Below are 63,827 nucleotides of genomic sequence, written 5' to 3'. Positions count from 1 at the left end.
ATTGAAAATTGATCACACTTGATCACACCTGATGTACTGAAGGCCTAACTCATTTCTTGAGACACTAAAAAGTCAGGAAAGTACAAATACCCCCAAAAGACCCCTTTTTGGAAAGTAGACATTCCAAGGTATTTAATAAGGGGCATGGTGAGTTTTTTGAAGTTGTAATTTTTTCCCACAATTCTTTGCAAAATTAAGATTTTTATTTTTACAAATTGACGTATTAACAGGTTATTTCTCTCACACAACATATGTATACTTGGAACTACACCCCAAAACACATTCTACTACTCCTCCTGAGTATGGCGATACCACATGTGTGAGACTTTTTCACAGCCTGGCCACATACAGAGGTCTAACATCCAAGTAGCAACGTCCGGCATTCTAGGAGCATAAATTACACATATAATTTCCTGACAACCTATCGCACTTTTGAAGGCCCTGGAGCACCAGGACAATGGAAACCCCCATAAAATGACCCCATTTTGGAAAGCAAACACCCCAACGTATAATTTTTGAGGCATAATGAGTCTTTTGAACGTGTCATTTTTTTCCACAAGTTTTTGGAAACTGTGGAAAGAAAATGAAAATGCATTTTTTTTTTTTACACAAAGTTGTCCATTTATTAAATATTTCCAACACATAGCATGTACATATCAAAAATTGCACCCCAAAATACATTCTGCTATTTCTCCTGAGTATGGCGATACCACATGTGTAACACTTTTACACAGCCTAACCACATACAGAGGCCTAACATCCAAGTAGCACTTTACACAAAGTTGTCCATTTATTCACTTTTAAGACTGGGCCTATTTTTTACACTTGGTGTTTAAAAGCTAAAATCATTTTTTTTGCTAGAAAACTACTTAAAACCCCCAAACGTTATATATTTTTTTTTAGCAGAGACACTAGTGAATAAAATGGAGATTGTTGCAATATTTTTTATCACACCATATTTGGTCTGACATCATAGTCTTCCAAATGCAATTTTTTTGAGAAATATTCACTTTTTTAAATTAAAATATAAGAAAACAGTAAATTTAGCCCAATTGTTTACCATAATGTGAAAGATAATGTTATGCCGAGTAATTAGATACCCAACATGTCATGCTTCAAAATTGCGCACGCTCACCGAATGGCGCCAAACATTGGTACTTAAAAATCCCCATAGGCAACATTTTAAAAATTTCTACAGGTTACTAGCTAAGAGTTACAGAGGAGGTCTAGGGCTCAAACTATTGCTCTCGCTCTAATGATCGCGGCGATACCTCACATGTGTGGTTTGAACACCGTTTACATATGTGGGCGGGACTTGGGTATGCATTCGCTTCTGCGGGCGAGCTAACGGGACAGGGCGCTTTCATTTTTTTTTCCTATTTATTTTATTTATTATTTTTTTATTTTTACACAGTTTTAAAAAAAAAATGTTTTGATCATTTTTATTCCTATTACAAGGAATGTAAACATCCCTTGTAATAGAAATAGGCATGACAGGTCCTCTTTATTGTGAGATCTGGGGTCAAAAAGACCTCACAACTACAATAAAAAAGAAAAAAAAAATTGTTGAAAAAAAAAAGGGCCTTTAAACCGGTTGCTAGGCAACGACTTTTGACGTAGCTCCGGTCCTCCAAGACCATAGAGTCGAGTGAGGGCCATCTTGCCCTCTCTCGACTTCCTGTTTCTGAGGATCCGGGTGCGGTAAGCTGGGAAAACCTCTGGGACGCGGCTGGAGGGGGGGGGGCACCTCTTCCCCTGCACCGTAAGGGTAATTCCGCGGCGAATCTGCCATTGGGACCACCCTTATCTGAAAGCCAACCGCCCGCCGTTTAAAAAAATACCGGGGTTATGACAGCTATCTGCTGCCATAACCCCAGTATTTAGCTTTTAATGACCGATGTATATAGTCATTAGGCGGTCGGTAAGTGGTTGCATGTATATAGCAAAAATTGCACCCCAAAATACATTCTATAAAGGAAACTGTACAGGAATAGTCCGAGTCCATCTCCGCCCTGCTACTATTAGCGATTTCTAATTCTGAATCAGATTTGGATATGGATTCGGATAATGATGAGAGCTCCCCGGTGCTCTCATCAGTCATGGAGAGGACCTGAAGGGCCTCCTCGCTGCTGTACATCCTTTTTGACATGCTGGCTGTGATGGGCTGTTTGACGGGTGACGGTTGACTGCGGATGATCACTGATGGGTGGCAGGTGACTGATAGGTGGCAAGTGACGGTCACTGATGGGTTGACAGATGACGATGACTGATGGGTTGACAGGTGACAATGACTGATGGGGTGACATGTGACAATGACTGATGGGGTGACAGGTGACGATGACCGATGGGGTGACAGATGACGATGACTGATGGGGTGACAGGCAACGATGATTGATGGGTTGACAGATGACGATCACTGATGGGGTGACAGGTGACAATGATTGATGGGGTGAGAGATGACGATCACTGATGGGGTGACATATGACGATCACTGATGGGGTGACAAGTGACGATGATTGATGGGGTGACAGATGACGATCACTGATGGGGTGACAAGTGACGATGATTGATGGGGTGACAGGTGACGATGACTGATGGGGTGACAGGTGACGATGACTGATGGGGTGACAGGTGACGGTGATTGATGGGGTGACAGGTGACGGGCGATGGTCACCGATGGGTGACAGGTGACGGGCGATGGTGCACGGCGGTACTGATGGCAGTCTCTGGTGACAGGGGAAATTTAGGCTACGTTCACATGTGAGCGTAGCAATCGCGGGCAGAATCACCGCGATCCGGAAATCATTGCAAATCGCGGGGCGCCAGTGCGTTGCCCATGATTTGCAATAGCACCCCAAACGCTGTGCGATGTTGCCGCGATTTCCGCCTGCTGAATCGCGTTAACATTGTGCAAACAACGCATGACGCCCCAAAGAAACTCTTGTACCTTTTTTGGGTGTCATGCGATGTTTGCGTGATGTTACCGCGACTCGGCAGGCGGAAATTGGACTGTGTGGGGACCTTTATTTTTGTGCTTTTACTTTTACAGGTGTACAGAGCAGTAACTCACTGTTTCTGGCTCCGCTCTCCACACACTGGAAACTGTGTGAGGGGAGAAGAGCTAGTAACAGTAAGTTACTGCTCTGTGTTTACATTTTGTGATCGGCTGTGAATGGATGGACTGCCGGTGACTAGCTGTGTTTCTAGGGAACACAGAGCCACCGACATGACCGCGCTGCGCGCTCTCGATCACGCGGTCATCTTCTGGGCTCCTCTATTGTGATCGACTGTGTGATTAGATGCTCATTGGCTGTTTCCCCCCTGCCGGTGACGGGCTGTGTCCCGGTGACACGCCGCCACCGACAGTGCAGGGCGGCGCGCATACGATCGCGCGCCTGCCCTGCCTGAATGGGCCGCCGTCATATGACGGCGGCCCAGAACAATGGTCGCACCGCTCCGCCGTGATATGACGGCGGCAGGCGGCAAGTGGTTAAAGTTATTTCAAATGAATACATAACAGGGTTAATGGGGGTACTTTACATATGATTACATTTTGCGTTCAACATTATAGCTATACTGTTGTAGAAGATTTTCACTAGGGATGGGTTCTGTGTTTCGACTCGAACATTAGCTGTTCGTGTGTTCGCAGAACGCATGAACAAACGGGGCGTTCGGCGGGAAGTTCGCCCGCCAATGAGCGCCCCATAATGCACTGCGATGTTGCAGTGCATTGATTGCTGAGGATTGGCCAAAGCATGCACCTGACCTGTATGCTTTGGCCAATCACAGCACAATGTCCTGAGGGTGCCTTTGGCCAATCATGGCTGAGGGCCTAAGTCCACGTCCCACACTACATAAGGCTGCTGCTTACATGGCAGCCATGTATAGTGTGTGATAATGGAGATTAGGCAGGTAGTTAGTGGATAGTGAGTTGAGTTAGATTAGTGCAGTCAGCGTAGTGTACAGGCATACTCCACTTTAAAATGTATGAATATGTTGTAGTCCTGAGTCCCCTCTCGGTGCTCCCCAAGTTTTGTGTCCCTGTCACTTATGGTTTGGGAGCAGTGCAATGCCAGGCTGACCAATATTTCCCATAGATGCCAATGTTAAATACGGAGAGCAGTGCCACGTCATGCTGACCAAGATTTCCCATAAATGCCAATGAGCACTGAAAGCTGAAAATTGGTCAGGGCAGGAGGAGGGTGAAAAGTGCCCTGTATTTAAGTGGTTAAGTGGAACCCTATGACAGAATCTAAAAAAAAAAAAAATGGTGTGGGCTCCCCCCCAAAATCTATACCAAGCCCTTTGGGTCTGGTATAGATTTTAAGAGGAACTCCACATCAAAATAATTTTTTAAAAAAGGGCGTAGGGTCCCCCCCCATAATCCATACCAAGCCCTTTGGGTCTGGTACTGATTTTAAGATAAACTCCATACCAAAATTTAAAAAAAAAATGGCATGGGGCCCCCCTAAAATCCATACCAGATTCTTATCTGAGCATGCAGCCAGACAGGCCAGGAAAGGTGGGGGATGAGCGAGTGACCCCCCCCCCCACCCACCTGAACCATACCAGGCCGTTTGCCCTCAACATGGGAAGGGTGCCCCCCAAAGCACCTTGTCCCCATATGGGGACAAGGTCCTCTTCCCAAGAACCCTGGGCTGTGGTTGTGGGGGTATGCGAGTGGGGGGCTTATCGCAATCTGAAAACCCCCTTTTAAAATAGGTGGCCCCAGTTCCCGCCCCATTTACCAAAAAAGTGTAAAAAAGTAAAAACCACAGAACACAGTTTTTGACAAGTCCTTTATTAAAAAGAAAAATAAATTCAAAAACGCTTTGTCTCTTCAGAGGCTACCAGCCGTCTGCCCGGTGAATGGGTAGGGGTACGATGTACCCTATACCCATTAACATAGGGGGGCAGGATCTTGTGGTCCCCTAGTTAAAGGGGGCTTCCAGATTCCGATAAGTCCCCCACCCACAGACCCCGACAACCACAGCCCAGGGTTGCTGGGAAGAGGGACCCACCCCCCCCATGTCGAGGGCATGTGGCCTGCTATGGTTCAGGAGGGGTGGGGGCATGCTCAGATACGAGTTTGATATGGATTTTGGGGGGGGGACCCCACGCCGTTTTTTTTTTTTAAATTGTGGCCTACGCCGTTTATTTCATTTTTTATATCTGTATTGCCAGGAGCCGACAATACATTACAGCCGTGAGCAAGTTTAAATTACATTTCTCTTACGTACTCCGACAGTCGCCGCCTCTTCATATTCGTCACTAATGGGGTTATTGACCTTTGCTCCGTAGGAGTGCTAGGCAACAGAATATATTAATATCAAAGCTTTTAGCATATCCCACCCCCAGGGGGTGGTCCCCTCAGTCAATACCTCCTTGCTTCCTGCATACCAACTCAGTTTCATATGCCTAGCTCAGGAGTGCAGGCTGTTCCTGTGCTGGGGCTCTTAGTCTCAGCCACTTTTCTCTCTTTTTGATTTTATTTGAAGTTTTTTTCTTTCTTTTCCTTAGCTGTTTATTTCCAGCATTAGTTAGTTCTTCTGATGAAGATAATCGTGCGGAGCTGGGTCTCAGTCTGGCCACCCTGGATCCCAGGGCTCAGGGCCAGGGGCTTCCCAGCCTGCCATCGAGCGTTCAGCTTAGGTTTTGCCCTGGCACATTGAACGACCCATCCCTGTTCGCTGCAGGGATGCTATCGGTGAGGTGGCTACCTCACTGGACGCCATTGCGGTTTCGCACCGCAACTCCACTGCGTCATGCTTGCGACACTCCCTGTCCTCAGTACTGCGGTTTGGTCACTGGAGCAGGCTCCCCACGCCATCCGGACTGGTAAGTGTATCTCTATGTGGGGACCTGTCTTTTTTGGGTGTCAGTCTGGGACTGTGTGACCCTGCATGTCTGTGTGACTGCTGTGCTCCCTGTCAGCTCCTGTGTGCACTTGCTGCCTGTGTGTGGGCTGTGAGGGGGGGCTCTCCCGCTCTGCTGGGTGTCATGTGAAGCAGTAAGATTTTTAGACATGCTGTGCGGCGATCGCTGCGGCGATCCGCCATTTTTCTTGGGAAAATAATTATGGTGGAAGGTCCTGTGTGGTACCGCACACGTTTTTGGCGCCAAACGCCGCCATTTTGAGCGGCGATCGATCCCACATGTCAGTGCCATGTTCTCTTTGCCCAGGGTTTTGTCCTCAGCCGAGCGGCCATGTTTGTGTAGCCTTGCAGAGGCTTCATGGGGGCGGTCAGTCTTGCATCACTTCCTTTTCCTCTGGCACAGCGATCGGTGCAGCAGCCTGTGTGAGCTCTCCAGGTTTTATATCTCTTTTTTTTCCTGTATTCCTTGCCCAGTTTATTATCCCTGTGGGGGTCAGTGTGTTCGGTGGGTGCGGTGGGCAGCGCTCACCGCGATCTTAAAGGGGCAGTACCCTTTATTAATTTTTTGCTGGGGCATGGATTCTCAGGATTGCAAGTTTCCTCCCACCCTGGTGGGGGGCCAAGGGGCTGCTGCTTCCCCCGAGGGGGCTGATCTGGCCACTATTGTGGAAAACTTGGCTGCTCAGGTGCAGATGCTGGTGGCTGATCGATCCACAAAACGGCCCAGGGTGTCTATTTCCTCTGATTCAGAGGGCGATGGGGCTGCTATGGCTGGAGTGCCCTTCTCAGGGTCTCACTCATCCCTAGACCTCGTGGGGTCTGACGGGGAGGCTGAGGTGGAAGGGGTTGATAATTCTCCCCCTGTCTCGTCTGAAGAGCTTGCACTCATGGATGAGTTGGTTGCTTCTATCAAGGAAACACTGCATTTGCAGGATGACCCATGACCTCCTGCTTTGATGTCCTCTTATGGGACGCAGAGAAAACGCAAAACATCGCAGGTTTTTCCTTGCTCTACGGAATTTCAGCGCGCGGTTGATGAGCAATGGCGCAATTTAAAAAAGCCTTTTGCTGTGCCGAGTAGATTCAAGCTGCGTTATCCCTTTACACCGGCTACTGATGAGCGTTGGTGTGTACCGCCTCAGGTGGATCACGCGGTGGCGATTTTGAATAAATCAACTGCGATCCCTGCTGAGGATACCCCGGTGTTCCGGGACCCGACGGACAGGAGATTGGAATCTCTGGCCCGTCATGCTTATACGGTTGCTGGCTCTATGCTGAAGCCTATTTTTGCTTCCATTATGGCAGCCCAGGCTATTGCGGATTGGACGCAGGTGCTCCGGCGCACTCTGGTGGCTGACTCTGCCCCGCCGACAACTTTGGCTATGGTGGATCAAATTCATCAGGATGTCATGTATTTGTGTGATGCGGACTTGGATTTAGTCCCTTTGGCTGCGCGTCTTTCTAGTGTGGCGGTCTTGAACCGTCGCCTGATATGGTTGAAATGTTGGTCTGTTGACCAATCTTCTCGCAAGACTCTGGCAAATTTGCCCTACGCGGGATCCCGCCTTTTTGGCGAATCTTTGGATACCCTGATAAAGGGTATTTCTTGGGGTAAGAGCACTCTCTTGCCCCAATCTAACAAGACTAAGTTTGTTCGCGGTAAGAAGAATGCTTCGTTTAGGCCCTCTCAGGGGTCCTTTCGTGCCTTTCGGTCGCACTATAAGGGCAAGCCCTTCAAAGGCCAAGGCTCCCAGAAGAAGCCGTGGGCGGGTAAGCAGAAGTCCGGCCAGTCCGGATCCGCTGCCCACAACAATGCGGCCTGAAGGGGCGCCCTCACCCGTTTCTGGGGTGGGGGGACGTTTGTTCGGTTTTCTTCAACCCTGGCTGGACCGCATTCGGGACAGGTGGGTTCAGGAAATCGTTCGATCTGGATACAAGATCGAGTTTCTCTCTCGGCCGACGGGCAGATTTTTCCCCTCAAACCTTCAGCTGACTCCGGAGCGCTTGCAGGATCTGCACCTGGCGGTGCGGGACCTGCGGGCCCAGGGAGTGGTGGTTCCGGTGCCTCATCGGGACAGATTTCGGGGGTTCTACTCCAATCTGTTCACTGTGCCCAGAAAGGAGGGCAAAGTATGTCCGATTCTGGACTTAAAAGCTCTGAACCGCTTTGTGCGGGTTCGCACGTTTCGCATGGAATCCCTGCGCTCGGTGGTGGCTGCCCTGGTTCCGGGGGAATTCATGGCCTCCATCGACTTGAAGGATGCGTACCTACACATCCCCATTTTCGAGGGTCACCAGAGGTACCTTCGATTTGCCATTGCGGAGGGTCATTATCAATTTGTGGCGTTACCCTTCGGTCTCGCTTCGGCTCCGCGGGTTTTCACCAAGGTGCTTGCGCCGGTTCTGGCTTTACTGAGGGCCCAGGGCATTTCGTCGGTTGGACGATAAATTTTCCAAAATCGACGTTGTGTCCGTCGGTTCGTCTTCCCTACCTGGGGATGATTCTGGACTCTGTTCAAGCGAAGGTCTTCCTGCCGGAAGACAAGCATTGGACACTTCAGTGCGAAGTCAGGTCCCTCAGGGACAATCAGTGCTCGTCCCTCCGGACGTGTATGAGGTGTCTGGGATTGATGGTTTCGGCCTTCGAGGCGATTCCCTTCGCCCAGTTTCACACACGGGAGCTTCAGGCGGAAGTCCTGGCCAAGTGGGACGGGCGTCCGCAATCTCTGGATCTGCGGCTGTCGTTATGCCATCTCACCCGAAGGGGTCTTTTGTGGTGGCTCCAGTCCCCGGCGGTGTCGGTGGGCAAGTCCTTTCGTCCTTTGTCATGGACGGTGATTACCACGGATGCCAGCCTGTCCGGCTGGGGTGGTGTTCTGGGCGTTTTGTCCGCCCAGGGAACTTGGTCGGAGGAGGAATCCTCCCTTCCGATCAACATTCTGGAATTGCGGGCGATATCTCTCTGTCTTCTGCGTTGGACGGACAGGCTTCAGGGCCGTCCAGTTCGGGTGCAGACGGACAATGCCACAGCGGTGGCCTACATCAACCACCAAGGAGGCACCAGGAGTGCCCGGGCGGCTCGGGAAGTAGCCGACATTCTGTCTTAGGCCGAGACGCACATCCCGGCGATCTCTGCAGTTCACATTCCGGGGGTGGAAAACTGGCAGGCGGATTATCTGAGCCGCCAGACTCTGGACCAGGGAGAATGGTCCCTTCACCCGGATGTCTTCCAGATGTTATGCGCGAAGTGGGGGTCCCCAGATGTGGACCTGTTCGCGTCTTGTCTAAATCACAAGGTGGAAAGGTTCGTGGCAAGGATGCGCGATCCTCGGGCAGGCGCCTCGGACACGTTAGTGACGCCCTGGCATCAGTATCGTCTGATGTATGCCTTTCCACCGATTCAGCTGCTGTCCAGGTTCCTTCGCAGGTTGGCCTCGGAACCGAAAACGGTGATTCAGGTGGCACCGGACTGGCCTCGCCGGTCTTGGTACGCAGACCTCGTGAATCTGGCGGTCGACACTCCGTGGCGTCTGTCTCTTCGAGCGGACCTTCTGTCTCAAGGGCCGATATTCCATCCTGCTTTACAGTCGCTGGCTCTAACGGCCTGGCTGTTGAAAGCCAGGTCCTGAAGGATAGGGGTCTCTCCCCTGAGGTCATTCCCACTTTGATCAAGGCCAGGAAGGCCTCTTCGGGGAAGATTTACTACCGTACTTGGAAGGCGTATTTTGCCTGGTGTGAGTCCAGGGGGTATTCCCCTCGCTCATACTCGGTATCGAGAGTGTTGGCTTTCCTCCAAACTGGAGTGGACCAGCGTTTGGCGCTGGCCACGATTAAGGGTCAGATTTCTGCGCTGACCATTCTTTTTCAACGTCCTGTGGCGTCTAACTCTTTGGTTAGCACCTTTGTTCAAGGGGTGCGACATTTGGTCCCTCCTAGGAGGGAGCCTTTGCCTCCGTGGGATTTGAACCTTGTTCTGTCCGTGTTACAACATGCTCCTTTTGAGAATATCAGGGAGATCTCGTTGTCTTTGTTGTCCAAGAAGGTTGCCTTCTTAGTAGCGATTACTTCGGCTAGCAGGGTGTCGGAGCTGGCGGCCTTGTCCTGCAAGTCTCCGTATTTGGTGATTCACTTGGATAAGGTGGTCTTGCGACCTAACCCATCTTTTCTTCCGAAGAGAATTTCTGAATTTCACCTCAATGAGGACATTGTCTTGCCTTCGCTTTGTGCGAAGCCTAAACATCAGAAGGAGGTGGCTTTTCATTCCTTGGATGTTGTTCGGGCGATCAGGATGAGGGACCTCGGAAGGGTATGGCGGCACTTCTACCATCGCCAAATGGATCAGACAGACCATCGAGCAGGCCTATGCTTTGAGGGGGAAGGTTCCTCCCATGCCTGTGAAAGCGCACTCTACCAGATCTCTGAGTACGTCTTGGGCCTGTGATCATCGGGCTTCTGTGGCCCAGGTGTGTAAGGCGGCGACTTGGTCGTCCGTTCACACCTTCTCCAAATTTTGCAAGGTGGATGTTCAGGCATCGGCAGATGCTTCTTTTGGCCATAAAGTCCTTAGTGCGGCAGTGCCTTAGGGTCCCTTATTTGGGCTCTTGACTGCTGCTGAGTTACTTGTTTTTCCTGGGTTGTTGCTCCTGTTGAGCACGTTTTCCTGTTGCCCGGTTGGTTCTCTTACTTTGGTAAGGTTCCTTTCGCTGATGTGGGTATTGCGTTGCTTTAGGCGCGGCTGCTGTTTTTCCCACCCCTCATGTCTACACTGCTTTGGGACGTCCCCATTAGTGACGAATATGAAGAGGTGGTGTCTGTCGGAGGACGTAAGAGAAAATGGAATTTTTGTAAAATCTTACCTGTAAAATTCCTTTCTCTGAGTCCTCCGACAGTCGCCGCCCCCGCCCCTCTTTTGGGGTTTGTTTGTATACTCTACTGCTATTCTACTGAAACTGAGTTGGTATGCAGGAAGCAAGGAGGTATTGACTGAGGGGACCACCCCCTGGGGGTGGGATATGCTAAAAGCTTTGATATTAATATATTCTGTTGCCTAGCACTCCTACGGAGCAAAGGTCAATAACCCCATTAGTGACGAATATGAAGAGGCGGCGACTGTCGGAGGACTCAGAGAAAGGAATTTTACAGGTAAGATTTTACAAAAATTCATTTTTTTTCCTTTTGAAATGTCAGTATTGCTGCAGCAGACTCCAAACATCGTACAGATGCGCCACTTTACAGGCACATTAAGGGAACCCCCCCAGGCACAATATTTAAAATAATTTTTTCATTTTTATTGTTTCACTTTAAGCATCATTAAAATCACTGCTCCTGTAAAAATGTTAACTTAAAATTTTTATTTTGCATTGATACATGTCCCCTAGGGCAGTATCCGGGTCCCCATATACTTTTTATGGCAATAACTTGCATATAAGCCTTTAAAATTAGGACTTTTGATTTTTCATGTTCGTGTCCCATAGACTTTAATAGAGTTTGTATTTTCGCTAGAACTTTTTCCCTGTTCGAGATGTTCTGGTGCGAAATGAACAGGGGGGTGTTTGGCCCATCACTAATTTACACTAAACATATTTTATGTACAAATGAAGCAGAGTAGGAAAGGTTTTCCACTTTCTAATACAGTGACAAACCTCTGAGTACCTCCCTTGTGGACCACAGGGAGGTCTCTCTGCTCAAATCCTCCCCAGTCAGCTTGAATATCGTCAATGGCCTCTTTCAAGTCTACAACCACTCAGGCTCGGTTCACACTACTGTGATGCAATTTTGACTCGATTTGCAGTGTCATTATGTAGAGTAACTTTGATGCAAATTTGCTTGCATTTTGGATGTAGTTTACATATTCGATGGGGCCAAATTACACTGTAAATTGCACCAAAGAAGCACAGGACCCTTTTCTAATGATACCTTACAGCTGAGCTGCATTGATGTGAATAGGCACCATTGGAAGCAAAGTTATTTCCATTGTGATGTGATTCAATGTGACCCAAGTCGCATCTGAAATCGCATCAGTGTGAACCAGGCCTCAAAGTTTATTCAGATCTCTCCAGTGTGGAGCAAATTAGTCTCACAATACTATTAAACAGCAGATCTAAAGCCCCGTACACAAGCATAGAAAATTGGCTTGTTAGTATGATGCTTCCGACAACCGACTCTGAAAAAAATCTGGTGTGCAGACTATAACATTTTTGTTGGCCGTCAAAACACGGCCGATTTTCGTGCAGTCAGTACTGATTTCGACAGGGAAAAATCTTATGAGCAAGACTGGGCATGCTCAGATAAGAAAGAACACAAAGAAAGCAAACCAACACTTGACATCACTTCAGAAGCAGATTTTTGTTGGGCGAGAAAATTTGTGTGCAGTCTAGGCACATTTCAACCAACGAAACACAACTCTGGACAAAAGACGGACGATTGGTCGGCCGATAATCGTTGCGTGTGTACGGGGCTTAATTGCTAAACAAGAAGCTCTTTTGTTAACCTTCTGTTAGCAGCAGGATAAATATCTTCAGGTTTTCATCATTCTGCTTGTAAATGGAAAACATGTTCAGAAATTGAATTGATAGACGCAACATGACTTATGCTGAGTTATTTGATACTCTATGGTTATGCTATTCTTTTATTTACACAGTATTCTATCCAAAGATAATATGGTGCTAGTTATGTGTTTTCTGGTGATGCTGCCAGCAGTGATAATCATCCTATGGAGAAGAAGTCACATGCCTGTACTTTCCCTGGATGGGACTGTGTAATCAATATAATGAAACAATTAATCAGCTGCACAAAGTGTGAAGGGTGTTGGTGTCATTTCCTGAACACACCCATATACAACACATAGCTGTGGAAGTAAAGACATTGCTTTATGAAATCATGTAGTGAGAAAATGTTAGGGTGCCATTGCTGACCTCTGAAAATCTAGCTTTCTGGCTGCCATGCTGATCCAGCAGATCAGCTGTTCTGACTTCACTCTGACATTCTAATCTGCATGCTTGTTTCAAGTCAGTGACTGAAAAAGTATGCATACCAGAGACATCCAGACAATTAGTATTCTTAAGAGGGGGTCACCGATGGCAGACCATTTACAGTATTTACTAGAAAAGTGAAGTTACGATGTGCCGAGTATTATAATTTGGTGGGACCGTTTTCTTCAAGGTACCTCTCATGGGCACGAAGCACATTACCATAGCTCTCCGGGTAGAAGTCTCAAGATTTAAGAAAAAAAAAACCATGCCAGGCTATTAACAACAGCTTAAAAAGCTTGTTATAATAATTGTTGAAAAAAAAAATCAACATGTTTTGGGGTTTCTTTAAGTCCCCCTTCATCTGGCTGCTATTCCAGCATTTGCAGCAAAGTTTAAACATGCTAATGAAATCCAAACCTAGCATATGCAATTTTTGGTAAATTTGTGGAACTGAAAGCATTGGGACTTTATATATGCCAAATGAGAACAAACACATAAGTAAAAAATGTAAAGTTTTTCCTTTACAAAGCTTTTATACAAAAGGACCTTCCAGTAATTCCAAGCTACATTGGTATTATGTATACATGCATTTGTACGTGGTCTACGCGTTTCCTGGGATCCCCGGCTTCTTCAGGACTATACATGTTTCTTGTTTATACATAAGGCTCTTACTGTGATTAAAAAGAAAACAGGAAAAAAAAAGAATTACAAAACAGTCAATATGAACAAAAACAAATGCATATAATCCATATTTACAGCATAATTACAAACTCAAATTACCTTGTGATTGCAGAGAGGGGGGAAAGGGAAGGAGGAGAGGGAGAGAAAAAAAAAAAAACCCTATATAACCCCAAATAATCTCTATATTTCAACAACATATTACAATTGTAACAGATTATATATATACCCAATTGTATAGCAAAGAATTACCTATAATCCAAGGAGGTTTGTTGCGAGAGATTTGCGTCACTAAAACAGAGGAAAGATATCGGGGAACTTTCTCCTGATTTTTTGTAAATCCTATGCAATTCTTCATTTAGATTCCCCCAGCACAATATTTCTAAACCCTGATGAAGAGGAACTTCAACCCCCCGAAATGTGTTGGATGTTTTTTAATGATTGCTACAATGAATAAACTTTATCTAAGAGGTCAATAATAGGCCAGTTGCTCTCTTTTCTCTACCAATCTTGAGCCCCAACAGGATTACTTAAAAAAAAAAAACTGCAGAATGCATTGAGAACATATGATTTACCAACAGCTGGGGTGTCATACTAGGTTTATTATAATGCTTAGGACAATGTATTGCAAAACTGGGCAAACCACATGCTCAGGAATGGATCACACAACCATTGCTACAAGAACTATCAGTGGTGTTACCAGAAGACTATTTTGCTGGCATGTTAAGCAATGAAGGACATTTATTACAATGGTTTATCTGCTGAAAGTTCGTTAAACAGATGTTTGAACGGAAATTTAAGGAAAGGACATTATCATCTGCGGAAAAAGAGAATAGAAGATTCATTGACAAAATCATTTCCGAGAAGCTTTGTAGCTGTTTCTGTGGCCTTTGTCTTATGAACACATATGAATATTTATTATTCTTTTGTTTTAGTGTTTACCTTTTTTATGTTTTGTACTCATGTCGTATTATAAAAAGGAAAAAAACAGATAACCTATTGTGCCCCTTGTGTGAGATCGTGACCGGTCACATTTTGTTTTCCCAACATTAATGAGCCAGACTGTTTAGTAAAAAACACTGAAATGTTAAGTAGAATAGTACAAATTCCAACTGTTGAAGAGTACAACAGAAACAAAAAACAACCGTGCTAGAAAATGAACATATAACCTGTTGCAGCTGCTGCCACAGGAAACTAATATAGTGCCCTAAACTTCCGTATTATAAAGCCCCAAAAGAACTGAAAAGGGCTATAGCACTATACACCCAAACAAAGAAACTCATTGAAATAAAGTCCAGAAACATAATGGGGTTTATTTCCTATAAGGGCTCTTTCACACAGGCGGACCGTTCAGATCCGCCTGTGTTTTTTTGGCGGATCTGAACAACCCTCCATGCATCCCTATGGGGCATCGGATGTCAGTGAAGACATGTCCGCTGATATCCGATCCGTCAAATCTGGACGGATGGAAACCCGATTTTCTATCCATCCAGCGGATCGGATGAGAGCGGACCGACGGTCCGTTCCCATCCGATTTCCCCCATAGAGATGCATGGGGAACTGACAGCTGTGTCTCTACACACAGAGCGGAGACACAGCTGTCATCCTCCTGCTCAGTGGGGGATTGGTGGATCAATCCCCCGCTGAGAAAAACGGACTCCGTCCGACGGACGGAGTGTGTGAAAGGGGCCTTACTGAAGAATGCAAAATCTGGTGCAGCTGTGCATGGTAGCCAATTAGCTTCTAATTGCAGCTTGTTCAATTAAGTTTTGATTAAAAAAAAAAAGAGCTACACCAAATTTTGCACTCTCCAGTTTTAGAAAAACAACCCCAAAGAGTCAGTCCAATGTTATGTGCATAGAATGATAATAAATGTAATCTCGTAGCTGTGCTCTGGGATTTTGTCCAATAACAATGGTGCAACTTCAGATTATATATCAGTGTGCCATGTTCCAACTCAGTGGCTCCACACCATCCCAGTAGGTGATCCTCCAATATGAATAAATAAATTACCATGGTGGAACCAACTATTTCAATAATTAGAAAGAAAAAATAGAAATGTAGCAATTTGCAGAATATATGTATTTATTTATTTATTTATTTACATGTTTTTGGAACCCTCCTTTTGACATTTTTTTTTAAATACTATTTTTAACAATGTATTTTTGTATGGTTTTATCAATATTTGCATATTTTATATTTGTTGTATTTAATGTGATTTACATATTATTATACCTGTATTCCTTTGCAATATTTTTTTTTTATACTTTAAAGTGTAACTCCACTTTTGTTGAGAAAAAAAAAAACATTCCCCTCTGGGTGATCTACAGTATGTACATTGCAAGGATTTTAACAAACTTGGTTGCAGATTCTTACCTTTTGTTATTCTGAAGAAATCATGGTTTGCTCCTCTGTGCCCCTGGGCTGGGTGGGTCTCATGGGAGTGGTTTCATAGTATCTGTCAGCTGTGGCAGTTGCAGGGCTCTAATGAGGAAATCTGCTTGGCCTGTATTACTTTAGATGTGTTCCTATTAGGAGTATCTCACCAGAAATGACATTTTTGTGGCAGGGGATACCAGAAATCTGACTTGTATCTTAGTACAGACTTCTGGGAAAAATGGTGAGCCAATCACACAAGCAGGAAATGATGTTTCTGGGATGTAGTCAGTACACATTCTGTGTACAGAAGAGCTCCAGGTAGATAATATTGCATTGCATTTTCAGAAAATAACAGCAGCTGAAGATTGAAAAGGAAAGGTCATTTTTAATAACATTCAATTACAACATGATTTGTGTCGCAATTGTACACGCTTTATTGTTTTTTCTTTATTTGCTGATATTTTTTCCCCACGAAAGTGGAGTTACCCTTTAAATGGGGAAGTCAAAATAGGTTTTTGCTGTGTTTGCCCTACATCCACACAAGATGGCGCTGTATATGGGGCATAAGGCATAGGTATATTGGTATTGTTAAATAGATGTAAGAATGTATAATAACATACTGAGACATTAAGATCATATGCTGTTGTGCTATCTTGTGAGAAGATAAGGGAATTATATGTGCAATAGCTATGTTTGGTAAGAAGGCAGCAACTCTTAGTATGGTTATATAGGTGGGGGTTTATATATATATATATATAGTGAAGAACAGAGTGAAGCCAGTTTTTGTCTGCTCCTGAGGAGGTTGCATAGTAATAATGAAACGCGTAGGCAAAGACTTCTGTGACAGCACTTTTTATTTTTGTTTTTTATTGTTTGAGCCAGATGGACTTGTGTCTTTTTTCAACCTGACTAACTATGTAACATCCACTCGGTGGAGCGCACGCTGATTGCACACAGCAGTTCTTCCTATTTTGTGTACACACTCCTATTAATACATGCATTGGATTATTTTTTTTCCTAATAAAAAAAGGTGTTTTCACCATAAATGGCTTTTTCTCCCTTAACTTCATTTGTTTATTAACCAAACTTGGCAAGTGACCGCTAGTGATGCATAAGGGTCCGGATATCCTGGAAGATTGGGTGCATACCTTCCAGTGGATACCTTGTGCACTTTTTTGACTCCCTTGCTAACACATGGGGTCAGATTTCTCTGGTGAGTGTGGTGTGTATTGGGGAACCACCTACAGGTATGGTGTGGAGGGACTGGAACATGACATGCTGATATATCATTTGAAGTTGCACTATTGTAATCCACAGAGCACGACTATAAGTTTGAATTTATAATCATTATATGCACATAATATTGAACTGACATTTTATGTTTCTGGACTTTATTTCACAGAGTTTGCTTATTTGTTTGGATGTATAGTGATGTGTGCCATTTTAGTTCTTTTGGGGCTTTATAATACTGAATTTCAGGGCACAATATTGGTATCCTGTGGCAGCAGCTGGCATAGGTTATATATTCATTTTCCAGCACGACTGGTTTTTGTTTGGTTTTCAACAATTGAAGAATGGCTGGAAAAATAGCAAACTAGGTGCTGCCTCAAAGATATTCATGTTGGCCCTAACATGGACTTGGTTCTAGGTCGAAAAGTGAACTCACAACACACATGTGTTGGCGTAACACACAATAAAACATGCATTTTTCAATGTATTTCCAAAAAGCAAGGTAAAACAGGGTATATGTGCTCTGCTGTGCCAATCTTATAGTATATGTTGGTCTTGTAAAGATCGGAGTGATTAGACTGAATAGGTGCATGCCTTTTCAAGAAGTTGTGCCAGTCCAGAACTGCATTTTTAAGGGCATGGCAGCCCATTTTTTTTTTAATGGAACGGTAAAATTCACAAAAGACTGCAATTTGCGACACAGGAGTCCCACGCTTACTGTAACTTGTTACATCACTTCAGCCTCCTGGTTTGCTAACCTGCCACACGGCTGCTTCGGGCCTCATGCCTAGGCCTTAGGTCTGCTCCTCAGACCAACACAAAGGTTTCCCTCCAGTCAAGCGCTCTCATAGCTTACTCACAATCAGCTTGTTACTGCTCTGTGGCAGACTACATCTGCCTCCTGCAGACATGCATGCTTTGACTGCTCCCTGCAATCCCTCTGACTCCTAGAGAGGATGGGAGTCCTCCTGACTCCCATGCACTGACCTCCTATCTGTTGGGTTGAGCCCCCAGCTTTAACCCTGGGTCTAATATGAACTCAGCCCACACCTATGCAATCAGTACATCTGCCTCTCCAAAACTCTGACCTAAACTGCTAAAATGAACAGTGATACGGGCTGGCATCTCCACAGTCTACCGTTCATCAATGGAAAAAATGTGAGGGCTTTTTCTACTATGGATTGCTTCAAATGACGCTGTACCATTTTAAACTAAGACCCGCCTTAGAACAGACGCCATACAATATCTTCTTTTAATGCCCCATACACACGTGCCGATTATCTGCAGACTTACCTTTTCTATGTAGTGCAAGGGCCTGCCGGATTGCATACAAATTGAAAGTGTTTAGGTTTGACCTCATATTATATGGTTTTGGTAAGTCTGCAGACAAAAGTCTGCAGATAATCTGCACGTGTGTATGGGGCATAACTCTACTCATGTATTTTTCCTTTTTCACTGGGGCCTGATGTTTGCTAGTTTCTATGCTAAGCTCCACCAGCATCCCTCCCTTTGTCAAAGGAAACGGTTTCAGTGGCCAATAAGAGCACTAATAGGGCGTGTGTCAAATGGCTTTTGTTTGCTTTAGGTAAACGTTGCATTCTCATACAAATCTATAGGAATGCAACAGTTGCTTGAAGCAGGTCAAATGCATGTTAGAAGGAGGTCTAATGCAGATCAATTGCACCTGTTAATGAACCCTGAATTACCTTGGGAGCCCCTCAAACTAACGGCATCAACACAAGCCCAAAGCCCATCGACAAAGGCCCTTAAAGTGGTAGTAAAGGTGTTTTTGTTGATTTATACTGTACCTACAAGTAAGCCTACAGTATACAAGGCTCACCTGTAGATACAGTAAATACCTCCTCAACATGTATTGTTTAGGAGATATTTACTTAACCACTTTAGCCCCGCTTACATTGAGGCTACTGCGGCAAAGTGCCGCGATCCCGTCCAGCGACGTAGACCTACGTCGCTGGACTCCGCCCCTTGTGGGCGGCGCTCGCGCGCCGCCGGAGGCTCGCTCCCGCTGTGTTCATTCACAGCGGGAGTCGGGCCAGCGGAGGAGCAGCGGCGATTGCCGCTGCTCTGCCCCGATCGTCGGGGATCGAGTCTGGAGATCCGCCCGCTGTGTGTAAACACAGCGGGCGGATCTCCATAGTGACAGGGACTGACAGATGACTTTATCATAAAGCAAAGTGTCAAGCCCCAGTACCAAAATTAAAAATATAATAATTAATACTATGAATTTTTGTTATATTGTAGGGCCACACAATGGGACTATGCGCTGTTTACCTTAGTCCATAAGTTTGCCTAATGTCGTATTACCATTGCATTGTGTATTAGTTGAAGTGTGTGTATAGCCAAATCATTTTTTCCTGTTGTGGATAGAGTGGAGAGCTAGTAAAAACATGTGTCAGGTTGTGATTGCTATCTGTGACAGATTTGCTCTCTCTTTTTATCCTGGTGACCACAATAATCAGAACAGAAAATGATGGAAATCAAAAATTTTACAGTTGTCACTAAAACAGGAGTTAAGCCCCATACACACACGCAGATCGTCGTCATACAAATGTTCGTCTTTTCTCCCCGGGATGTCGGTGTCTGTTGAAAAGTGCAAAGACAGCACAAGGACAGCACAAGAATTTTGTCCGCAGACTTCAGCTGACTGCAGAAGTGATGTCATGTAATGGTTAACTTTCCCTGTGTTTTTTATTTTCTGAGCATGCCCAGTCTTGCAAATCTGCGGTCTGTCGGCTGATTTCTGTACTGACAGGCAAACAATTGTCCGTTCTGGTGTCTGCAGACAAAAATTTTCATGTTTGCAAGAAAGACTCTTGTCTGCAGATTGTGTGCAGACATCTGTCGGAGGCACCATACTAACACGCATACAATCGGCAGATCTTTCGTCCGCCGACGTTTGTATGACGACGATCTGCGTGTGTGTACGGGCCTTAAGGGGGAAATCTTCCAATGGGAGTAACTTTATTGGTGGCAACTGTGTAAAATGGGAATTTCTGCACTTTGAATAGATCACCTCTCACTTCTTGTTGCATTTCCAAAAACAATTTAAACAGCAAAAATGAACTGAGCAGTTTTACCCTTTCCATACTTCCAAAGAGGGCTTTTTATCAGAGCCGCTATTATACTGTTCTCATGTGTCAGCCTACGGTTAAGTGTATGTAACCCAAAATAATAATGTTGTGTAAATAGCTCTATTTTTGACTTGTAAATGTAGTTGTGCAAGGTTTTTTTTTTTTTTATATTATTGTAAGTACAGTAAATGCTTAATAAATACTTGTTGTTCCTGTTCTTCATTTAGTCCTTTCCATAATAGGGTGACAACGCTATCCCACCAGCTCCCAATGTTGCAGAAGTATTTGTCACCCTCCTGTGTAAGCTACAAACAGCCGTGCTTTCATCTAGTGCTGTGGGAAACACTCCCTGCTAGTTTACTGACAGCTGCTCTGACCATTTAGCAACCAAGACTTGGAATTTATGCCTTAGTGATGCTACTAACAACCTTAAAAGGGACCCCCTCCCCTTTAAAACTGCCAATGCTATTTAAAGGCAACCAGGTAAACAAGTGACTTACATCTATCAATCAATGCCCCTTTTTAAAATTTTCCCACATTGCCACTGGATGTCATTTGTATGCATCCTGCTCCCACACTACCAGCTTTAAAAACACCATAATTAGTGGCCAGATTCTTCCTATGTGTTATCTGTGTTGGCCCACTGATAAAGGCAGGCCCAAAGCAAAAAAAATAAAAAATAGGCGCAGGGCCTCATGATGGGGTTTACAGAATACAGGACATCAAGGGTCAATTGGCTGGGGTGTAGCAAGAGGTAAATTATTGGGATTGGTCCAGGAGTGATAGGTGGAGTTTTGGATAGGGGGCATGCTAGGGACAGAGAGTTTGTTTTACAGACCCTGCTGGTGAAGTCGGAAGAACAGGAGTCAAGAACAGGAATCCTCGCCCTCCTGCCCTGTTTTGGGTTGTTTGGTTGTTTTATTTGTAAAAAAAAAAAACAAAGGAAAGGGTTTGGTGGTTAGGGTCTTGGAAGGCATTAATATTCTTGGAAAAGTTCATAGGGTGACCCATCTAAGGTAAGGAGCCCTCTAGGGGATCCCAGGTAATGCGCAGCTGGGGACCATTAAGTATTAACCCTGATACACAATGCTAATTTGATTTTTGGTGCCTCCCAAGATCGGCAACCTTTATGTTACGGGTACTGGATTTGGTATTGTTTCTGTTTTAAGAAATGTTTATTTTGTTAATTTGTTAAATGAAATGTAAATTTTTCTCAATATTGGTGTTATGCATTATTTGTTCAGAGCTAGTGGCATGGGTTTCAGTTGGGAAGAAATACGATGGGTTGAATTTATCTGTAATACACGAATCCTATCTTTGACAGATCTTGCGCATGTGCAATGTGAGATCTGGCACAGAAATGAAAATGCCTTTGCCAGAAGTTCTCGCAGGATTTTGTGAAATCTGGAGAGATCTTGTAGTGTATAGACAAGGTGATGTAGCCTTCCCAGGGTGCATCGCTGATGGCCTGGCTACATCACCAGTGATTTGAAAAAGGTCCCACAGTTAACAGTGCATGTCAGAGCACAAACCAAGCCATGAACTCCTAGGAATTGTCTGAAGACCTCCGGGACAGGATTGTATCGAGGCACAGATCTAGGGAAGGGTACAGAAAAATCTCTGCAGCATTGAGGGTCCCAATGAGCACAGTGGCCTCCTTCTTTCATAAATGGAAGATGTTTGAAACCACCAAGACTCTTCCTAGAGTGGGCTACCTGGACATACTAAACGATCGGGGGAGAAGGGCCTTAGTCAGGGAGGTGACCAAGAATCTGATGGTCACTCTGATAGAGCTCCAGCAGTTGTGGACAGAGAGGAACCTTCCAGAAGAACAACCATCTCTGCAGCACTCCACTAATCAGGCCTGTATGGTATAGTGGCCAGACAAAATCCACTCAGTAAAAGGCACATGACATCCCACCTGGAGTTTGCCAAAAGACACCTGAAAGACGCCCAGACCATGGAAAACAAAATTCTCTGGTCTGATGAAAGAAAGATTGAAGTCATGTTTGGAGGAAACCAGGCACCGCTTATCACCTGGCCAATACCATCCCTACAGTGGATCATGGAGGTGGCAGCATAATGCTGTCGGGATGTTTTTCAGTGGCAGGAACTGGGAGACTAGTCAGGATTGAGGGAAAGATGAATGCAGTAATGTACAGAGAGATCCTTGATGAAAACCTGCTCCACTGTGCTCTGGACATCAGACTGGGGCAAAGGTTCATCTTCCAACAGAACAACAACCCTAAGCATACAGCCAAGATAACAAAGGATTGTCTATGGGACAGCTCTGTGAATGTCCTTGAGTGGGCCAGCCAAAGCCCAGACTTGAACATCTCTGGAGAGATCTGAAAATGACTGTGCATTGATGCTCCCCATCCAACCTGATGGAGTTTGAGAGGTCCTGCAAAAAAGAATGGGGAAAACTGCCCAAAAATACATGTGCCAAGCTTGTAGCATCATACTCAAAAAGACTTGAAGCTGTAATTGGTGCACAAAGCTGCTTCAAAGTATTGAGCAAAGGCTGTGTTTACTTATGTACATGGGATTTGTTTCCTTTTTTATTAAATTTGTAAAGATTTAGGGTCCATTCACACTAGCGCGACTTGTCAGGCGACTTGGTTGCCTGACAAGTCGCGGTCGGTCGCTCGCCATTGAATAGTACAGGACCCGTTCTAATAGGAGCGACACAAGTCGCTCCGACTTAGAAAAAGGGTCCTGTACTACTTTGGGACGACCTGGAGGTGACTTGCATTGACTTCAATTATATGAAGTCCCTGCAAGTCACGCCGATGTGCACCGCGACTTCACAGTTCGCCCCTGCAAGTCACGCCGATGTGCACCGCGACTTCACAGTTCGCCCCAGCAAGTCATGCTGCGCCAGTGTGAATGGACCCTTAAAAACAAACTTCTTTCACATTGTCATTATGGGGTATTGTTTAGAGAATTTTGAGGAAAATAATGAAGGCTGTAACATAACAAAATGTGTAAAAAGTGAAGCGATGTGAATACTTTCCGGATGCACTGTATACATGTACACTTGATTAGACTGTTTTATGGTTGACCTCTATGCTTGCACTGTTAATGCCTGAATTTTACTTTTTTTTTATGACTGTCTTCCATTAATTCTATGCCTATGTATGTGGAATTGGACTCTTTGTTTGATATTTGTTTTCTCGTTTTGTAAGTTTCTTTACATTACAATAAAAATTCAATTAAACAAGAAAATATCTAAAGCAGCCCCCCCCCAAAAAAAAAATAAATAAAAGAAAACAAAGATAAAAATTTAACTTTTCTTATAATCTAAGCTGGTTTCAGTAAGAGTGGATGAGTCGTGGGTAATAAATCACAGCACTATACAAAGAAATAAAAACCTGAATCTGACTGAACAACCACCCTCTATATATAAAGAAAAGCAAAAACACAAACTGACAATAAACACCACTAAAGTTGCAAAATTCCTTACAAAATTTATTTACATATACATATCTTAAATTCAACACATATTTAAAAAGCTTGGCCAAGTAAATGTGCAAATTAAAAATTGTATTTAAAAAATTGAACAACACCCCCTTCTTCATATACATTCATTGAAAAAAAAAAAATGAGACCTGTGGGTGTGTTACAGTGGCAGGGAGGGAAAAACTCCCCATTGGGTTCACCTGACAGTAACGTAATCTCTTTCCACGCTATAATAAATAGTTAGCCTTAGGATTTAATATATACTATTATATATTTGATTTACTGTAAGTGATGTTTGCAGAGTTAATGACATTCAAAATGAATAACAACAAATGTCAGTAAGTACGGCATTGTTAGCAATCAGACATTAATTTGAAATTCAAGCAGGGGGCTGCCAAAAATCAGAAAATTAAAAAGGCATTCCAAAATCACATTTTATTTAATCTGTTGAGCATTTTCCACAAGCGACAAAATCCAGATTTCTGTTGTGATTTTTTTTCTGTCTCTTTCTTTCAGTGCGCTTATGAACTCATCTATATGTTCCTGTTTTCTTTTCTTGTCCGAAACAACTTCTAGACACGTTGTCTTGTTGAAATAGGCCGATGGTTGTCCACTCACCAGGATATCTGAAGCTGGAACAAAATAAATGTGTTTTACCAATGTGCGCCATTGTCTCTAATGGAATATGTTTCCGCTATGAACGCTGAGCAGAGAAGCTGCAATCCCTTCCCTTTGACTAGGAGACTGACCTGTCAGATATTGTCATAAAAGGAAGCACAGCAATACGAGCTTCAAATCTGTTCATTCACAATTAAAAGAAAAACACTGCCTGCTGTCCTTCTGCATTGTTATTCCATTCTGGGCACAGAGCTAAGAATACTGCCTGCTTCCGAGTCATGTACAGTGGCAAAGCAAAAATGCCATAAAGTGACCAAGCTACAGGGAATCCGGAAAGTATTCACAGCGCTTCACTTTTTCCACATTTTTTTTAGGTTACAGCTCTATTCCAAAATTGATTAAATTCATTATTTTCCTCAAAATTCTACAAACAATTGACAACATGAAAGTTTGTTTGAAATCTTTACAAATTTATTAAAAATAAAAAACTAAAAAAAAAAAAAAAAAAAAATACCACATGTACATAAGTATTCACATCCTTTGGCCAATACTTTGTTGAAGCACCTTTGGCACCAATTACAGCGTCAAGTCTTTTTGAGTATGATTCTACAAGCATGGCACACCTATTTTTGGGCAGTTTCTCCCATTCTTCTTTGCAGGACCTCTCAAGCTCCATCAGGTTGGATGGGGAGCGTTGGTGCAGAGCCATTTTCAGATCCCTCTAGAGATTGCTAAATGGGTTCAAGTCTGGGCTCTGGCTGGACCCCTCAATGACATTCAAAGAGTTGTCCTATAGCTACTCCTTTGTTATCTTGGCTGTGTGCTTAGGGTCGTTGTCCTGTTAGAACAGTGGTTCTCAATTCCGGTCCTCAGGACCCACTAACAGGCCAGATTTTAAGTATTACCTTGGGGGATGCAGACTAGAATACTGCAATCACTGAGCAGCAAATGAGATCACCTGTGATGTAATTTAGTTATCTTGCAAACCTGGCCTGTTGGTGGGTCCCGAGGACCGGAATTGAGAACCACTGTGTTAGAAGATGAACCTCAGCCCTAGTCTGAGGTCCAGAGGGCTCTGGAGCCGGTTCTCGTCAAGGATGTCTCTGTACATTGCTGCATTCTTCTTTCCCAAAATCCTGACTAGTATCCCAGTTCCTGCCACTGAAAAATCCCAACAGCATGATGCTGCCACCACCATGCTTCACTGTAGGGATGGTATTTGCCAGGTGATGAGCGGTGCCTGGTTTCCTCCGAACATGATACTTGCCATTTAGGCCAAAAAGTTCAATCTTTGTTTCATCAGACCAGAGAATTTTTTTTCGCATGGTCTAAGAGTCCTTCAGGTGCCTTTTGGCAAACTCCAGGCGGGCTGCCATGTGCCTTTTACTGAGGAGTAGCTTCCGTCTGGCAACTCTACTATACAGGCCTGATTGATGGAGTGCTGCAGAGGTGGTTGTTCTTCTGGAAGGTTATCCTCTCCCCACAGAGAAACTTTGGAGCTCTGTCAGAATGACCATTGGGTTCTTGGTCATCTCCCTGACTAAGGCCATTCTCCCCCGATAGCTCGGTTTGACCAGGCGGCCCACATTAGCAAGAGTCCTGGTGGTTCCAAACTTCTCCCATTTACGGGTAATGGAGGCCACTGTGCTCATTAGGACTTTCAATGCTGCAGAACATTTTCTGTACCCTTTCCCAGATCTGTGCCTCCATACAATCCTGTCTCAAGGGTCTACAGGACTTCATGGCTTGATTTTAGCTCTGAAAAAGCCCTGTTAACTGTGGGACCTTATATAGACAGGTGTGTGCCTTTACAAATCATCTCCAATCAACTGAGTTTACCACAGGGGGACTCCAAGCAAGTTGTAGAAACATCTCAAAGATCAGTGGAATCAGGATGCACCTGAGCACAATTTTGAGTATCTTGGCAAACGCTGTGAATACTTATGTACATGTGACTTATTTTGTTTTTTATTTTTAATAAATTTGCAAAGATTTTGAACAAACTTCTTTCACATTGTCATTATGGGGTTTTGTTTGTAGAATGTTGAGAAAATAACTAATGTAATCAATTTTGGAAAAAGGCTGTAACATAACAAAATATGGAAAAGTGAAGCACTGTGAATACTTTCTGGATTCACTGTATGTTCATTCAAATATTTACATATTCTTAGGAAGCACAACATGGTTTGATGCAGGCACGTGGAGCAATTCGTCCTTAAATTTCACTACAGAAGTGGTCTAGGAATATTTTGCTGTGATCTTTGATGTTGAATGAGTCCACAGTTCCTGTAGCTACTGGGGTCAATGAGGGCTTCTATTAAAACTCTTTTACGGCAAGTTAAGGATTGTTGCACCAATCACCCATAATATTATGACCACCCATAGTGTAGAAGTTTGAATCAATATGTTTATTTAAAAAAACGGAATTTTTGTAAAATCTTACCTGTAAAATTCCTTTCTCTGAGTCCTCCGACAGTCGCCGCCCCCTCTAAGTCATCACTGTTGGGTATTGTCATCTGCTCCGCAGGAGTAGCTAGGCATATAGACTTAGTTAAAAACAAAAGGCATTTGCATGTATACACCCCTGGGGGCTGTCCCATCTGGTCAATACCCCCCTGCAGTGTCCACTCCCAACTCAGTTTGGTAACATAGCAGTAAGAAAACAAGAACCCCGTATAGAGGGGCGGGGGCGGCGACTGTCGGAGGACTCAGAGAAAGGAATTTTACAGGTAAGATTTTACAAAAATTCAGTTTTCTCTTACGTCCTCCGACAGTCGCCACCCCCTCTAAGTCATCACTGTTGGGATGTCCCAAAGCAGTATAGACATGAGGGGTGGGAGACGCAACCGTATAAGAGGCAACGCAGTACCCATAGCAGAGAAAGGAACCTTACATGCACTGTAAGAGAACCCACTGGGCAACAGAAAAAACAATGCTCAACAGGAGCAACCGCCCAGGAAAGCAAATACCAACAGACAGGGACCCATAAAAAAACAAGGGTCCTTCATGGCACTGCCGCACTGAGAACTTTGCGGCCAAAGGAAGCATCAGCCGATGCCAGAACGTCGACTTTGTAGAATTTCGAGAAAGTGTGCACCGACGACCAAGTCGCAGCTTTGCACACCTGGGCCACCGAGGCCCTATGCCAACAAGCCCAGGACGTACTCACAGATCTAGTAGAGTGCGCCTTAACAGGGAAGGGTGGAACCCGTTCCTTCAAAGCATAAGCCTGCTCAATGGTCTGTCTGATCCATTTGGCAATAGTTGCTGCGGACGCAGCCATGCCCTTCCGAGACCCCTCAGGAAGAACAAACAGGGAATCCGTTTTATGAAAGGATTCTGTAGACAGGTAAACCCTGATCGCCCGGACAACATCCAAAGAATAAGAAGAGGTGTATAATGAGAATCAGAGGAGGCTCACATACACTAGCAGCGCTAATATGTGAGCCTCCTCTGATTCTCATTATACACCTCTTCTTATTATTTGATTTTTTATAGCGGCTGCTTTACATTTAGATTTTCTATTTTATTAGCGCTGGGTTGAGTGGGTTTTATTCTTACTCCTATTATCAACATCCAAAGAATGCAAAGCAATCTCCTTCGGATGCTTAGGCTTCGTGCAAAATAAAGGCAGAACAATTTCCTCATTAAGGTGAAATTCAGTGACCACCTTGGGAAGAAAGGACGGAAGTGTTCTCAACACCACCTTATCCTTATGGATTACCAAGTAAGGGGAGCGGCAAGACAACGCCGCCAGCTCCGATACTCTGCGAGCCGAAGTGATCGCCACCAAAAAGGCGACCGTCTTTGACAACAGAGGCAAAGAGATCTCCCTGATATTTTCAAAGGGAGCACGCTGTAACACGGACAGAACCAAGTTCAAGTCCCATGGAGGCAAAGGCTCCTTTCTGGGAGGAACCAAGTGTGGCACACCTTGAATGAAGGTACGGACCAAGGAATTAGACGCCACAGGGCGTTGGAAAAGGATGGCCTGACCCTTTATCGTGACCAGCGCCAAACGCTGATCCACGCCAGACTGGAGGAAAGCCAACACTCTTGACACCGAGTACGAGCGAGGGGAAAACCCCCTGGACTCACACCAGGCGAAATAAGCTTTCCAGGTACGGTAATAGATTTTACCAGAAGAGGATTTCCTAGCCTTGATCAGCGTAGGGATAACCTCAGGGGAGAGACCCTTGTCCCTCAGGACCTGGGTCTCAGCAGCCAGGCCGTTAAAGCCAGCGACTGTAAAGCAGGATGGAAGATTGGATCTTGAGACAGAAGACCTTCCCGCAGGGGCAGACGCCCCGGAGGCGCCACTGCCAGGTGAACAACGTCGGCGTACCAGGACCGGCGAGGCTAGTCCGGCGCGACCAGAATCACCAGGTGCGGCTCCGAGGCTAGCCTGCGGAGGAACCTGGACAGCAACTGAATTGGAGGAAAGGCATACATCAGACGATACTGATGCCAAGGGGCCACCAACGCATCCGAGGCGTCCGCCAACGGATCGCGCGTTCTTGCCACGAACCTTCCCACCTTTTGATTTAGCCGAGATGCAAACAGATCCACGTCCGGGATCCCCACTTCGCACACAGCATTTGGAAGACCTCCGGGTGTAAGGACCATTCCCCCTGGTCCAGGGTCTGGCGACTCAGTCTGCTTGCCAATTCTCTACACCCGGAATGTGAACCGCTGAGATTGCCGGGACGTGAAGCTCGGCCCAAGACAGAATGTCTGTCACCTCCCGGGCCGCCCGAGCACTCCTGGTGCCCCCTTGGTGGTTGATGTAAGCCACCGCGGTAGCATTGTCCGCCCGGACAGGACGACCCTGTAGACGATCCGACCACTGGAGGAGGCAGAGCTTGATCGCTCGCAATTCCAGGACGTTGATCGGAAGGGAGGACTCCTCCTCCGACCAAGTGCCCTGGGCAGACAGGGTGCCCAGGACCCCACCCCAGCCTAACAGGCTGGCATCCATGGTGATCACCATCCAAACCAACGGACGGAAAGACTTGCCCTGCGTCACCGGAGACTGGAGCCACCACCGAAGAGCCAATTTTGTCTGACGACTCAAGGAGACATGCAGATCCAGGGACCGAGCCAGTCCGTCCCATTTCGCCAGGATCTCCGCTTGGAGACCTCGCGTGTGGAACTGAGCAAAAGGTATCGCCTCGAAGGTCGACACCATCAACCCCAGGACCCGCATACAGGTCCTGAGTGATGATGCTGGCACATCCCTGAGGGACCCGATCTCGTCCCGCAATGTTCGGAGCTTGTCCTCCGGCAGGAACACCTTCTGAGTCCAGAATCATCCCCAGGTAGGGAAGACGAACCGAAGGGGACAACGATGATTTCTGAATGTTGATGGTCCATCCGAACTCCCTGAAGCGTTCGGACCGTGATGGACAGATCGCGCACCAGGTCCTGACTGACACTTGATCTTATGAGGAGATCGTCTAGATACCCCAAGACCGCAATGCCCTGAGCCCTCAGTAGGCCCAGAACCGGCGCCAGTACCTTGGTAAAGACCCTGGGAGCCGAAGCAAGACCGAAAGGTAACACCACAAACTGGTAATGGTCTTCCGCGACAGCAAACCGAAGGTACCGCTGATGACCCTCGAAGATGGGGGACATGCAGGTACGCATCCTTGAGGTCTATTGAAGCCAGGAACTCCCCTGGGCTCAGAGAAGCCACCACCGATCGGAGAGACTCCATACGGAATTTCCAAACTCGCACAAAGCGGTTCAGAGCTTTCAGGTCCAGGATAGGACGCACTTTGCCCTCCTTTCTGGGCACAGTGAACAGATTGGAATAAAAGCCCCGAAACCTGTCCTGGTGAGGCACCGGGACGACCACTCCCTGAGCAAGGAGGTCCTGAACCGCACGGTGCAAGTCCTGCAGACGCCCCAGAGGCAAATGAATATTTGAGGGGAAGAATCTGTCCGCTGGCCGGGAAAGAAACTCGATCTTGTATCCCGACCGAACGATTTCCTGAACCCACCTGTCCGAAATCCGGAGCAGCCAAAGTTGGAGGAAACCGCGCAAACGTCCACCCACCCCAGAAACGGGTGAGGGCGTGCCTTCAGGCAGAAGTGGATTGGCCCGTCGAAGCGGTATTGCCTGACTTCTGCTTACCCGCCCAGGGCTTCTTCTGTCCGCCCTGGGACTTAAAGGGCTTGCCCTTGGATTGGTTCCGAAAGGCACGAAAGGAACCCTGACTGGATCTAGGCGCAGAACTCCGCTTGCCCCGGAAGGACTTGTGCTTCGGGTTCTGGGGCAGCATAGTGCTCTTGCCCCCCGTGATGCCTTTTACCAGGGTATCCAACGCCTCGCCAAAAAGGCGAGAGCCAGCATAGGGAAAATCAGCAACCGTTTTCCACGAGGACTGGTCGGCCGACCAGCTCTTCAGCCATATCAGGCGTCGGTTAAGCACCGCGACACTGGAGAGGCGAGCCACCAAGGGGGCCTCATTTAAGGCTGCATCACACAGATACATAATTCCTTGGTGGATTTGATCCACCATTTCCAGCCGGGCAGGCGGAACATCATCAGACACAAGGTTGTTCTTAAGCACCATAGTCCAATCATCAACCGCCTGCGCCACTAACATGGACGCGAAAATGGGTTTGAGCAGAGAGCCCGCCACCGTATAGGAATGGCGGGCCAAAGACTCCAAACACCGGTCCGTTGGATCCCGGAAAACCGGGGAATCCTCCATAGGAACCAAGGTAGCCTTGTTCAACACTGCAACCGTGTGATCCACCTGTGGAGGTACACACCAGCGCGATTCCGTAGCCGGCGTGAAGCAATTTGAACCGACTGGGCACCACGAACGGACGTTTTAACGTGCGCCACACTTCATTAACAGTGTAATGAAACTCAGCGGGACAGGGAAAAACCTGCGCCGACTTGCGGGTCCTGTGCGTCCCAAAAGAGGACGCAACGCCCAGGGGACTGGGCTCATCCTCCAAGTGCAAAGTTTCCTTCACAGAAATAATTAATTCATCCATGGTCGCCCGTTCTTCGGACGACCCCGGAGAGGAGGTATCAACCCCCTCCACCTCCGCCTCAGACCCCTGCAGGTCCAAGGATGAGCGGGACCCTGAAAAGGGCACACTCGCAGCAGCCATATCACCCTCTGAATCAGGGGAGAGGGACAATCTGGGCCTCTTACGAGCAGCACGTTCAGTCATCAGCATTTCCATATTAGACACTAAAGTCGCCACTACAGCGGCCAAATCAGGTCTCAGAGGGGCCACAGGAGAACTGGGCTGGTGGAAATTTGCTATCCGGAGAATCCATGCGCAGGTGAGAAAAAAAGGACAGTGCAAGATTTAGGTGCTGTCCCTTTAAAAGTGCTGCGAGTGCGCAGCCCACCGCTCCAGCTATAAAGATAGAAAAAGACCCCCAAACAGGAAGGAGACAAAACTGAGCCAGAAGCGACAGTACAGAAAAAATATTCCTGCTTCAGAGGAAAGAGGAAGTGCTGTAAAAGTAGGCTGAACCATCTGCTGCATGACCCAGGGAAAATGACTGCCCCATAGGAACGTATGGGAGACTCCACCAAAATGGCCGCCGACATGCGGCCGAACCGAGCGATCGGTCACCTCAAAAATGGCGGCGATTGGCGCCAAATCAGCATGTAGTTGTGCCCATAGAGAAGCTCACATGCCTGCCCAGTGTATAAAACAATGGCGGACTGCTCGGTTTCCCCCCGCCGCGGCTTATACACAGTCTGCACCCCCAAACACACACAGCGCCGCAGCGCATGTACAAGCGATCCCCGCAGGGATCGCAGCAGGGAGTCACACAAGGCACAGACATGGGGAACACACAGCAACCAGGACTGCTACCCCACACAGAGGCCCCACACAGAAGTACTTACCTGTACCCGATGGCGTGGGGAGCCTCACAGAACGGAAAGCCGCTGTCCTCATCTGACAGGGAATGCCGTTTGCCAGGGACATTGCACTGCTGAGTCGCAGATGCGTCCAGTGAGGTAGCCACCTCACAGCTGCATCCCTGCTGCGAACAGAGATGGGTCGTTCATAATGCCAGGGCGAACCATAGCTGAACGCTCAATGGCGGGCTGGGGGTCCATCTGACCCTCTGTGCCCTGGGGAACCAGGGCGGCCAGTCCGAATCCCAGCACCGCATGTCCATCTTCGTCTGAAGAGTCGACTAAAAACTAAAGCTGACAAAATAAACAGCTAGTAAAGAAAGAAAAACTGACATTTTTCAAGAAAATCAAATAAAAAGAAGATAGGCTGAGACCGAAGCCCCAGCACAGGGAAAGCCTAACTACTCCTGATGCTAGGCAAATTAAAACTGAGTTGGGAGTGGACACTACAGGAGGGTATTGACCAGATGGGACAGCCCCCAGGGGTGTATACATGCAAATGCCTTTTGTTTTTAACTAAGTCTATATGCCTAGCTACTCCTGCGGAGCAGATGACAATACCCAACAGTGATGACTTAGAGGGGGCGGCGACTGTCGGAGGACGTAAGAGAAATAATAGTAACTCTTACATTCAGATTGAAAAAAATGCTTGGGTATGTAAAAACACAAAGCAGCATACATATCTCCAACATCTCTTCTGGTCCAGGATGCCCTACACGTTGTGTCACAACACAGGACTTCATCGGGAGAACTGGATTGGTTATGTTAGATGCCATTTATCTGGTGGAGCCCGAAAATTGTGTGGTGACCCATTCTGTTGTGGTTTCCATTAAAAATCATATGGTGGCCATTTTCCTAGACCGGAAGTGATGTCGGAGATCTGTATGCTGCTTTGTGTTTTTGCATAACCAATCGTTTTTTATTGATCTGAATGTAAGTGTTACTATTTTTTTTTATCGATTTTGACTACTACACTATAGGAGGCCATCTTGCATTACCCTAACATATCGATTATGCATGGTGAACGGAGCCTTAAAGGGACCACTACCAAGGAAAATCCAAATACATCTGATAGATCTGCAACCAAGCCAGGATCGGGGAAACATCGCCCTGAGCACTGTAATCAAAAAGCAAATTTGGTTACTCACTAAGGTGAGAGTTCTGGGAGCACAAGAAGGTGAAAGTACACAACTTTGTTTATACTATATATATTCACACGAGAGGCACTTTATTTGGAAGCAAGTGGTTATAATTGTTACATCACAGCTGGAGAATGAACTGTTATACACTTTCATATATACCATGGGTGTCCAACCTTTTGGCTTCTCTGGGCCACATTGAGCGTAGAGAAATTTTCTCGGGCCGCATATAAAATATATACTATAGTTAAAGTATATAAGTAATAAAATGCCGCTGCGCCCTTCCTGTGCCCCCCCCCCCCGCACTAATTTAACACAACTAGAAGATGATCAAATTAAATTGAATCAGTATATAGAGGTTTACTCCTTCTGAGAAATATTAAAGGAACACTCTAACCAACATGACCACTTCAGTGATTTGAAGTGGTCATGGTGGTAGAAGTCAGAAACACTGCACATGCGCGCCTCCCCCCTCCCCTCCGAGGCAGCCTCTGCCTACAATTAGTTGGAGGCCCCTGTGGCCATGCCCCCGACCCGACGTCCTTCCTCACCCGGAAAAAAAAATTGTCACGGGGCAGTGGGCCGCATTGCCTGGGGTTCCGGGCCGCATGTGGCCCCCGGGCCGCAGGTTGGACATGCCTGATATATACAGTAGATGCACTTTTGAAATGGACTGCACTAATGTTATGCACTTTATATGCCATGATATATACAGTATGTTACAAAAGTGAGTACACCCCTCACATTTTTGTAAATATTTTATTATATCTTTTCATGTGACAACACTGAAGAAATGACACTTTGCTACAATGTAAAGTAGTGAGTGTACAGCTTGTATAACGGTGTAAATTTGCTGTCCCCTCAAAATAACTCAACATATAGCCATTAATGTCCAAACCTCTGGCAACAAAAGTGAGTACACCCCTAAGTGAAAATGTCCAAATTGGGCCCAGTTAGCCATTTTCCCTCCCCGGTTTCATGTGATGCGTTAGTGTTAAAAGGTCTTCGGTGTGAATGGGGAGCAGGTTTGTCAAATCTGGTGTTATCGCTCTCCCTCTCTCACACTGGTCACTGGAAGTTCAACATGGCACGTCATGGCAAAGAACCCTCTGAGGATATGAAAAAAAATTGTTGCTCTACATAAAGATGGCCTAGGCAATAAGAAGATTGCCAAGACCCTAAAACTGAGCTGCAGCATGGATGCCAAGACCATACAGCAGTTCAAAAGGACAGGTTCCACTTAGAGCAGGCCTTACCATGGTCGACTAAAGAAGTTGAGTGCACGTGCTGAGCGTAATATCCAGAGGTTTTCTTTGGGAAATAGACGTATGAGTGCTGCCAGCATTGCTGCAGAGGTTGAAGGGGTAGGGGGGTAAGCCTGTCAGTGCTTAGACCATATACGCTGCACACTGCATCAAATTGTTCTGCATGGCTGTCATCCCAGAAGGAAGCCCCTTCTAAAGATGATGCACAAATAAGCACAAAAACAGTTTGCTGAAGACAAGCAGACTAAGGACATGGATTACAGGAACCATGTCCTGTGGTCTGATGAGACCAAGATAAACTTGGTTCAGATTGTGTCAAGCGTGTGTGGCAACAAGGTGAGGAGTACAAAGACAAGTGTGTCTTGCTTACAGTCAAGCATGGTGGTAGGAGTGTCATGGTCTGGGGCTGCATGAGTGCTGCTGGCACTGGGGAGCTACAGTTCATTGAGGGAACCATGAAAGCCAACATGTACTGTGACATACTGAAGCAGAGCATGATCTCCTCCCTTCAAGGACTGGGATGCAGGGCAGTATTCAAACACGATAACTACTCCAAACACACCTCCAAGACGACCACTGCCTTGCTAAAGAAGCTGAGGGTAAAGGTAATGGATTGGCCAACCATGTATCCAGCCCTAAACCCTATTGAGCATCTGTGGGGGCATCCTCAAACAGAAGGCGGAGGAGCGCAAGGTCTCTTACATCCACCAGCTTCTTGATGTCATCATGGAGGAGTGGGTGGAAGAGGCATCCAGTGGCAACCTATGAAGCTCTCGTGAACTCCATGCTCAAGGGGGTTAAGGCAGTGCTGGAAAATAATTGTGGCCACACAAAATTGTGAAACTTTGGGCCCACTTTGGACATTTTCACTTAGGGGTGTACTCACTTTTGTTGCCAGCGGTTTAGACCAGCGTTCCCCAATGGGTGTTCTGCTGAACCCTAGGGTTCCTCGAGAACAAAATTGAGGTTTTGCGGCATTTTGCCACATCAAAGATAGCCGCCGCTGCCTGCCATTTCCGGAAGGTCGGAAACAGCAGAGCAGGGCCAGTACAAGGGGGGGCGGAACCTTCACTTCCCTGTTAGCGGAGATACAAACGTGATAGGGATTTGTAGCGACGTCAGCCACCGGCTGGAGCCGAAATTTCAAAGGACCAAGATGAGAGGAGCAGAGGGTTTGCTTGCCGAAGCTGTGACCTGGAGGAGCCGCCGTGCCAAGGAAGAACCAAGCACTGTTAATCCCAGTAAGCTGAATGCCATCATTACCTCTTTGGATTGGGGGGGGGGGGGGGGGAGACTGAGGCTGAGGGGAGGTTAATTACCAATGGTATTTGTATTATGCAGAATGAGGGGGTTAATGTATTGCTACTGGTCACTGATGCATTAGTGACCGACCAGTGACAGTTAATTAACCTGTTTGAGCTGCATTAGTGCAACCAGCGTCAGTGTTAATTAAACCCTTTTTGCTGCATTAGTGCAACCAGTGCCACTGTTTATTAGTGCACTGATTTTGTGAGTGCATTTTAATTTGTTTTAATAAAATACTATTGCTAATTTAAGCGGTAAAACAATATGTATAATTTCTATTCCTTTTGTGAGTTATTGGTGGTGAAAATATCTTGCTGTGTTTCCCTCACATCATTTGATATACTGGAGGAGTCAAGAGTTGGTGTCTGGATACCTGAAGCAGCCAATTAAGACCCTTTAAAGGGGAAAGCACACTGTGAGCTATATTGCCAAATAGGTTCATGTGTTAAGGTGAGCGTCGATAGTGAATGGTGCTGGTATTTACAGAAGAGTGCTCACAGCAAGAAATGTAGGCTTCTTTTTAGTAGATAGCAATTGAGTTGGTTTGGAACAATTTGGTGATGGAAATCTCACACTCATACACTTATGGACTTTAAATTTTTATATTTAATTATTTTCCTTTTCACATCTCTGAATATTGTACACATTGGATTTATTGTATATATGCATATATAGTGTATTGGTAGAGTAATATTTATTGGTCAAAACATTGGAGTATTTGCACTATTTTTTACACATTTCTTGTAACAGATATTGGTTTCTTGATGATGGAATAATGTTGCACAGTACAATTTAAGATATATTTATGGTTTTATGTGAGGAGTTCAGTGATTTTCAGGAACATTTAATAGATTTGGAGAATGGACACATTTTTATTTGTAGCGGTTTAACACATTTGGTGTTGCACAGAGAATTGTATTTACTAACACTCCTTAATGTGCTGCTTCCTGGGGTGTGTAACGTGTAGCATGTAACATGGCTACCCCAAGAGGCAGTGTGTCTATGTATGGGGGGGTATATCATTTTAACCTAAGCTGGAAAGAAGGAAGTGCTGTATCATACAGAAAAAGATAAGATTTTCCTAAGTTCTATAAGAGCGAGAGGGTAGAACCAGATGAGCATATATTGTTTTAATGGGTTAAGTTCTACTAAATCATTCTACAACCTCTTTAACCACTTTGCCACTGAGTACCGGAGTACTACTGCGGCAAAGTGGCACGATCCCGTCTGACGACGTAGACCTACGTCGCCAGACTCCTCCCCTGTAGGCGGCGCTCGCGAGCCGCCGGAGGCGCGGTCCCGCTGTTTTCATTCACAGCGGGAGTCGGGCCAGGGGAGGAGCAGCGGCGATCGCCGCTGCTCTGCCCCGATCGTCGGGGATCTAGTGTGGAGATCCGCCCGCCTGTGTAAACACGAGGGGTCGGATCTCCTCAGTGACAGGGAGTGACAGATCGGAGTGTTCAGCATAGCTGGACATCCGATCTGTCCCTGTCTCACACAGTCACCTCCCCCCCGCCACATGTCAGTAAGCACCAGGCATACATTAACCCCTCCCTCTCCAATAAAAATAACCCCTTCCCTGCCAGTGTCATTTTTACAGTAACAGTGCATATTTATAGCACTGATTACTGCAGTAATGTCACTGGTACCCCCAAAAGTGTCAAAAATGTCAAAGGGTCCGATCTGTCTGCCGCAATGTCGCAGTCCCGCAAAAAAAAAAAAAAAAATCGCAGATCGCCGCCATTACTCGTTAAAAAAAAAACACCAAAAATGACATAAATCTTTCCCTTTGTTAGTCAACGCAATAACTTTTGCACAAACCAATCAAAATACGCTTATTGCGATTTTTTTTACCAAACATGGGTAGCAGAAAAAAAAATGGCCAAAAATTAAAAAAAAAATTGTTTTTTACATCTTTTTTGGGGGGAATTTCATTTAAAAAATGTTAAAAATATTGTTATTTTTTCAAAATAAACGCTCTTTGTTTATAGCGCAAAAAGTAAAAATCGCACAGGTGATCAAATACCACCAAAAGAAAGCTCTGTTTGTGGGAAAAAAAAGGACGTAAATTTCGTTTGGGTACGGCATCGCACGACCGCGCAATTGTCAGTTAAAGTCGCACAGCGCCGAATCGCAAAAAGTGGCCCAGACGTAAGACAGCAAAATGCTCTAGTGGTAAAGTGGTTAATGTGTTTGCATATGGCTGCACATGCACAATGGGTTGATTTAGAGGCTGTTCATTTAGCAAATTAAATGGAAGCTTTTTTTTTTCTTGCACATGATTGGGTATTGAAACATCACCTAATTCAGTATGTTCAGTGGACGTTCACTTTGGAAAACCGCACATTTTTGAACTGCAAAAGTGATAAAACCCAACATAGTTTCATAGTTAGTAAGGTTGGAAAAAGACACCAGTCAATCCAGATCAATGTGTGCCTGTGTGTGTGTGTGTGCGCGCATGCGCATTTGTGTCTCTACCACTTCCTATATCCTTGTATAATGTGTTCGATAAAATACCAATCTAAGAGTATTTTTAAATTAGTGACACTTCCCTCTGAAACCACCGATTGTGGAAGCGTCTTCCACATCCTTACCACTCTAACAGTAAAGAACCCCTTACACTGTTTAATGTTAAGCCACTTCTCATCCGACTTTATTGAGTGGTCTTGTGTCTTTTTGAGTGACCTGAGACTGAAAAGATTCCTCCTGATGTTGGAATCATCATTAAGATATTTGTATAATAATATCATATCCCCTCTTAAGCATCTTTTCTTCAGGGAGAATAAAGTTAATGTTTCTCCTAGCTGGGATCCTCCAGCCCCCTTATTCGTTTCATTGCCCTTCCCTTGACTCTGTCCAGTTCCAGAGCATCCTTTCTGTGGACTGTGGACAAGAGCTGGATGGCATACTCAAGATGTGGCCAAACTAGAGTTTTATAAAGTGGTATAATTAACATTTTATCTCTTGAGTAAATACCCTTTTTTTTTGCATACTAATATTCTGCTGGCCTTGCTTGCTTCAGCTTGTAATTGCATGCTATTGCTCAGTCTGTCATCAATTAGGACCCCCAGGGTCTTTTTCCATCCTTGATTCTAGCATGTAGCTTGCATTCATATTTTAGCCCCCAAGTGCATTACTTTACATTTCCCAACATTGAACCTCATTTGCCATGTGTTTGCCCACCCTTCAATTTTATAGAGGTCTTCCTGTAAACGTGTTTTCTTCTGTTGTGAAAGGATTGCCCTGCTTAGCTTTGTATCATCAGCAAATGCTGAGATTGAACAATTTATCCCAACCTCTATATAATCTATGAACAAGTTTAACAGGATTGGTCCCAGACCATTAAGAAGATACACTATTTATCATTACCCTCTGGACACACCCCTGTATCCATTTACATATACACCAACAGACCTCAATTTGTGGGCTAAGCATTTATAGGGTACCGTGTCAAATGCTTTTTACTTTGTTTTTTTTTCTTTTCATATTTCACATGCGGAACAACAATTAATTCCACCAACTTACCAATGCATTCTGCTAACCGAGAACCTCCGATATACTGAGTTGTCCAAGTGTAGGCAGTTTTTTTCCACATTCCTCATATAGCCTGCTCCTTCTCAAAAAAGCGAAGTCATAACCCTTGAGTAAAGTTTTAAAAACTCATACATTAGTACAGTGTAAACGGCAATGTTATGTAATTACTCATAGTACCTACAATTTCTTTTTCAGGAGTCATTTATCTAGGACTAATGAATGGTTATTTCGGATTGCCTGCAATGGTTTGCCACATTGGGTCTGTAAAATCTCTTAACCTGGCCATAGATGATTTTTTTTTTAATTACCCAGCTAGCTAAGCAAAAAAAAAAAAAAAAGGATTTCCCCATCCACACATTTGAAGGAACCCTCCCTGCTGCACCACTGTATTCTGACAGCAGGGACTCTGCCACTGTCAGAATACATTGATCAGTGCCGCAGCCGATTAGCTGTATGTGCTGACTGATTAAAATAGTTCCAACATTTCCGTTTGAGAGAAGATCCATAATTTGACTTCTCTCTAGCGGGAATGGCCACATTTCTGCTGAACTAATAGAATACCGACCCCTCTATGGCCAGCTTAAGTGTTGCTCTAGATTTTATCTTTGTAAATTACACAAAGACAAAACTTCTCCACTATTTTGGGGTTTATACACTAAATATTAAAAGAAAAAAGATGTTTTTAATGTGTCAAAAATGTATTAGCGAATATTATTGGAGCTCTAGGGAAAAAAAAAAGCCTAACAAACAGTTGAAACACATATATGGAAGCTGGTTTACCTGTCAAATTATTTTTATTTCTCTCTATCTGATCCTGAGATTTATATAGCCCCACCGCACATCACAGCTACAGAAAGTTTGTTAGCTAAATTAAAAATGTAAAGATGGCTCTGACATGCATAAATAAAATGAGAAAAACAGCACCTTACAATAAACAAAATAATAGTGGATGATGCTTACATACAGTATCTCACAAAAGAGTACACCCCTAACATTTTTGTAAATATTTTATCATATCTTTTCATGTGACAACACTGAAGAAATGACGCTTTGCTACAATGTAAAGTAGTGAGTGCACAGCTTGTATAACAGTGTAAATTTGCTGTCCCCTCAAAATAACAACACACAGCCATTGATGTCGAAACCGTTGGCAACAAAAGTGAGTAAATTCCTAAGTGAACATGTCCAAATTGGGACCAAAGTGTCAATATTTTGTTTGGCCACCATTATTTTCCAGCACTGCCTTCACCCTCTTGGGCATAGAGTTCAACAAAGCATCACAGGTCACTACTGGAGTCCTCTTCCACTCCTCCATGACGATATCACTGAAGCTGGTGGATGTTAGAGACCTTGCGCTCCTCCGCCTTCTGTTTGAGGATGCCACACAGATGCTCAATAGGGTTTAGGTCTGGAGACATGCTTGGCCATTCTATCACCTTTACCCTCAGCTTCTTTAGCAAAGCAGGGATTGTCTTGGAGGTGTTTTTGGGGTTGTTATGTTGGAATACTGCCCTGCGGCCCAGTCTCTGAAGGGAGGGGATCATGCTCTGCTTTAGTATGTCACTGTACATGTTGGCATTCATGGTTCCTGCAATGAACTGTAGCTCCCCAGTTCTGGCAGCACTCATGCAGCCCCAGATAATGACACTTACACCACCATGCTTGACTGTAGGCAAGACACACTTGTCTTTGTACTCCTCACCTGGTTGCCACCACACACACTTGACACCATCTGAACCAAATACATTTATTATGGTCTCATCAGACCACAGGACATGGTTCCAGTTATCCATATCCTTACTCTGCTTGCCTTCAGCAAACTCTTTGCGGGCTTTTTTGTGCATTATCTTTAGAAGAGGCTTCCTTCTGAGACGACAGCAATGCTGACCAATTTGATGCAGTGTGCGGCGTATGGTCTGAGCACTGACAGGCTGACACCCCCACCCCCTTAACCTCTTCAGCAATGTTGGCAGCACTCATAAGTCTAATTCCCAAAGACACTCTCTGGATATGACCCTGAGCACATGCATTAAACTTCGTTGATCGACCATGGTGAGGCCTGTTCTGCGTGGAACCTGTCCTGTAAAACCGTTGTATGGTCTTGGCCGCCGTGCTGCAGCTCAGTTTCAGGGTCATTACAATCTTCTTATAGCCTAGGCTATCTTTATGTAGAGAAACAATTCATTTTTTTTGGATCCTCAGAGAGTTCTTTGCCATGAGGTGCCATGTTGAACTTCCTATGCCCAGTATGAGAGAGTTAGAACGATAACATCAAATATAACACACCTGCTCCCCATTCACACCTGAGGCCTTGTAACTCTAACAAGTCACATGACACCGGGGAGGAAAAATGGCTAATTGGGCCCAATTTAGACATTTTCACTTAGTACTCACTTTTGTTGCAAGGGGTTTAGACATTCATGGTTGTGTGTTGAGTTATTTTGAGGGGACAGCAAATTTACACTGTTATAGATGGCTTATCCTGTTATTTTAATCTCAAAACTATCAGCAACACACCATCTAAAATACAGATAGCCACTAGAAGACGAACCTGCATAGGAAATACTGTATCTGTGTTGTAAATACAATCCTGAAAATTGTAACAGAATGACAACAAAATATGTGAACTAAAAGACAGAAAATGATGTCTTGTATAAGAAATATTCAAAAACAGAATTTTTACCTGTAAAATTCCTTTCTCTGAGTCCTCCGACAGTCGCCGCCACTTCATATTCATCACTAATGGGGGTTATTGACCTTTTCTCCGCAGGAGTAGCTAGGCAACAAAACAGTGAATATCAAAGCTTTTAGCATATCCCACCCCTAGGGGGTGGTCCCCTCAGTCAATACCTCCCTGCTTCCTGCATTCCCAACTCAGTTTCAGTAGCATAGCAGTAGAGTACATAAACAAACCCCAAAAGAGGGGCGGGGGCGGCGACTGTCGGAGAACTCAGAGGAAGGAATTTTACAGGTAAGATCTTACAAAATTTCCGTTTTCTCTTACGTCCTCCGACAGTCACCGCCACTTCATATTCATCACTAATGGGGACGTCCCATAGCAGTGTAGACATTAGGGGTGGGAAAAAAAGCAGCCGCGCCTAAAGCAACGCAGTACCCACATCAGAGAAAGGAACCTTATCAAGGTAAGAGAACCAACTGGGCAACAGGAAAAAAAAACGTGCTCAACAGGAGCAACGACCCAGGAAAACAAGTAACCTAGGGATAAAGACATCCCAACAGCCAAGGACCCAAAAACAAGGGGCCCTAAGGCACTGCCGCACTAAGAACTTTGCGGCCAAAGGAAGCATCCGCCGATGCCTGAACATCCACCTTGTAGAATTTTGAGAAGGTGTGAACGGACGACCAAGTCGCCGCCTTACACACCTGGGCCACAGAGGCCTGATGACGATAGGCCCAAGACGTACTCAGAGACCTGGTAGAGTGCGCCTTCACAGGGAAAGGAGGAACCTTCCCCTTCAAAGCATAGGCTTGCACAATGGTCTGTCTGATCCATTTGGCGATGGTCGCAGCTGACGCTGCCATGCCCTTCCAAGGACCCTCTGGAAGGACAAATAGAGAATCCGACTTGCGAAAGGATTTCGTCGATGACTGGTAAACCCTGATCGCCCGAACAACATCCAAGGAATGCAACGCCACCTCCTTTGGATGCTTAGGCTTCGCGCAAAGCGAAGGCAAGACAATGTCCTCATTGAGGTGAAATTTCGAGATCCTCTTCGGAAGAAAAGAAGGGTTAGGTCGTAAGACCACCTTATCCAGGTGAATCACCAAGTAGGGAGAGCTGCAGGACAAGGCCGCCAGCTCCGATACCCTGCGAGCCGAAGTGATTGCCACCAAAAAAGCAACCTTCTTAGACAAGAGAGACAACGAGATCTCCCTGATCTTCTCAAAGGGAGCATGTTGCAATACAGACAGAACAAGTCCCATGGAGGTAAAGGATTCCTCCGAGGAGGAGCCAAGTGACGCACCCCTTGAACAAAGGTGCTAACCAAAGAATTAGACGCCACAGGGCGTTGAAAAAGAACGGCCAGCGCAGAAATCTGACCCTTAATCGTGGCCAACGCCAAACGCTGGTCCACTCCAGTTTGGAGGAAAGCCAACACTCTCGATACCGAGTACGAGCGAGGGGAATACCCCCTGGACTCACACCAGGCAAAATACGCCTTCCAAGTACGGTAGTAAATCTTCCCCGAAGAGGCTTTTCTAGCCTTGATCAAAGTGGGAATGACCGCAGGGGAGAGACCCCTATCCTTCAGGACCTGGCTTTCAACAGCCAGGCCGTTAAAGCCAGCGACTAAAGCAGGATGGAAGATCGGTCCTTGAGACAGGAGATCTTCTCGAAGAGGCAGACGCCACAGAGCGTCGACCGCCAGATTCACGAGGTCTGCGTACCAAGACAGGCGAGGCCAGTCCGGTGCCACCAGAATCACCGTGCGCGGTTCCAAGGCCAACCTGCGAAGGAACCTGGACAGCAGCTGAATCGGTGGGAAGGCATACATCAGACGATACTGACTCCAGGACGTCACTAACGCGTCTGAGGCGTCTGCCCGAGGATCGCGCGTCCTTGCTACGAACCTTTCCACCTTGTTGTTTAGACGAGACATGAACAGGTCCACATCTGGGGACCCCCACTTCGCGCACAGCATCTGAAAGACATCCGGGTGAAGGGACCATTCTCCCTGGTCCAGGGTCTGGCGACTCAGATAATCCGCCTGCCAGTTCTCCACTCCCGGAATGTGAACTGCCGTTATCGCCGGGACGTGCGTCTCGGCCCAAGACAGAATGTCGGCTACTTTCCGAGCCGCTCGGGCACTCCTGGTGCCCCCTTGGTGGTTGATGTAGGCCACCGCTGTGGCATTGTCCGTCTGCACCCGAACCGGACAGCCTTGAAGCCTGTCCGTCCAACGCAGAAGGCAGAGATGTATTGCTCGCAATTCCAGAATGTTGATCGGAAGAGAGGATTCCTCCCCCGACCAAGTTCCCTGGGCGGACAGAACGCCCAGGACACCACCCCAGCCCGACAGGCTGGCATCCGTGGTGATCACCGTCCACGACAAAGGACGAAAAGACCTGCCCCCCGACACCGCCGGGGACTGGAGCCACCACAAAAGACCCCTTCGGGTGAGGCGGCTCAACGAAATCCGCAGATCCAGAGATTGCGGACGCCCGTCCCACTTGGCCAGGACCTCCGCCTGAAGATCCCGTGTGTGAAACTGGGCGAAGGGAATCGCCTCGAAAGCCGAGACCATCAATCCCAGACACCTCATACACGTCCGGAGTGACGAGCACCGATTGTCCCTGAGGGACCTGACCTCGTCCTGAAGTGTCCGGAGCTTGTCTTCCAGCAGGAAGACCTTCGCTTGAACAGAGTCCAGTATCATCCCCAGGTAGGGAAGACGAACGGACGGACACAACGTTGACTTTGGGAAATTAAACGTCCAACCGAACTCCTGCAGAGTCTGCATCGTGATGAACAGGTCGTTCACCAGGCCCTGACTGGTCGCAGACCGAATCAAGATATCGTCCAGATACCTCAAGACAGAGATGCCCTGGGCTCTCAGTAAAGCCAGGACCGGCGCAAGCACCTTGGTGAAAACCCGCGGAGCCGAAGCAAGACCGAAGGGTAACGCCACAAATTAGTAGTGATCCTCCGCAATGGCGAATCGAAGGTACCTCTGGTGACCCTCGAAAATTGGAATGTGAAGATACGCATCCTTCAAATCGATGGAGGCCATGAATTCCCCCGGAACCAGGGCAGCCACCACCGAGCGCAGGGATTCCATGCAAAATTTTCGAACCCGCACAAAGTGGTTCAGAGCTTTCAAGTCCAGAATCGGACGTACCTTGCCCTCCTTTCTGGGCACAGTGAACAGATTGGAATAGAACCCCCGAAATCTGTCCCGAAGAGGCACCGGAACCACCACTCCCTGGGCCCGCACCGCCAGGTGCAGATCCCGCAAGCGCTCCGGAGTCAGCTGAAGGTTTGAGGGGAAAAATCTGCCCGCCGGCCGAGAGAGAAACTCGATCTTGTAACCAGATCGAACGATTTCTTGAACCCACCTGTCCCGAATGCGGTCCAGCCAGGGTTGAAGAAAACCGAGCAAACGTCCCCCCGCCCCAGAACTGGGTGAGGGCGTCCCTTCAGGCCGTATTGTTATGGGCAGCGGACCCGGACTGGCCGGACATCTGCTTACCCGTCCACGGCTTCTTCTGGGAACCTTGGCCCTTGAAGGGCTTGCCCTTATAGTGCGACCGAAAGGCACGAAAGGACCCCTAAGAGGGTCTAAACGAGGTATTCTTCTTACCACAAACAAACTTATTCTTGTGAGTTTGGGGCAAGAGAGTGCTCTTACCCCCAGAAATACCCTTTATCAGAGTATCCAAAGATTCGCCAAAAAGGCGAGATCCCGCGTAGGGCAAGTTAGCTAAAGTCTTGCGAGAAGATTGGTCAACAGACCAACATTTCAGCCATATCAGGCGACGGTTCAATACCGCCACACTTGAAAGACGCGCAGCCAAAGGGACCAAATCCAAGTCCGCATCACACAAATACATGACACCCTGATGAATCTGATCCACCATAGCCAAAGTTGTCGGCGGGGCAGAGTCAGCCACCAGGGTGCGCCTGAGCACCTGCGTCCAATCCGCAATAGCCTGGGCTGCCATAATGGAAGCAAAAATAGGCTTCAGCATAGAGCCAGCAACCGTATAAGAATGACGGGCCAGAGACTCCAATCTCCTGTCCGTCGGGTCCCTTTCACACAGACTGACCGTTCAGATCCGCCTGTCCGTTTTTGTGGCAGATTTGAACGGTCCCCCCCATGTATTCCTATGGGGCATCGGATGTCAGCGGAGACATGTCCGCTGACATCCGATCCGTCAAATCTGGATGGATGGAAACCCTATTTTGCATCCGTCCAGAGGATCGGATGAGAACGGACAGACGGTCCGTTCCCATCCGATTCCCCTATAGGGATGTATGGGAAACTGACAGCTGTGTCTCCACGCACAGCACGGAGACACAGCTGTCACCCGCCTGCTCAGCAGGGGATCGGCGGCTCGATCCCCCGCTGAGATAAACGCACGGACGGACTGTTTGAAAGGGGCCTAAAGAAGAATGTATATTAACACATAGTATACATAATAAACACATATTGCTGATTATCCTGAAGCAGAAATTAGTTGCATAATACACACATATTGTAGAGAATACAATATGAGTGTTAGCAAACGTCTGATTTTCACAAGAATCTTTACAGATTTGATCAGTGTTTGCATTATATAGGTAGCAATAGATGGGTGAACTTGTTGCTCATTTTAAAAGGACCAGTCTGCCACATTTTGTGTGATACTTATCTAACACTGTCAGTAAAACATCCTGGGTTTTCATTATTCTTCATAGGGGTGTAAAGAGCTAGATACACAAACAATTTTCTCTGTACAATAATAAGAACCTGTGACTGCTTGGGAGAGCTGGTTTCTGACCACTAAAGTCATGAAATTGTCTCATAGGAAGTGAAGCTCTAAAATTGGAGCAGTATTTGTCTTTTTGTCAACAGACCAACATTTCAGCCATATCAGGCGACGGTTCAATACCGCCACACTTGAAAGACGCGCAGCCAAAAGGGACCAAATCCAAGTCCGCATCACACAAATACATGACACCCTGATGAATCTGATCCACCATAGCCAAAGTTGTCGGCGGGGCAGAGTCAGCCACCAGGGTGCGCCTGAGCACCTGCGTCCAATCCGCAATAGCCTGGGCTGCCATAATGGAAGCAAAAATAGGCTTCAGCATAGAGCCAGCAACCGTATAAGAATGACGGGCCAGAGACTCCAATCTCCTGTCCGTCGGGTCCCGGAACACCGGAGTATCCTCAGCAGGGATCGCAGTGGATTTATTTAAATTCGCCACTGCATGATCCATCTGAGGCGGCACACACCAGCGCTCATCAGTGGCGGGTGTAAATGGATAACGAAGCTTGAACCTACTCGGCACAGCAAAAGGCTTCTTTAAATTGCGCCATTGCTCATCAACCGCGCGCTGAAATTCCGTAGAGCAAGGAAAAACCTGCGATGTTTTGCGTTTCCTTTGCGTCCCATAAGAGGACATCAAAACAGGAGGACATGGTTCATCCTGCAAATGCAGCGTTTGCTTGATAGAAGCAACCAACTCATCCATGAGTGCAAGCTCTTCAGACGAGCCAGGGGGAGAATTATCAACCCCTTCCACCTCAGCCTCCCCCTCAGACCCCACAAGGTCTAGAGATGAGTGAGACCCTGAGAAGGGCACTCCAGCCATAGCAGCCCCATCGCCCTCTGAATCAGAGGAAATAGACACTCTGGGCCGTTTTGTGGATCGATCACCCACCAGCATCTGCACCTGAGCAGCCAAATTTGCCACAATAGCAGCCAGATCCGCCCCCTCGGGGGAAGCAGCAGCCCCTTGGCCCCCCACCAAGGCGGGAGGAAACTTGAAATCCTGAGAATCCATGCCCCAGTAGTATTAGGAAAAAAGGAGTACTGCCCCTTTAAGATCGCGGCGAGCGTAGCCCACCGCACCCACTGAATACACCGACCCCCACAGGGATAAGAACACTGGGCAAGGAATACAGGAAAATGGAAAGGTAAAAACCTGGAGAGATCACACAGGCTGCTGCCACCGATCGCTGTCCCAGAGCAAAAGGAAGTGATGCAATGACTGACCGCCCCTGTAAAGCCTATGTAAGGCTACACAAACATGGCCGCTCGACTGAGGACTTGATAGGCAAATAGAAAATGGCGCCGACATGTGGCCTGATCGATCGCCGCCAAAATGGCGGCGGTTGGCGCCAAAACGCTGCGCCTTACCACACAGGACCGGCCACCACATTTCTGCCGCAAAAAAATGGCGGGTCGCCGCAGCGATCGCCGCACAGCATGTCCAAACTCAGACTGCTTCATGTATGCACTCAGCAGAGCAGGAGAGCCCCCCCCCCCCTCGCAGCCCACACACAGGCAGTAATTCCACACAGGAACTGACAGGGAGCTCAGCAGCCACACAGACATGCAGGGTCCCACAGTCCCAGACTGACACCCAATAGACAGGTCCCCACATAGAGATACACTTACCAGTCCGGATGGCGTGGGGAGCCTGCTCCAGCGACCAAACCGCTGTACTGAGGACAGGGAGTGTCGCAGCCGTGACGCAGTGGAACTGCGGTGCGAAACCGCAATGGCGTCCAGTGAGGTAGCCACCTCACAGATAGCATCCCTGCAGCGAACAGGGATGGGTCGTTCAATGTGCCAGGGAAACCTGTGCTGAACGCTCAATGGCAGGCTGGGAAGCCCCTGGCCCTGAGCCCTGGGATCCAGGGTGGCCAGTCCAAGACCCAGCTCCGCACGATCATCGTCATCAGAAGAAGCTAACTAATGCTGAAAATAAACAGCTAAGTAAAAGAAAGAGAAAAAAACTCCAAATAAAATCAAAAAGAGAAAAGAAGCTGAGACTGAGAGCCCCAGCACAGGAACAGCCAGCCTACTCCTAAGCTAGGCATTAGAAACTGAGTTGGGAATGCAGGAAGCAGGGAGGTATTGACTGAGGGGACCACCCCCTAGGGGTGGGATATGCTAAAAGCTTTGATATTAACTATTTTGTTGCCTAGCTACTCCTGCGGAGCAAAGGTCAATAACCCCCATTAGTGATGAATATGAAGTGGCGGCAACTGTCGGAGGACGTAAGAGAAATAACCATTTTTGACAGCACTAAAGATAATATTAATAAAGTAAAATACCTGATTACACATTGGTTTGCAGTAATAGTTGTCAAAATAAACACACACCAATCCTCCATTGTTTGGTACCCGAGGTACTGAGCAGTTGGTTAATTTCACAATCTGTTTAAAATCTATAAACATCAAGAAAATAAAATTATAGGTAATGTCAAGAAATTTAGATAGATCAAAAAATGAAGTTAAAAACACAGGCAGGATTTTGATGACCCTAATGTCTTCCTGACAAGGAGCACCAACTCACCTAAAACAAAAATAGAGGTGCCCCCCACTATTAAACAAATCAATGTGCCAAACACACACTCACTGTACCCTGAAGAAGCCCATGTGGCTTGTGGGCGAAACATGTCGGTGCTACTGCCTGCACACGCATGTGATCCTAAGCATGCCATGGCACTGTTAACATCCAGCTATGCAGCATTACCCCGCTGACCGGAAGGAAGTGACCAGATGGGAATCCAGAGAGCCCCACATGACAGCCCACACACAAACTCCACTTTTCGGTGGGAGCCTGGTGTGATGGAGAGCCCAGCACAGTATTTTGGAGGAACAGGCATAGCACATCCAGCGGTACCCCACAGCAACAGTTGTTATCAGCGCTCAGTTCAGAAGCCTACATCTCTGATGGTATGGGGTTGCATGAGTGTGTGTGGCATGGCCAGCTTACACATCTGGAAAGGCACCATCAATGCTGAAAAGTATATCCAAGTTCTAGAACAACATATGCTCCCATCCGGATGTCCTCTCTTTCAGGGAAGACCTTGCATTTTCCAACATGGCAATGCCAGACCACATACTGCATCAATTACAACATCATAGCTGCGTAGAAGAAGGATCCGGGTACGGAAATGGCCAGCTTGCAGTCCAGATCTTTCACCTATAGAAAACATTTGGCGCATCATAAAGAGGAAGATGCGACAAAGAAGACCTAAGACAGTTGAGCAACTAGAAGCCTGTATTAAACAAGAATGGGAGAATATTCTTATTCATAAACTTGAGCAACTTGTCTCCTCGGTCCCCAGACGTTTGCAGACTGTTATAAAAAGAAGAGGGGATGCCACACAGTGGTAAACATGGCCTTGTCCCAACATTTTTGAGATGTGTTGATGCCATAAAATTTAAAATCAACTTATTTTTCCCTTAAAATAAAACATTTTCTCAGTTTAAACATTTGATATGTCATCTATGTTGTATTCTGAATAAAATATTGAAATTTGAAACTTCCACATCATTGCATTCTGTTTTTATTCACATTCATTCACATTTTATAGTGCCCCAACTTTTTTGGAATCGGGTTTGTATATTGGTTTACCTGTAACATGATTGTTAGACAGTTCTCTAACATTTTCTAAAATAAAAAAAAAAAACTACTATCTTGAAAAAACACTTTAAGGTCCCTTTCACACAGACAGACCGTTCAGATCCGCCTGTCCGTTTTTGTGGCAGATTTGAACGGTCCCCCCCCATGTATCCCTATGGGGCATCGGATGTCAGCGGAGACATGTCCGCTGACATCCGATCCGTCAAATCTGGATGGATGGAAACCCTATTTTGCATCCGTCCAGAGGATCGGATTGGATGAGAACGGACAGACGGTCCGTTCCCATCCGATTCCCCTATAGGGATGTATGGGAAACTGACAGCTGTGTCTCCACGCACAGCACGGAGACACAGCTGTCACCCGCCTGCTCAGCAGGGGATCGGCGGCTCGATCCCCCTCTGAGATAAACGCACGGACGGACTGCGTGAAAGGGGCCTAAAGAAGAATGTATATTAACACATAGTATACATAATAAACACATATTGCTGATTATCCTGAAGCAGAAATTAGTTGCATAATACACACATATTGTAGAGAATACAATATGAGTGTTAGCAAACGTCTGATTTTCACAAGAATCTTTACAGATTTGATCAGTGTTTGCATTATATAGGTAGCAATAGACGGGTGAACTTGTTGCTCATTTTAAAAGGACCAGTCTGCCACATTTTGTGTGATACTTATCTAACACTGTCAGTAAAACATCCTGGGTTTTCATTATTCTTCATAGGGGTGTAAAGAGCTAGATACACAAACAATTTTCTCTGTACAATAATAAGAACCTGTGACTGCTTGGGAGAGCTGGTTTCTGACCACTAAAGTCATGAAATTGTCTCATAGGAAGTGAAGCTCTAAAATTGGAGCAGTATTTGTCTTTTTCATGTTGTTCTTAGGGTCTGGAACAAACTTAAGGGGGACCCTGGGCAACAAAAAAAATTGTGAGCACCCACCCCCCCCCCCCACCCTATACATTTATGCCAGACCCTGAATCCGAGAATGCAGCCTGGTTTGCCGGGAGAGGGAGGATGCACAATAGGGAGTGTGAAGGGTGGAGTGGGGCAAGTCTGGTAGGAACCATGTACCATTGGGCGAGTAGCTTCATAGCAGATTCAGTAGATATCATACTGATAGAACAAGAGGTAAATGTGGACCAAAGTTGTGGCCAATCCTCCTTGGATTTGGAACTTCTAAGACCATTCTTCCCCTTGAAGACATAAGAATGGGCTATATGGGCGGACAGGTAATTAAGTTAGTTATTTTACATTTGTTATAGCACTGTCTGCCTTGATTGTGGGCTATCCGAGTTGACACTTTTGAGACATGTTATGTCTTATGACAGCAGCTAAGTTTGAGTGGATTTTGAGTGTTTTAGTAGAGTAACAACTAAGCGCGGCTGGGTGGTTTTTGAGTATTGTATGCTTGGCGACAAGAGAAAGCCAGAGGGAATAAATAGAAGCGCAATTGATTCCCCCATAAGGAAGGGACCCTCAGAAGATAAGCATAACAACAGAGGTGCTTAATGCTCTTCTGCCTCTAGGAAAACTGGCACTCCACCATCACAGCATTTCTAAATTATACTGGATTACCTGCAGTTTCATTGATGGACAGTCTTGTAACATTTTCTAAAAAAAAAATTAGAAAAAAAAAAAAAACATTAACTTGAAAAAACACTTTAAAGAAGAATGTATATTAACATAAAGACAACTTTCCTTTCATTTTTTTTGTGTGGGTGCTCATTTGTAATGTAGCCACCATGATAGATTACTTCTGCTGTCTATCCTGAAGCAGAGACTAGTTGCATAATACACTCAAACTGTACAGAATACAATATGGGTGTCAGCAAAATGTCTGATTTTCACAAGAATCCCTACAGATGTGATCAGTGTTTGCATATATGGGTAGCTAGGTGATAGATAGGATAGATAGGTGAACTTCTTCTTGCTAATTGGAACAGTCTGCCACGACTTGTGTGATACTTAATTGGCACTGTCAGTAAAACATCCTGGGTTTTAATTATTCTTCAAAGGGATTTAAAGAACTAGACCCACAAACAATATTCTCTGTACAATAATGAGAAACTGTGACTGCTTGGAAGAGCTGGTTACTGACCACTAGAGTCCTGAAATTGTTTCATAGAAAGTGAAGCTCTTAAATAGGAGCAATATTTGTCTTTTTCAAGTTATCGTTAGGGTCTTAAGGGAACTCATAGTTACCTAGTTACATAGTAGGTGAGGTTGAATAAAGACAATAGTCCATCCAGTTCAACCTGTGTAGGTGTGTGTGGCCGTAATCATCTCACATACCCCTGAATGTTCTGATCCTTGAGATGTACGTCTAAGAGTCTCTGGGCAAAATAAAAATACTGTAAACCCCCCCCCCCCCCCCCCTATAAATCAATGTCAGACCCTGAATCTGAGCATTCAGCCTGGCTGGCCAGGAAAGGGAGGAAGCATAATGGGGAGTGTGAAGGGTGGAGGTGGGCAAGTATAGTAGGAACCATTTACCATCGGGTGAGTACCTTCATGGCAGATTTATTAGATATCATACTGATAGAACAAGAGGTAAATGTGGACCAAATTAAAAGTTATTGCTAAATAAAAGATTGCACTCAACTAAAACCCTATTGTGCACAAAAATTGTGTCAATATAAACAAATATAACATGTAAAAGCAATATTATGTATAATGAATTCATATAAATAAAACTAGGATTAATTCCAAATATTGTGCAAAATCACTGCAAATTGTCCATATATGTGCATGGAATCAATTAGTCCATAAAGTGATAAGTGCCAATGGATATCCAAGTATAGATGGTAAGTAACACTTGGTAGCAATATACACCTCCACCAGAACACCCAGAGTGTATATATGCTTACCAGATAACGTGGACCCCTTCAGTTATAGGGGGTCAGTAAGGCAAGTAGATATATCAGACGCCATGCATCAAAACAGGCACCGATTCCAAATACTCCAAACCGATTCCTCCGATAGCATTAGAAAATTCCATGACTTTACGTAAATATTCATGACCTAAAGTTTCATGAAATGTCTATGTATACATGTTAAATAAGAAGAAAATCCATGTCACACCCAGCATATTTTCACTAAAATAAATGACAATCTTTGTAGTGTACAGTACCTCTGCAGTTAGGGCTTCGTTTCTGGCTACAGCGCGACTCAAAATGGTCCCTTGTTTTACAGTGGATGAGATGGAAGCACCACTGCCGCAGCTGGGAGCAGGTGTCACTTCAGGCGCACGGGTGAAAAAGCTGAGAACTCTGATGTAGGGGGGACTCTGGTGACCAGAGACCACTTTCCACAGAGAGAATGCACTAAGGAAGGGAGGGGGGGTCCTGATATAATGAGGAACCTTTATAACAGTGCCCCCTTACATCAGTGACCCCCCTCAGACTGGCCGGGCAGCACTGTCACTGACCTCCTCTTAGGTGCACCATGCTCTGGTTTTATCCTGTAGTCTCCTCTCCCCAGTCCACACATGTCTGACTTCTCCTGTGATCCCCATCCCGACAGCACTCCCACTTTTGACTCCTCTCCAGACATGATAAAAGACAAGAGATGGTCAGAGATTATGGACATGATAGAAAAGATGGTTAGAGGCTGTGGACATGGTACAGGAGGTGGTCAGAGGCTGTGGACATGGTACAGGAGGTGGTCAAAGGCTGTGGACATGGTACAGGAGGTGGTCAAAGGCTGTGGACATGGTACAGGAGGTGGTCAAAGGCTGTGGACATGTTACAGGAGGTGGTTAGAGGCTGCAGACATGATACAGGAGGTGGTCAGAGGATGCGGACATGGTACAGGAGATTTTCAAAGGCTGTGGACATGGTGCAGGAGATTTTGAAAGGCTGTGGACATGTTACAGGAGGTGGTCAGGGGATGCGGATATGGTACAGGAGATTTTCAAAGGCTGTGGACATGTTACAGGAGGTGGTCAGGGGATGCGGATATGGTACAGGAGATTTTCAAAGGCTGTGGACATGGTACAGGAGGTGGTTAGAGGCTGCGGACATGATACAGGAGGTGGTCAAAGGCTGTGAACATGGTACAGGAGGTGGTCAAAGGCTGTGGACATGGTACAGGAGGTGGTCAAAGGCTGTGGACATGGTACAGGAGGTGGTCAAAGGCTGCGGACATGGTACAGGAGATTTTCAAAGGCTGCGGACATGGTACAGGAGATGGTCAAAGGCTGCAGACATGGTAGAAGAGATGGTCAGAGACTGCGGACATGGTAGAAGAGATGGTCAGAGACTGCGGACATGGTAGAAGAGATGGTCAGAGACTGCGGACATGATACAGGAGATGGTCAGAGACTGTGGACATGATACAGGAGATGGTCAGAGACTGCGGACATGATAGAAGATAGAAGAGCACTAGGGGGGCCGGAGAGCACAGGGGAAGCAGAGAGCACTGGAGGAGCTGAAGGGCATGGGAGGGGGAATAGAGAGAATTAAGGGGGGGGGGGTTTGGAAAGCATTGCAGGGGGGTTGGAAGGTGCAGGGGAGTGGAGAGCACTGTCTGGGGGGGGGACAGGAAATCACTGAGGGGGGAGCCAGGGAGCACAGGGGGGTGGGGAGCACTGGGGGAGCCAGAATAAGAGCACGGAGGGGGCTAAGAGCAGGGAAGGCTAAAAGAGCACTGGGGGGGCTGAAAGAGCACCGAAACCGAAAATGACTTTTTTCCCCCCAATTATTTTTAAAATAGTAGGCAAGGTTAATTACCCATGGTATTTGTATTATGCAGCATGAGGGGGTTAATGTATTGCCACTGGTCACTGATGCATTAATGACCAACCAGTGGCAGTTAATTAACCCCTTTCTGCTGCATTAGTGGCACCAGTGTCAGTGTTAATTAACACTGGTTGCACTGACACTGATACTGGTTGCACTAATGCAGCTCACTGATACTGAATAGATCTTCAATTAATAATTAATAATAATGAAAAGAAACTGAATTAATAAATGTTTGTAATTAACAGCATAAACAACCCGTCATCCCTGCACATTAACCATTGGAGCCAATAGCTCACCAATCCAATAATTACAGCACTGGATGGGTTAATTAATCTGGGATATGTGTGTGTCTGTGGGGGAGGCTTAATTATTTCTGCAATCTTATTTTTCTTTTTAAGGGGAAAAAGATGGAGGGGTAATATTGATTTGGAGGTAACTTTTAATATGTCTATTAGGCTGCTGCTTGATAATTAAGGAGAGAGAAGAGAGAGAAGAGAGAGAAAGAAAGAGAGAGAAAGAAAGAGAGAGAGAGAAAGAGAGAGAGAGAAAGAGAGAGAGAGAAAGAGAGAGAGAGAAAGAGAGAGAGAGAAGAGAGAGAGAGAGAGAGAGAGAGAGAGAGAGAGAGAGAGAGAGAGAGAGAGAGAGAGAGAGAGAGAGAGAGAGAGAGAGAGAGAGAGAGAGAGAGAGAGAGAGAGAGAGAGAATATCTTCTGCAGCATGGGAGAGAAGCAGTCTGCTTCTACATTCTACAGCACATTCCACAACAGGGGCAGTCGGCTTCTACATTCCATAGCACATTCCACAACACATTCCACAGCACATTCCACAACATGGGCAGTCGGCTTCTACATTCCATAGCACATACCACAGCACGGGCAGTCGGCTTCTACATTCCATAGCACATTCCACAGCACGGGCAGTCTGCTTCTACATTCCACAGCACATTCCACAACAGGGGCAGTCGGCTTCTACATTCCATAGCACATTCCACAGAACATTCCACAACACCAGCAGTCGGCTTCTACATTCCATAGCACATTCCACAGCACGGGCAGTCGGCTTCTACATTCCACAGCACATTCCACAGCATGGGCAGTCGGCTTCTACATTCCACAGCACATTCCTCAGCATGGGCAGTCGGCTTCTACATTCCATAGCACATACCACAGCACGGGAGAGAAGCAGTCGGCCTGAGACCCCCCAGTGCACCCCCCCGCTGGTACGTCCCTGAGAGCGGGACAGTAAATGCACGATTTCTCAGTTTCAGCGGATCAATCCGCCGCAGAGTTCCCAGCCTGTCACGGTCTATTCATATTGAAGAGACCAGTGATCAGGCTTCAGCTGTGCGCTGCGGCTGATTAATCCGCCTAAACCCGAAACAGAGAAAATAGTCCACTTACTGTCCCTGCTCCCACAGAATACAGGGGGCCCAGAGACAAAAATAAATAGTTGCACAACACTTTTCCATGACTTTTCCAAAACTTAGTAAGTTTAGTCATTTTCCAGGACTTTTCCAGGCCTGGAAAGTGTCATGTCAAAATCCCATGACTTTTCCAGGATTTTCATGACCGCACGAACCCCGATTAAACCTGGGGATGGGCTCCCATACAATACACCCAGAAGAAAAAGAAGGGTCTCGATAGTGAAGTACGTAAATACAAATAGATTTATTGAAAACGGGTGCACAATTATGATGCAATATCAGGGCATAAAGATCATCTCCAGGTCAGGAACGCCTTCCGCGTTCCATCTGCGTTCCATCGGGAGCCGGAAATGACGTATCAGCGCAGTCACAGGTCCTACGTCCCGGAGGTGTATATTGCTACCAAGTGTTACTTACCATCTATACTTGGATATCCATTGGCACTTACCACATTATGGACTCATTGATTCCATGCACATATATGGACAATTTGCAGTGATTTTGCACAATATTTTGAATTAATCCTAGTTTTATTTATATGAATTCATTATACATAATATTGCTTTTGCAGGTTATATTTGTTTATATTGACCAAATTTTTGTGCACAATGGTGTTTTAGTTGAGCGCAATCTTTCATTTAGCAATAACTTAATTTTTTCACATTTCATGGACCACGTGTGGATTGCTGCTTTTAATTTAGGGTTCCCTACACTATATATAATATTTTTTTTTCTATAATTTATCAATTTTTCAATTTTTAAATTCACTATTTATTTCACTTAATTTCCTTTGCGTGGGTAGTTGGTTCATTACCACATTTTCATTTTTTTTAAATGTGGACCAAAGCTGTGGCCAATCCTTCTCGGATTTGGTACTTCTTAGATTGTTCTCCCACTTGAAGACATAACAATGGGCTATACTGTATGGGTGGACAGATGATTAAGTTGGAAATACAGCAAATAATGGTAATTTGGTTAGGTGACAGTGCTGTGCCATAATAGATATTTTCAAAGATGAAAATTTGTTGGATGTCCACTAATAGAATGTGCTCGGCGATTCCAAGCCTGGGGGAAAGCATGGATTTCCCAGAAGCGGTAGTAAGGGTAAATGTGGCAAAGTAAGTTTGCTAAAATATTTAGTAGAGTGCCAGATGGTCAAAGTATGGCGCATCAGGGGGCTCATGATTCTGGGTCTTGATTTGGGTGGGAGTCAAGGGAGCGCCTCAGGTGTCTACCTGTGAACAGCTGTAGGATTCAAGGATCACCCATGAGGGAGTAGTATCAAATGTGAAAAAGGAAATTACAGTGATTGTGTAATTTCGGCCACTTTGAGTAAACTTGGAAACTAGGGACTCCAAGTCTCCTCCAGAGCATTTGCGTATAAATATTGTGTGCATTGGCTTTTTTATTAAATAAACAGTGTTACACTATGAGAGGCTCTTCCTTTTTCTTTCCTATGGACAGGTTTTGCATCTCTACTTCATTACATGAGCAAATAAGGTCATGCTAGTGTCAATAGGGTGCCGATGGGAGACCTACCAGTGGATTATGCTCATCTTGGTGCTATTTGACTCTCTAGTACATTCAAGGAGTCAACTTTATCTGGTGAATGCAGTGTGAGGATTTTGGTATACTGGGGTGGAAGACACTTGTATTGATGCTAACACCTGATGTGGCACTTATTGTCATTTTTTTTTATTATAGTGGCACTGGACACTATCACTATTTGGACTTTTATATAAGTGGGACTTATACATTTTATGTCTTATGACAACATCTAACCTTTTTGTAAACACCATTTGAGTGGATTTTGAGTGTTTTAGTAGAGTAACAACTAAGCGCGGCTCAGTGTTTTTTGAGTATTGTGTGCTTGGTGATTCTAGAGAACCAGAGGGAATGTCAATGAAATCGAAGCACAATCGCTTCCCCATAATGACCCTCAGAAGATAAGGGTTCCAACAGAAGTGCTTAATGCTCTTCTGCCTCTAGGAAAACGTGCACTCCACCATCACAGCATTCCTTAACTATATTGGCTTACCTGTAGCTTGATTGTTGGACAGTTCTCTAACGTTTACTAACTTGAAAAAACACTTTAAAGAAGAATGTATATTAACACATAGTATACATAATAAACACATATTGCTGTTTATCCTGAAGCAGAAAGTAGTTGCATAATACACACATATTGTACAGAATACAATATGAGTGTCAGCAAACTTCTGATTTTCACAAGAATCTCTGCAGATTTATTCAGTGTTTGCATTATATAGGTAGCAATAGATAGGCGAACTTGTTGCTCATTTTCGAAGGACCAGTCTGCCACGTTTTGTGTGATACTTATCCAACACTGTCAGTAAAACATGCTGGGTTTTCATTATTCTTCATAGGGATGTAAAGAACTAGATACACAAACAATTTTCTCTATACAATAATAAGAACCTGTGACTGCTTGGGAGAGTTGGTTACTGACTACTAGAGTCCTGAAATTGTCTCATAGAAAGCAAAGCTCTAAAATGGAAGCAGTATTTGTCTTTTTTCAAGTTCAACTTCATCTTTAGGGTCTGGTACCGATTTAAGGGGCACAAAAAAATTGTGAGCCCCCCCCCTATAAATCCATGGTAGGACCATGTACCATTGGGTGAGTACCTTCATAGCAGATTTTGTAGATATCATACTGATAGTACAAGAGGTAAATGTGGACCAAATTTGTGGCCAATCCTCCTCGGATTTGGTACTTCGGATTTGGTACTTCTAAGATGGTTCTCCCACTTGAAGACATAAGAATGGGCTATATGGGTGGACAGGTGATTAAGTTGGAAATACTGTAGATAATGGTAATTTGGTTAGGTGTGTCATAACAGATATTTTCAAAGATCAAAATGTGTTGAATGTCAACCAATGGAATGTTCTTGGTGATTCCAAGCCTGGGGGGAAGCATGGGTTTCCTAGAAGTGGTAGTAAGGGTAAATGTGGCAAAATAAGTTTGCTAAAATATTTATTAGAGTGCCAGATGGTTAATGTATGGTGCATTGCTTTAGGGTCTGGTGCAGGTTTAAGGGGGACTCTGGGCAAAAAAAAAAAAATTTGTGAGCCCCCTCCATATAAATCCATCCAAGAGCCTGAATCTGAGCATGCAGCCTGGCTGGCCAGGAAAGGGAGGGTCAGGTTTGTGGCCTCCTTCTTTACCTGAACCATATGCCCTCAATGTGGGGGTGCCCTGCCATGTCCCCATTGATCCCGTGGCAATGAGGACAATAGGGACCTCATCCCCACAACCTTGGCTGCTGGTTGTGGGGGTATGCAGTCAGGGGGCTTATCAGAATCTGGTATCCCCCTTTAAAAATAAGGAGGCCCCCAGATACCCCCTATGTAAAGGAGTATAAGGCACATAGTACACCTAGTCCTTCATGAAAAAAAAAAAACTAGAAATAAAGACACCCTAATGTTTGACAAGTTCTTTAATAGAAAAAAATAGAAATCACCACATAATGTTCCTCATTGTAATTCCATCGTCATGCTGACTTGTCAAAAAAAGAAAACAGGCAGACAAGTGATCCTGATGGTGCCACTAGTCAAATGACAGTGTCCTGAGCTGTCATCATATTCATAAGGGAAGGGGTGGGGATAGTGGTAGCATCATTGAACAAATATGGACATGGCCATTTTGGTCAATGTCAGTGATGTCACTGCTATCCCACCCTTTTGCTTAAAAGAAGAGGGGATTATGTCAATGGCTCTTAGGGATGCTGTGGGTGCAAGCACCCTTAGAAGCTTACAGTGAAAAGTTGTCATATAAGAAGCTGTAGAAATGCCACTTCTAAATCTGTCGATGAACAGGGTGCGGAATGTGCTAAAATTCAGCCCCCTTTGTGTTTGGTTATAAGTTTGGAAAAACAATTTATATTCCTCTATTATGTCTCCTTATGCACAACCTTGATTTATATGTCTAACTGTAAAATCGCTATGTCAATATATGCAATGTGCAATATAGTGCAGACAATAATACTGTGTTTTTAACCAATATAACACTGATGCCGTTTAACAGGAGAAAAGTTGCAGTTCAAGGGAGCAATTTGTCAATTTGTTTTTTACAAAATAAAATTAGCTAGTTCTCTAGAGTCTGCATGTTTCTATAAAATGTCATATTACTTGGCCTGAAAATATCGCTAAGACCTTTCAAAAGAAACCCAAGAGCAAATCTTAATTATACACACCATGTGCAGGATGCCCCTCAGTTTCTAAAAAGAAGATGAAATACAGTTTATTAAGAAGATAGGAGACATTTCTGTATTACTAGAAAACATTATTAAAAAACAAATCCAAATGCAACCACAACATCAAACTACTGCTAAGTTGCAACATTTTACATTTTCATTCTTGGTTTTAAAGTAAGAAAGTTAAGATAGTTAAGGTCCGGTTCACACTTATGCGATGTGGGAAGGCTGTGAATCCGCAGCCTGTACCCGCATCGCACACGCACCCCCGGCAGTTCACACTGCCATATGCGATACGCTGGGGGTGTCAATGTAATCTTAACAACACCCCCAGTTTGATCGCATATCGCAGTGCGATCTTGCAGTTCGCACAGGATCGGATCGCACAAGTGTGAACCGAAGTGCGATCCGATCCTGATGTGGCTGCCAAAAAGGGTCCTGTGCGAGTTTGCTGCGGGTGCGGGTGCGAATTTAGCCATACAAAGTGTATGGCTAAACTCGCACCGCCGATCGCATGTAATGAAGGAGCAGTGCGCTCCGACATTACATGCGAACCCCGCACTCGCACAAGTGTGAACCGGGGCAGAAAGTTAAAGTAGAAGTCCACCCTAACACTAAAATCTCTGCATCTACAGACCTCCTCAATCTAACACTAACCTATCTAGACCTGTAAAGAAGAAATCAGTACACAAACCTTTTTTGAAGCCGATCCGACCCGATCCCATGCTGAGCTGTCAGCCGCTGCTTCACTGTAGAGGCGAGTGCAGAGGACACAACCGACAGCAGAAGACCCATAGTAAGTGCATGGGTGACATCACTCACCATTCCTTTCACAGCCATTGTTGGCTGTGTCCTCTGCAGAGCTCCTGCCGCTGGAGACCGGAACTGATTGGCTTCAAAATGTATATTGATTTCTTCTTTACAGGGCTAGAAAGGTTAGTGTTAGATCGTAGAGGTCTATATTGCAGGGATTTTAGTTTTAGTGTGGACTTACACTCAAAAGTAAGAATACAGGATTGTTAAAGCATTAGAAGTGGTAGTCAAAAGATTGTTCCTATTGCCTTTGGGATTGAACTGTCAATAAAGGAATTGATCTACCTTGCTTGAGAATTTCATATGGTCAAAAACATGTAAAGAAATATTTTCAAAATGCATAAGCAAGTTATGCTAGATCAAAAGATTATCGTCATTACTAATGTACATCAGGGTAACAAAAAGAGCCAATGCATAAATGAATGACAATGATAAATTGAAATAATCAGCGCAAGCCCTAATTCAATAATACAAATAATGTGCACAAAGCTGCAAGCAATCAGTGCCAAACACAAAAACACTAAAGATAACTGAATAAATAATATTGCTGCGCTAAGTGAATAAAACAATCGCTGTGTAATAAATTAATAATTGATATAAAGTGACCAAATCTTCTCCAAAATAAAAGGTATAAAATCAATAATGAATCAAAAAGTAAACCGTGATAATGAAAAGTCCCAATACATAGTAAAAATAAAGTGACACAATAATAACTGAATAAAAATAAAGTGACACAATAATAACTGAAATCTTCATCCGTGAGTGTGATCAAAAGTGCTGCATGCTTCACTCCAAGTGATCCATGTGTCAAATGTAAGGTTAGCAGCTCACCTCAGAGACAGACTCCTGAGAGTCAAATACGCTTTGGGTAAATCACAGTCACCTGGTAAGCCCTCCTATCACCGCCTCCAGATACTCTCTCAAGACATATATGGCATCCGGTGAAAAAATAAGGAGATCTAATGCTCTCTGTCTTAATAAAGGCTATTTATTAACATATAAGATGAAATCGTCATGCGCTGTTTGCGCAATGTTACCGCGATTCGGCAGGCGGAAATCGCGTCAACATCGCACAGCGCTTGGGGTGCTATTGCAAATCACGGGCAACGCACAGGCGCCCCGCGATTTGCAATGATTTCTCACATGTGAAAGTAGCCTTATGGGTGGCAATTTCTGGGCACTGATGAGGTGACTGTTGGGTGACCGGTGCAATTGGGGGGACCTTTATGACGGCGGCCCAGAACAATGGTCGCACCGTCCCGCCGTCATTTGACGGTGGGCGGGCATAAAGTGGTTAAAGACCAAGCCAAGGCCATATTTTGCGATTCGGCACTGCGTTACTTTAACGGACAATTACGCAGTCATGCACTGTTACTGTAATAATGACACTGGCAGGGAAGGGGGGGGGGGTCAACACTGTGGGTGATCAAGGGGTTAAATGTGAGCCGAGGGGAGTGATTCTAACTGTGGGGGGGGGGGGGGGGCATTGCTTGTGAAATGATCAAAGAGACCTGTGATGCTATATAGAAGGATCACCAGCACTCTGTGATCATTCCAGGGAGAAGAACAGTCAGCTGTGTTTACAATAGCTAACCGTCCTTCTCTCGCAGCGCGGAGCAATCGCGGGTGTCAGGTGACAATCAGAGCGGCCTGCCCTGTGCACCAGAGTCCCCGCTGCCGAGTGGGGGGGGAGCGTGACCAACATAGGTCTATGTTGTTTCGCGCAGGAGAGCCGCACAGCCGCAGTACGTCGGCGGCAGGTAGTCAGGAACAGTTTAAACTGGCATAGTGGAGCATTTAGTTGTACATTAAGGATTAGAAAGAGGCTTCAGGTGCCTGTGTGACTGTGGGGCATATCTTCCCTATTAGGGAAAAAATAATATGTACATAGCATACTGCTTTCTTTTTGGACCACTTACCGTACTCACAGCAGGCACCCAGAAACCATTAAGGGCCCTAATTAGCAGAAAAAACAGAGGTCATCCAGGTAATGGGGTGCAGATAGTTCTGACTCCTCTGAAATAATTCTCTCTTTTCTGGAAAGTAGTGAGGCAAGGATCAGAATG

General features: G+C 45.6%; 1 long non-coding RNA gene across 1 annotated transcript; it reads right to left on the bottom strand.

Annotated features, from left to right (window-relative positions):
- Nucleotides 1-24,108: 24,108 nt before the first annotated feature.
- Nucleotides 24,109-49,365, bottom strand: LOC309544032. Its single transcript, XR_014224823.1, has 3 exons — nucleotides 49,242-49,365; nucleotides 39,442-39,555; nucleotides 24,109-24,320 (listed from the first exon to the last, which is right to left on the bottom strand). It is a non-coding gene; the product is annotated as an uncharacterized lncRNA (long non-coding RNA).
- Nucleotides 49,366-63,827: the final 14,462 nt, after the last annotated feature.

The sequence above is a fragment of the Pelophylax lessonae genome (assembly GCF_965119305.1).
Source record: "Pelophylax lessonae genome assembly, contig: HAP1_SCAFFOLD_680, whole genome shotgun sequence".
Taxonomy (NCBI): Eukaryota; Metazoa; Chordata; class Amphibia; order Anura; family Ranidae; genus Pelophylax; species Pelophylax lessonae.
The sequence above is the reverse complement of the archived record's forward strand: the minus strand, read 5'-3'. Positions and strand labels throughout refer to the sequence as shown.